The 72,089-nt window shown below is 38.7% G+C and overlaps 1 protein-coding gene across 3 annotated transcripts; it reads right to left on the bottom strand.

The window, feature by feature from the left end:
* Window positions 1–23,934: 23,934 nt before the first annotated feature.
* PPM1A (protein phosphatase, Mg2+/Mn2+ dependent 1A) lies at window positions 23,935–70,505 on the bottom strand. Of its 3 annotated transcripts, none has more exons than XM_065941308.1 (6): window positions 70,141–70,505; window positions 40,090–40,943; window positions 37,784–37,901; window positions 33,512–33,620; window positions 32,061–32,118; window positions 23,935–30,835 (listed from the first exon to the last, which is right to left on the bottom strand). In XM_065941308.1, exons 2-6 carry the CDS (start codon window positions 40,921–40,923, stop codon window positions 30,806–30,808), a joined length of 1,149 nt encoding a protein of 382 aa, XP_065797380.1. In that variant the 5' UTR covers window positions 40,924–40,943; window positions 70,141–70,505; the 3' UTR covers window positions 23,935–30,805. The 3 variants fall into 3 exon arrangements, with proteins under 3 accessions (XP_065797380.1, XP_065797382.1, XP_065797381.1); XM_065941310.1 differs by lacking the exon at window positions 70,141–70,505 and adding an exon at window positions 47,947–48,053; XM_065941309.1 differs by lacking the exon at window positions 70,141–70,505 and adding an exon at window positions 44,162–44,310.
* Window positions 70,506–72,089: the final 1,584 nt, after the last annotated feature.

Genomic DNA, 72,089 nt, shown 5'->3' with positions numbered 1-72,089 from the left:
ATCAGTGTTGACCCTAGAGGTTTAGTCATGGAAAGGGATGTGCATTTACGGAATGTGCCTGACAATGTGTGAGATGTATTTTACAAAATACCCTTTTTCACTAGTCCTCACAATCACAATTAAGAACTGCTAGTCCATTTTGTAACATAGCTGAGAACTATTATGATTTTAACTATTTTCTAATCTTGTATCCATATCTTTTCTCTCACCACTCATATATCCATGGGAACTTTCTAAATACCCTCCCCTGGGTGGGAGCAATATCCTAGAAGAACGAACGAAATCCTTGATATTTGAGTTCAAAGATAATTTTTTGTTTTTAATCTATTGTAGATTTATCTGACTTTCAAATGTAAGAGCCAAGTACTTGAATAGTGTTTCATGTTTCAATTCTAAAAGCTTGATTCTCAATACTAAAGGCCAAAGACAAGCGGACCTAGAGTCTAGACTTTATTCTATTAACTTTGGCTCAGCAAGTTACAGCCTGTAGGGGTGAAGCTTTTGTAAATAAAGTTTTATTGGAACCCAGTCACTCCCATTTGTTGCTGTATTATCTGTAGTTACTTTTGCACTAGAGCAGCAGAGGTGAATGGTTGCAACAGAGACTGTATGGACTGCTAAGCCTAAAATATTTACTATCTGACTCTTATCTCACATACCCTGCTCACCTGATTGACCTTCCCTCTTTTTTTTTTTTTTTTGAAGTAATTTTTAATATTTATTTATGGCTGCTCTGGGTCTTCATTGCCTTACGGAGGCTTTCTCTACCTGTGGCAAGTGGGGGCTACTCTTCCTTGTGCAGCACAGTTAGTTGTGTTTCATGGGCTCTAGAGCGTGGACTCAACAGTTGTTGCACATGGACTTAGTTGCTCCTCGGCATGTGAAATCTTCCTGGACCAAGGATCGAACCCGTGTCCCCTGCTCTAGCAGGTGGATGCCCATCTACTGTGCCCCCAGGGAAGTCCCTGGCCTTCCCTTTTAAGTATAGAGTTTAATCAGTAATTGCCTGTGTGTTTGCCCTCTTCCCAGCTACTGATTGTTCTAATCCTCAGACCAGAAATGTTCTAACATGCTAGGCTATCAAAGGCAAACATTTGCCCTAGGAAGGATAGTTATTGCAGGTTGCAGTGGGGAACATGTTCCTCTGCTGGTTTCCCTGGAAACTGATGAGACAACCTGATATGAATTCCCATATAAATGGTAACCTCCTTCTCTACTACCCTCTCCTCCCTGGGATGCCACGTCCTGCCTGCTGTTTGCCATATTCGGTCGGTGTCATTCCAGGACTCTGGTTCAGACTTGTAAGAGTCCCTGTTCAATAAACCATTGATGTCTCTGTTGTTGTCTCCAGGCACTTTCTTCACTCTCTTGGCTGGGCGATTACAAGGCTTACAGATCTGCAGGGCATGGCCCAACACTGCTGTAATGGAAATATTCTATATCTGCACTGTTCAGCGTGGTTTCTTCTCACCACATGCTCTTAAACTACAGCCATGCAACTGAAGAACTGAACCTCTAATTTTATTTCACCTTTATTCAAGTTGTAATTTAAATAGCAACCATACAGCTCTAAGATTAAATTATTTCCAGGTATCAAAAGTACTCAGTTCAGTTCCATTGCTAAGTCATGTCTGACTCTTTCCAACCCCATGGACTGCAGCACGCCAGGCTTCCCTGTCCTTCACTACCTCCCGGAGCTTACCCAAATTCATGTCCATCAAGTCGGTGATGCCATCAAACTATCTCATCCTCTGTTGTCCCCTTTTCCTCCTGCCTTCAATCTTTCCCAACATCAGGGTCTTTTCCAATGAGTCAGTTCTTTGCATCATGTGGCCAAAGTATTGGAGTTTCAGCTTCAGTGTCAGCCCTTCCAATGAATACTCAGGACTGATTTCCTTTAGGATGGACTGGTTGGATCTCCTTGCAGTCCAGGGGACTCTCAAGAGTCTTCTCAACACTACAGTTCAAAAGCATCAATTCTTCGGGGCTCAGCTTTCCTTATAGTCCAACTCTCACATCCATACCTGACTACTAGAAAAACCATAGCTATGACTTGGTTGGTTGGTTTAGTAGCTAAGTCGTGTCCAACACTTGTGGACCCCATGGATTGTAGCCTGCCAGTCTTCTCTGTCCTTGGGATTCTCCCAGCAAGAATACTAGAGTGGGTTGCCACTTCCTCCTCCAGGGGATCTTCCCAACCCAGGAATCAAACCTGGGTCTCCTGCATTGTAGGCAGATTCTTTACTAACTGAACTTTGACTAGATGGACCTTTGTTGGCAAAGTAATGTCTCTGCTTTTTAATGTGCTTTCTAGGTTGGTCATAACTTTTCTTCTAAGGAGCAAGTGTCTTTTAATTCCATGGCTGCAGTCACCATCTGCAATGATTTTGGAGCCCCCCAAAATAAAGTCTGTCACTGTTTCCATTGTTTCCCCACCTATTTGCCATGAAGTAATGGGACTAGATGCCATGATCTTAGTTTTCTGAATGTTGAGCTTTAAGCCAACTTTTTCACTTTCCTCTTTCACTTTCATCAAAAGGCTCTTGGCTCTTTTGTTCTTCTTCACTTTCTGCCATAAGGGTTGTGTCATTTGCATATCTGAGGTTTTTGATATCCCAGCAATCTTGATTCCAGCTTGTGCTTCATCTAGTCCAGCATTTTACATGATGTACTCTGCCTAGAAGTTCAATAAGCAGGGTGAGAGTATACAGTCTTGATATACTCTTTTCCCAGTTTTCAGCCACTCCGTTTGTTCCATGTCCGGTTCTAACTGTTGCTTCTTGTCCTGCAAACAGGTTTCTCAGACAGGTAGGTGGTCTGGTATTACCATCTCTTTCACAATTTTCCACAGTTTATTGTGATCCAGACAGTCAAAGGCTTTGGTATGGTCAATAAAGCAGAAGTAGATGTTTTTCTGGAACTCTCTTGCTTTTCCTATGATCCAACGGATGCTGGCAATTTGATCTCTGGTTCCTCTGCCTTTCCTAAATCCAGCTTGAACATCTGGAAGTTCACAGTTCATGTACTGTTGAAGTCTTGCTTGGAGAATTTTGAGCATTACTTTGCTAGCGTGTGAGATGAGAGCAATTGCATGATAGTTTGAACATTCTTTGGCATTGCCTTTCTTTGGGATTGAAATGAAGACTGACCTTTTCCAGTCCTGTGGTCACTGGTGAGTTTTCCAAATTTTCTGGCTTATTGAATGCAACACTTTCACAGCATCATCTTTCAGGATTTGAAATAGCTTAACTGGAATTCCATCATCTTCACTAGTTTTGTTCATAGTACTGCTTCCTAAAGCCCACTTGAGTTTGCATTCCAGGATGTCTGGCTCTAGGTGAGTGATCACAATACCATCGTGGTTATCTGAGTCATGAAGATCTCTTTTGTATAGTTCTTCTGTGTATTCTTGTCATCCCTTCTTAATATCTTCTGCTTCTGTTATGTCCATACCATTTCTGTCCTTTATTGTGCCCAATTTTGCATGAAATGTTCCCTTGGTATCTTGAGTTTTCTTGAGGAGATCTCTAGTCTTTCCCATTCTATTGTTTTCCTCTATTTCTTGGCATTGATCACTGAGGAAGGCTTTCTTATCTCTCCTTGCTATTCTTTGGAACTCTGCATTCAGATGAGTATATCTCTCCTTTTCTCCTTTGCCTTTAGCTTCTCTTCTTTTTTCAGCCATTTGTAAGTATATTTGTAAGCTATTTGTAAGTGGTATTAGTACAGTATCAAATGTACTAATACCACTTTAAACTTGAAAATAATAACTGAGGAAGCCCAGTTTAGGGGTCATGGACATGGTGACCTCTGTTTTTTAGTCCCTTCCATCTTATCTCTGGAGTAAATTCCTGGAGTGTTCCTGGCAGATTCTCCCACCTAATACAGATCAGAGAACCCAAATGAAGAAGCAGAACACAGATTGTTTGACATGAGGATGCCCCAAGAGCTTTTATTTTGATCCTTACAGGCCATCTGGTGCTAATGTGGGAAGATGGACAAAGATCTGAGATGAGGAAAAACACAGATCATAAAAGAAACCCAAAGTAAGGAGAGCAGGGCTGGGGCAGGCGGTGATGTAACCTCCCCAGCTGCCCGGCTTCCCACTCCCCAGCACTCACAGACACGTCCTGGGCAGCCTCCCACACCCAGCTTACTTGCCTGCCCTCATCTCTCGGTCCTCCCTGTAATTACTGACACCAGGTGCACGGCTTCCACTCATCTCCTGTGACTTCATTATTCACGGACCTGTGAGGGGTTATTTGCCAACCTCCGTGGAAGCTTCTTTTTAAAAGCAGGATATGCTGGGTGTAATGTTACATCACTAGGAATCCTTAGACAATACAAAAGGAAATGGAATTTACCCAGGGAACAAAGGAGTCTACAGCTCACTTTTCTTTAGCCCTAGAAAACCCTGTGGGATTGGCTGTGGGGCTTTGGGGTACAAAGCTATGCCCTGAACAGGGAAGTGTCTTGTTGCAGGAGAAGTTTCTGGGGTCAGAAGCTCCAAGTGGGGGATTTGCTCTGGTGCCAAACTGAGATTAAGGCAAGGAAAGAAAAGGTTGTGGTCCGAGCACTCAGCAGATTGCCCGTGTGGACCACAGAGTAGTTAGGAACCTGGATTTGTAGGCAGACTTTCTGGGTTCATTCCCTGGCTCAACGAGTTAGTAAGCGCAGGTCAGGCTCCCTCTCAGTAGGACGATTACTGCGCCTATAGTTCCATAGTGTTAGCCGCTCAGTCACGTCCGACTCTTTGAGACCCCATGGACTGCAGCCCACCAGACTCCTCTGTCCATGGACTTCTCCAGGCAAGAATACTGGAGTGGGTTACTATGCTTTTCTCCAGGGGATCTTCCCAACCCAGGGATCGAACCCGGGTCTCCTGCATTGTAGGCGGTTTCTTTACCATCTGAGCCACTAGGGAAGTCTATGTGATGGTATTATTTTGAGGATTGAAGTGAGATGCTGCACGGGAGGTCCTCAGGGTAAGTCCTGGCTCAGAGCAGGCACACAGTGTTGATCGAGAGGTGGTGCTGTGCTGATGGGCTCTGCCTGGCCCTGCGTGAAGTGGTTGTGGGAGAGAGTAGCTGTGTTCTTTGGGGAATAGCCTTCTAAACCTCTCACATTCCTTCTTGAAGAGGGAATGTTGCATCTGAAGCTGCTTTTATGCATCTCTTGCTTCTAGGGGCCCCCATACGAGTCTCTTTGCTTAGGAAGGTGGGCTAACAATGACTACTCCCTCCTTCTAGGCCTTCATATGTCACAGGGCTGGGATGATGATGTACAAACCCCAGGGCCCCTGGCAGGGTGTCTGGTCTTTTCTAGACGAGTGCATTTTCTAAGGAGCCCATTCTGGAGGATTCAACAATCTGATTTTATTCATTTTTTGAAGTATAATTGATTTACAATATCAGTTTCAGGTGTACAACACAATGATTCAGTATTTTTACAGCTTTTACTCAATTAAAAGTTATTACAAGATAATGGTTCTAATTCTCTGTGCTAGACAATATGTCCTGTTGCTTCTCCTCTTCATACATGGCAGTTTGGATCTTTTACTCCCGGGCCCCTAGTTTGCCGTTCCCCTTTCCCTCTCCACTTTTGTCATCACGAGTTTGTTTTCTGGGTCTGTGGATCTTCACAATCCTATTTAAGAAGTCAGGTTCCCCTTGCACCCATCCCCACCTGCCCCTCTGTGGCCTACGTTACCTCTGAGGAGTTTGTAGGAATACTGGTTTCCTAGCCATGTTCCTATCTCTGAGAGAGACGTAGGAAGGCTTTAGCCGGTCAAGGACTAGGGAGTGAAGTGGGGGTGGTGGTGCGGATCTCTAGGAAGGAGAGGACGTGAGGAAGCATCAGACACCTGCCCTCAGATGAAAAGCGCAATGATGAACCACAACCCATCTTCCCTAACTAGCCCGTGAGAATTCACCTAAGCCCCTGGCAACAGATGAAGACACCACGTACCCTCCACACTTAAAAAATAACAATCATGGTTTACACATTAGAAATTAGACCAGACTTAGTCATACAGGCACAACTCGTTCACAGCCCTTGAAAAGCATCCCGGCCGGAGGGACAGTCATGTGGACAGCCCCTGCCTTTCCCCTCGCTCTCGGTTCCACCCCAGCGAGACCATGGTGATGGCTTTTGTGCTCCCAAAGGCTGAGAGCCTGCCAGAATGTATCTCAAAAGCGATTTTTCCAAAAGTCAAGCTTAGGTGGTAATCTTGAGTTTTTGTGGTAAAAAGATGACTTGGCCAATTTGACTAAAGACCCAAATAGACTTTATGTGACATAAACTAATCCTTGCTATTCAACCTGACTCACCCTGACCTGGGAAGCATACGTCTGAGGCCGAGGCCTCACCCTGCCTGCCGTGTGGTAGGTGTGAGCACCCACATAAGCCTTCCTCTGGCCACAGGGACCACGAGGCTGGCTGCCAGGGCTGGGGGCACCCAGGGAAACAGCCACGTGCTGTTCAGGAGGATCCTCCAGCTAACCACTGCGGCTTATGGCTTTGGAGAAGTTGAAGGTGTCACAGAGAACACAGCAGGAGAAGTTCATCTGAATCCACGCATTCCAGGACAGACATTGGGGCTGCGCCCATGAAGGGGTGGTGTCAGGCTGACCTGCTGACAAGCCAGGGAGGGTGAGGGGATTGGAAAGCTGAGAGGAGCCAATGCTTCCCCAAGTCCCAGTGAGACTCCGACTAGCCCAGTCACAGCACCCACCTGGGCCCAGGGCAGCCCGCAGGGAAGGGTTAGCAGCTGTTTGAACACAGTGGCCGTCCCTGCGGGCGCTGCCCCTGCGGGCGCTGCCCCTGCCCTGCTCGCTGCCATTTGCTAAAGCAGCTGCATGTGCACAGACTGGCTATGCCCGCTCCCCAGCCTTCTGGTCCAGCAAAAGTGGGAGGCTCCGGTATAGAGCTTTGTCTGCTGCTTCCATAGTAATAGCTATCACTTACTGAGCTCATTAGGGAGGAGGCCCTGAGTTAAGCAGTTGATCTGCATCCTTTACTGAGGGCAGAACCAACACTCACCATCAGAGGGGACTCTTCACACCCCTCCTCTTCATAACCGTGTGAGGCATGAATTATTCTTGTTGTTCTTCAGTCCGATTCTTTGCAACCCCATGAACTGCAGCATGCCAGGCTTCCCTGTCCATCACCAACTCCCAGAGTTTACCCAAACTCATGTTCATTGAGTCAGTGATGCCATCCAACCATCTCATCCTGTCTTCCCCTTCTCCTCCTGCCTTCAGTCTTTCCCAGCATCAGGGTCTTTTCTAATGAGTCAGCTCTTCGCATCAGGTGGCCAAAGTATTGGAGCTTTAGTTTCAGCAGTAGTCCTTCCAATGAATATTTAGGGATGAGTCTTACTCATGAATGTCAGGAAGCAAGTTTTTTCTACACCTTTGTCTCCTACACAGATTTGCTCAAGGGCTTGCTGATGCTGTGGAAAATGTTAAGTAAAACTCTCCACTAATGCGCAGGCTGTGATCTGAGTCCCTGCTACTCTTGAAGATGACCTTGACTCACCCACGTGACCTTGCCACCCTAGGTCAGAGGTTGGCACCTGAATCTAAGGCAGCTATCCTGCAGCCCAATAAAACTCTTGAAAATGGATGTTGTCTGGCCAGCCAATCAGAGTTTCTCTCTTTGGATTACTGGTCTGTGGAAGGAGTTCATCATTTGGTAGCAGCAAGTAGAATCACCAGTGTGGTAGGGCCTTGAAAGCAAAAAGCAAGAGCTGCCCGTGAGCAAGAAACTAGAGTTCTTCTCTCCTTGCATGATGTCACCCTCAGGCTTTGTCTACCTAAAATTACGTGCTACATATAGGAACATGTTTACTCTTCTGTGACCATCATCCAAATGTATAAATACTCTTAGAGTTTTGGAACACAAACTAAAGTGAAAACCAGCTGAACAGATAGCCTCTTAGCTGAGTCCATTGTTTTGAAATTTGAGACAAAACCAAACGCTTCACTGCCTGCACCTTCCAGTCTCCCTTCCCTTCCTTAACCAGTTCCATGGCCTCATATCGCTGACTGGAATGGGACCTCTGACCACACAGGGCGCTATTCCTCAACCATAGGCACCGCTGTGCTCTCCAGAGGGACTGTGGGTCAAGAAATCAAGCTCTTTGGCTAAGTTGTGACTGGCCAGGGAGGGGCATTCCCAGGTTGCAGCAGGTCCAGCGTGGGGTCTACTGTCTCCCTCTCATGCCACACAGTGATGCCTTCTAATATATAAATGTGCTTTGTTGCTTCCTAGGTATTTAATTTTTTTCCAAATATGCAACTTCTCTTGTGAAAACACCAAAATCACAACTAACTGGTGAACAACCATTGACAACAAACAAACAAAAACCACAGAATCTACCAAAAAAGATACTCTACATGCAAATACAAAGATGAGGCCACAATGGGATGCTAGGAGGAGCACTTTTTTGATATAACCAAATCCCATACCCACCAGGTGGGTGACCCACAAACCAGAAAATAATTATATTACAGGAATTTTCTCACAGGAGTGAGAGTTCTGAGCTGCACACCAGGCTCCCCAGCCTGGGGATCTGGTATTTGAGAGAAGGAGCCCCAAGAGCATTTGGGTTTCAAAACTGGCAGAGTTTGAGTGCAGGAGCTCCCCAGGACTGAGGGAAACAGAGACTCCACTCTTGGAGGGTGCACAAGGTTTCATGTTCACTGGGACCCAGGGCAAAGCACTGACTTCATAGGAGACTGGGCCAGATCTACCTGTGCGTCTTCAAGGGTCTCCTAGGGAGGTGGGGGTCAACTGTGGTTCACAGAAGGGGCAAGGACACTGGTGCCAGAGGCCCCAAGGAATGCTCACCAGCATGAACTCTCCCAGAGGTCACCTTTTTGGCATGAGACTTGGCGCCACCCAACAGCCTGCCCATTTATGATAAAAACTCTCCCCAAAGTGGGCATAGAGAGAACCTACTTCACCATAATAAAGGCCATGTATGACAAACCCATGCGCTTCCCCAGTGGCTCAATGGTAAAGAATCTGCCTGCCAAGCAGGAGACTATCCCTGGGTCGGGAAGATTCCCTGGAGGAGGGCATGGCAACCGACTGCAGTATTCTTGTCTAGAGAATACCATGGACAGAGGAGCCTGGCAAAATATAGTCTGTAGGGTAACAAAGAGTTGGACATGACTGAAGCAACTTAGCACGCGTGCATGACAAACTCACAACTAGCATCATACTCAGTGGTGAAAAGTTGAAAGCATTTCCTTTGAGATCAAGAACAAGACAAGGGTGTACATTCTCACCACTTTTATTCAGCATGGTTTTGGAAGTCCAAATCCATGGGGTATGTGGCCATTATTATGTTGGGTTAGGTTCCCTCTGTGTCCACTTTCTGGAGAGTCTTGTTTTTTTTTAATCATAAATGGATGTTGAATTTTGTAAAAAGTTTTTTAAGCACCTATTGAAATGATCTGAAGAAAGGAATGGCTCCCCACTCCAGTATTCTACCTGGAAAATCCCATGGACAGAGGAGCCTGGTGGGCTACAGTCCGTGGGGTCACACAGAGTTGGACATGACTGAGCGACTAACGTATATATATTGAAATGATCATGGGTTTTATTCAATTTGTTAATGTGGTGTATCTCATTTTGTAGATATTGAAAAATTCTTGCATCCCACTGGAATAAATCCCACTTGAACATGATGTGTGATCCCTTTAATGTATTGGTATTGTTAGGTTTGGTTTGTTAATATTCTGTTGAGGACTTTTGCCTGTATATTCATCAAAGATATTGACCTATGATTATCTTGTTTTTTTTTTTTTTTTATAATATCTTCATCTGGTATTGCTATCAGGGTGATAGTAGCCTCATGGAGTAGATTTGGGAGTGTTCCCTTCTCTTCAATTTTTTTGTAAATATTTTGAGAAGGATAGATATAAGTTCTTCTTGGTAGAATTCCTAGTAAATTTGTTAGGTTCTGAACTTTTTGGAGAAAATTTTGGAGGAAATTTTTTAAAATTAATTTTCACTGGGGTCCAGTTGATTTACAATGTGGTATCAGTTTCAAGTGTACAGCAAAGTGAATCAGTTATGCGTAAACATATATCACTCTTTTTAAGATTCTATTCCCCTGCAGGTCATGACAAAGTATTGAACAGAGTTCCCTGTGCTATACTCTTGGTTTTTTTTATCTATTTTATTTGGTAGTATGTATTTAGTAGTAGTACTATTTGGTAGTACGTATATATCAGTGCGAATCTCCCAATTTATCCCTCCTTCCCCTCCCTGCCAATCTCCCTCTTGGTAACCGTAAGTGTTTTCTACATCTGTGACACTATTTCTGTTTGGAAAAAGGTTCATTTATACCATTTTTGGGTTTTGGGTTTTATTTGTTCATATTTTTGTAATTTTAGGTAGTAGATTGGGTTGTTTGAGATTTTACTTGTTTCTTGAGAAAGGCCTGTACTGCTGTGAACTTCCCTTTTAGAACTGCTTTTGCTTCATCCCATAGATTTTGTAAGGTCATGTTTTCATTTGTCATGTGTCTCAAGGTATTTTTTATTTCTTTGATTTCATTGTTGACTTTTGTTTTTTTTAATAGCACTTGCCAAGTGACTCCCAACTCTCAGTGGGTTATGACAGCAAAGGTTTATTTTTCATTTGCATTATGTGTCAATTATGGATCAGTAGTTTCAGCTCTACTCATGTCCTCTTCACTCTGGGACCAAGGATGATGGTATAGGCCAGTGTATGGGGCAGTGCCAAGCTCATGACAGAGGGAAAAGGGCAGAACTACATGACAAAAGCTTCTTCATGGAAATCTCTTAAGCTCACATGCAACTGGTGAAAGAAAACCATGTAGCCAGCCTAATGGGATGGGAGTGTATAATCTTCCCAATGGAGGGTCCCACGTGAAGTACCCTTTAGAGAGAGCCATAGAGTATTTTGAACAAAATACAATAGTGGGAACGATTCAGACAGACCATTAAGAGGAAATAGTGTTGTTGATACAACAAATAGTAGTATGTACATGTCTAAAGGTTTCAGATAATTTAATCATATTCCTATCTCAAAAACAACAGAATGATCTATTCATTTCCAAGGCAAACCATTCAATATCACAGTAATCCAACTGTATGCCCCAACCAGTAACGCTGAAGAAGCTGAACAGTTCTATGAAGACCTACAAGACCTTCTAGAACTAACACCCCAAAAGATGTCCTTTTCATTATAGGGGACTGGAAGGCAAAAGTAGGAAGTCAAGAGATAACTGGAGTAAAGACAAATCTGGCCTTGGCGTTCAAAATGAAGCAGGGCAAATGGTAACAGAGTTTTGCCAAGAGAACACACTGGTCATAACAAACACCCTCTTCCAACAACACAAGAGAAGACTCTACACATGGACATCACCAGATGGTCAATACTGAAATCAGATTGATTATAATCTTTGCAGCCAAAGATGGAGAAGTTCTATATAGTCAGCAAACGGCTTAAAGCTCAACATTCAGAAAACTAAGGTCATGGCATCTGGTCCCATCATTTCCTGGCAAATAGATGGGGAAACAGTGGAAACAGTGGCTGACTTTCTTTTTCTGGGCTCCAAAATCACTGCAGATGGTGATTGCAGCCATGAAATTAAAAGACGCTTACTCCTTGGAAGAAAAGCTATGACCAACCTAGACAGCATATTAAAAAGCAGAGACATTACTTTGTCAACAAAGGTCCATCTAGTCAAGGCTATGGTTTATCCAGTGGTCATTTATGGATGTGAGAGTTGGACTATAAAGAAAGCTGAGCGCCAAAGAATTGATGCTTTTGAACTGTGGTGTTGGAGAAGACTCAAGAGTCCCTTGGGCTGCAAGGAGATCCAATCAGTCCATCCTAAACAAAATTAGTCCTGAATATCCATTGGAGGACTGACACTGAAGCTGAAATTCCAATGCTTTGGCCACCTGATGCGAAGAACAGACTCATTGGAAAAGATCCTGATGCTGGGAAAGAGTGAAGGCGGGAGAACGGGACGACAGAGGATGAGATGCTTGGATGGTATCACTGATGTGATGGACATAAGTTTGAGCAAGCTCCAGGAGTTGGTGATGGACAGGGAAGCCTGGCATGATGCAGTCCATGGGATCGTAAAGAGTCGGACATGACTGAGCAACCAAACTGAACTGACCCCTATTTGCCCACAGAGACTATTTGTTTGTTAAATTCACCCTTTAATATGTAAGTTACTGAATACCAAAATGGGACTGTGACAGGACTAAACAGCAGACATCACAGATGTCTGGCTTTGGAACAGTGACAACACTTTCTGTTGTCTTCCTTTGAGGAGGGGTAGTGCACGTTTGGATTTCACAGGTGGTGCTAGTGGTAAAGAATCCACCTACCAAAAGGAGATTCAAGAGACTTGGGTTCAATCCCTGGGTCAGGAATATCCCCTGGAGAAGAAAATGGCAACCCACTCCAATATTCTTGCCTGGAAAATTCCATGGACAGAAGAGCCTGGCAGGCTGTAGTCCATGGGGTTGCAAAGAGTCAGACACAGTTGCGGACACACACACACCATGCAGGTTTGATAATAATATTATGTGAGGCAGGAGCATTTTGGGGAGTATATGAATGAAAAGCACATGGATATAGATACTGCAAAACCAGCAAGATTATTTAGGGCAGACAGTTGTCATAAATTGTTGCCCAGCATTCATTGCTTCTTCCTAACTGCATTTTCCTTTGAGAAATCTCTTTTACAGCATTATGTATCATTTTAATATATCACTAAATTTTGGTGTCTGACCCATATGAAGCTCTAAGGCTAGATCCTTCCTCTAATTACCTTGGTTCCTACTCATTTCCAAGTCTGGTTTTCTAGCCTTCTATAAGTCTGTGAACTTCTAATGGCCTGTCTATAGCTTTCACTTTTTTGCTTAAGTTATCTCGAGTCAGCTGCTTAGAAAGGAAGAACCCTAAGAAATTAATCAATTGTGTGATAAGCACTGTGCTGGGTTTTTTTGGATACACTGTCTCAGTAATTCTTGCAGCCATCCACCAGACTTATAGGGAAAACGTGGTCACAGGAACTGCAGAACTGGGACTTCCCTGGGGGTGCAATGGATAGGAATCTGCAAGAAGGAACCATGGGTTTGATCTCTGGTCCAGGAAGATTCCACATGCCATGGAGCAACTAAGCCCATGTGACACAAATACTGAGTCCTTGCTCTAGAGCCCATGAGCCACAGATGCTGAAGTCATGTGCCTAATGTCTGTGCTCTGCAACGAGAAGCCACCGCAATGAGAAACCCGCCTACTGCAACCAAGAGTAAACCCCACTCACCACAACTAGAGAAAGTCCGAGCAGCAACAAAAATGCAGCACAGCCAAAAAGGAAATAAGTAAATAAATTAAAAAAAATTTGTAGAACCCATTTGTCTTGGTTAATGGAAAATTTTAAATGGGGAGTGTAAATGGCGTTATTAATATAGGAATCAGGGTTGATCTTCACCAGCCAGGTAATAGGAGGGAGAAGAAACAGTCTGCAAGTTTTCTGTGCCCATTGTCAGGTGAGGCAGGAAGAGAAAAGGAACACTCAGTCTATCATTGTAAATAAAATTGGTAATCTTGTCAACAAATGGTACTGGGAAAACTATATCCATATGCAAAATAAAGAAGTCACATCCTTACCTATACCATATATAAAAATTAACTCCGAAAAATGGAGCAGAGACCTAAATTTAAAAACTATATAACTGTTAGAATAAAATATAGGTGAAAGTCTTCATGACCTTGAATTAGGCAGTGATCTCTTAGGTATTGCACCAAAAGCAGTTATCTTTGGTGTAATCTTAGACATTACACCAGGTCCTTCCCTTGTAGCTCAGACAGTGAAGAATCTGCCTGCAATATGGGAGACCTGGGTTCGACCCCTGGGGTTGGGAAGATCCCCTGGAGAAGATCATGGCAATCCACTCCAGTATTCTTGTCTGGAGAATCCCCACGGACAGAGGAACCTGGTGGGCTACAGTCCATGGGGTCGTAAAGAGTCAGACACGACTGAGCGACTAAGCACACATGTTACACACCAAAAGCACAGGTTATAAAGAAAAAGTGAACTTCACCAAAATTAAAAACTCGTGTGCATGAAAAGACTATCTACAGAGTAAGAGAGCCCACAGCATGGGCGAAATTATTTGTAAATCACCTATCTAATAAATTTTCAAAGTTCATAAAGAAGTACAACTCAACACATCAAAAAATCACAAAACCCAATTAAAATGGGCAAATAACCTAAAAATAAAATTCTCAGAAGAAAACACATAAATAACTTATAAGCAGCATGTGAAAAGATGTTCAATATTTTTAGTCATCAGGGAAATGCAAATCAAAACCTCCATGAGATACCCCTGCACACCCATTAGAATGGCTATTATTCAAAGAAACAGAAAATAGGTGTTGGTGAGGATGTGGAGAAACTGGAACCTTCATGCGTTGCTGGTGGGAATGAAAAACAGTGCAGCCACTGTGGGAAAACAGTCTGATAGTTCCTCAGTAAGCTGAAGAAATAATTACAATAAGATCCAGCAATCCCACTCCTAAATACCCAAAGGAATTGAAAACAGGGACTCAAAGTTGTATGCCCATTCATAGCACTATTCACAAGAACCAGAAGATGGAAAAAACCCAAGTGTTCATCAGTGGATAAACAAATTGTGGTATATACACCACTGGAATAATATTTAACCATAAAATGAAGAAAATTCCTATAAACACTACAATATGGATGAAACTTGAAAACATTACGCCAAGTGAAATAAGCCAGACACAAAAGGACAAATAGTGTATCATTTCACTTACATAAAGTATCTAGAATAGGTGAATTCCTAGAGATAGAAAATAGAACAGAGGTTGCCAAATGCCAAAGGGAGGGGAGAATGGGGAGTTATTGCTTAATGGGTACAGAGTTCCTGTTTGGGATGATGAAAATGCTCTGGAAATAAATAGTGGGGACAGCTAAACAACATTGTGGGTGTACTTCAGTTCAGTTCAGTCGCTCAGTCGTGTCCGACTCTTTGCGACCCCAGGAATCGCAGCACGCCAGGCCTCCCTGTCCATCACCAACTCCTGGAGTTTACTCAAACCCATGTCCATCAAGCCGGTGATGCCGTCCAGCCATCTCATCCTCTGTCATCCCCTTCTCCTTCTGCCCCAATCCCTCCCAGCATCAGGGTCTTTTCCAATGAGTCAACTCTTTGCAAGAGGTGGCCAAAGTGGATGTACTCAATGCTCATGAATATGTTAAATGCTAACTTTTGTTATGTATATTTTACAGTAACAGATTTGTTAAAAGATAATAAAGGTGGTGCAGTCTTCTTTGATAGGTTAATCCAGCTGGTTCATATCAACCAAAGTTTGAAAAAAATACTGGTTTCTTTTCCAGCTTAAAGTTTTTTTTAAAAATAGGTTATTTTAAATCATGGTAGGAGGTAAATCTACTATACTTTAATTAATATTCTTTCACTTATAAATAATTCATATACCTGAGAATTTCTATTTGATTTGTCTTTTCCCTGCACCACAAGAAAATGACTGGAAAGACTCACCAAGTCTGGAGGCTTAGTATAGTCTAACTCAAAACACAGGCTTGCGGCAAACATGAAACACACTCTGGTGGTCCTGGAAACACCTCAGAGAGATGGGCCCCCGTCTCACCTCTGGGTAATGATTCCGCAGATATCTGCTTGTGCCCAGGAACGTGCAGTGGAGACGGCAGATGGTTTCCACGTGCACTGCCTCCCGAGTCACAGGTGTGGACCTCAGCGGAGGGGCTTTTGACAGGAGCGGCTTTAGAGTATTTCAGGGTTTTGTAGGCAGGGGTTCAGTTACTGTTGGGGAATAATTCTCCCCAGCAACACTGGGCAGGACAGCTGAGCAGCAGGAGATGAAGCATCCGGTAAGTGAGCAGAGCCCATGCTGTTAGGTTTTGCTTTTGTTTTTCTTGCTTACTACTTACCTCCAGAGAATTTCTACTAACCAAATCACATTTACTAAGAAGAAAAATATATCACTGTTTACCTTATGTCCGAGCCGCAAATGGTAGAGTAACAACTGCTTTAGAATGGAATCAAGCAGAGCACCGTGGGTGAAGGGACGCTTTCTGAGAGAATAAAGCAGTGTTGACATACAAATGATCACATTCATCGTGAATTGACTTGGGTAATAGCTTTAGAAGCAGCTCAAAAATATGCACATAATTATACACCTTAAGATAGTCACATCAGAGATAAGTTGGTGACACACTGGAGATTGTTTTATAATGTTTTTTAAATTTTGTACGTTGTCCATCTTAAACACTTGGAGAATGATAAGCTATCAGATGGCTGACTGCTTTTGACTGCCCCCACATTCTCAGTGTCAGTGTCACTTTGCTTTGGCTTGGAGGAGGTGGTGGCAAAGGGCGGAGCAGCAGAGCTAGAGCAAACAGGAAACCTCAAACAGCATTTCATGTGGTCCCGCCTCCCTGCGCCGCCAACTCAGAGTGCACGGTTCAAACTAGACCACAGCTCCTGGCTCATGCTGGGCGGGTAGTAGCCCGGCTAGCTAAGGTTGTGAAGAACGCCTTCGACATGAATCCGAAGGGCTGCCAGAGCTACTGCCAAGGCTCTCTGCAGCCCATCTCTATTCCAGAGACTCCAGAATACTCCATCTGGGTGAAAGACATAACAAGATAGATTTTTCTGACTGGACAATCAGCCAAAATTATTTAAAGACTGAGGTTCGGGGCAATACTGCCCTGAGTGGTGTAAGAGAGAAGGACAATTCCATGTGTTACTGAAATGCCACTGAGTAAAGATGATTTGAGATAAACAATGTCGTACTCATAAGATAAATTTCATGGAAGCTCTTTTCAAGAAGCAAAGGACCCAAGAATTTGGCTTTCTTAGAGATCTGTCTTTCTCTAAACCTCTCTTATCTTCCTTTGTCTTCTTTGGTCACCTCCTCCAGTTCAGTTCAGTCGCTCAGTCGTGTCCGACTCTTTGTGACCCCATGAACCGCAGCATGCCAGGCCTCCCTGTCCATCACCAACTCCCGGAGTTCACCCAAACCAATGTCCATTGAGTCGGTGATGCCATCCAGCCATCTCATCCTCTGTCGTCCCCTTCTCCTCCTGTCCTCAATCTTTCCCAGCATCAGGGTCTTTTCTAATGAGTCAATTCTTCACATCAGGTGGCCAAAGTATTGGAGTTTCAGCTTCAACATCAGTCCTTCCAATGGACATCCAGGACTGATCTCCTTTAGGATGGACTGGTTGGATCTCCTTGCAGTCCAAAGGACTCTCAAGAGTCTTCACCAACACCACAGTTCAAAAGCATCAATTCTTTGGCGCTCAGTTTTCTTTATAGTCCAACTCTCACATCCATACATGACTACTGGAAAAAACATAGCTTTGACCAGATGGACCTTTGTTGGCACAGTAGTGTCTCTGCTTTTTAATATGCTACCTAGGTTGGTCATAACTTTCCTTCCAAGGGGTAAGCGTCTTTTAATTTCATGACTGCAATCACCATCTGCAGTGATTTTGGAGCCCAAAAATAAAGTCAGCTAGTGTTTCCACTGTTTCCCCATCTATTTGCCATGAAGTGATAGGACCGGATGCCATGATCTTAGTTTTCTGAATGTTGAGCTTTAAGCAGAGTTTTTCACTCTCCTCTTTCACTTTCAAGAGGCTCTTTAGTTCTTCACTTTCTGCCTTAAGGGTGGTGTCATCTGCATATATGAGGTTATTGATATTTCTCTAAGCAATCTTGATTCCAGCTTGTGCTTCATCCAGCCCAGCATTCCTCATGATGTACTCTGCAGATAAGTTAAACAAGCAGGGTAACAATATACAGCCTTGACATACTCCTTTTCCTGTTTGGAACCAGTCTGTTGTTCCATGTCCAGTTGTAACTGTTGCTTCCTGACTTGCATACAGGTTTCTCAAGATGCGGGTCAGGTAGTCTGGTATTTCCATCTCTTTCAGAATTTTCCGCAGTTTATTGTGATCCATACAGTCAAATGCCTTGACATAGTCATTAATGCAGAAATAGATGTTTTTCTGGAACTCTCTTTATTTTTTTAATGATCCAATGGATGTTGGCAATTTGATCTCTGGTTCCTCTGCCTTTTCTAAATCCAGCTTGAATTTCATGGTTAGTTCATGTACTGTTGAAGCCTTTCTTGGAGAATTTTGAGCATTACTTTGCTAGTGTGTGAGAGAAGTGTAATTGTGTGATAGTTTGAGCATTCTTTGGCATTGCCTTTCTTTGGGATTGGAAAGAAAACTGACTTTTTCCAGTCCTGTGGCCACTGGTGAGTTTTCCAAATTTGCTGGCATATTGAGTGCAGCACTTTCACAGCATCATCTTTTAGGATTTGAAATAGCTCAAGTGGAATTCCTTCACCTCCACTAATTTTGTAGTGATGCTTCCTAAGGCCCACTTGACTTCACATTCCAGGATGTCTGGCTGTTTTGGGCTTCCCTGATAGCTCAGTTGGTAAAGAATTCGTCTGCAATGCAGGAGACCCTGGTTCAATTCCTGGGTTGGGAAGATCCCTAACCCACTCCAGTATTTGGGGGCTTCCTTGTGGCTCACCAGGTGAAGAATGCCTGCAATGTGGGAGATCTGGGTTCGATCCCTGGGTTGGGAAGATCCCCTGGAGAAGGGAAAGGCTGCCCACTCCAGTATTCTGGCCTGGAGAATTCCATGGACTGTATAGCCTACGGGATCACAAAGAGTCAGACCGACTGAGTGACATTCACTTTCACTCTTATCCCCCTTAGGATGCGCATGGAAAGTTCCCACTAAGACCAACATTCTCTCTGACTTCAGCCGCCTTTCCTGACACTTCTTTTCCTTTGCTGTTCCTTTGCCTGGAAGATTCTTCCTACTTAGCTTTGTGTAGAGATCTTGGGCTTCCCAGGTGGCGCTAGTGGTAAAGAACTTGCCAGCCAAAGAAGGAGACTTAAAAGACCTGAGTTCAATCCCTGGGTTGGGAAGATCCCCTGGAGAAGGAAATGGCAGCCCACTCTAATATTCTTGCCTGGAGAATCCTATGGACAGAGGAATCTGGCGGGCTTCAGTCCATGGGATTGCAAAGGGTCAGACCTGACTGAAGTGACTTAGCATGCACAGATATCTAATCTTATCCTTAACATTATGTATTCCAACTTCATCCACAAAGGTGCAATAGCATTGACTCGTAATAATTTTGAACACTTAAAATATTACACTCTGTGCCAATGTGGCCCCAGGCATTCTGCTACCAGTACCCCTCTCAAAGGGCATAGTTCAGAAGAGACCACACCTCCTAGAGTGTATGTAACACCAACCTCATTTTCTGCAGGTGCATACACATGTACAGGCTTATTCATCCATATTATATTGTGCCCCATGTTGGTAAGTAGGGTTGTTCATAATATTCTGGTTCGGTCCTTTTAGGTCCCCTTGAAGTTAGATGTGACTCATTTTAGTCAATGAAACAAACCACGTAGAGGGAACAGGTAAAAAAACCAAGTAAGACCCTAGGGTTTGGATGAGACAGGCATGATTTAGAGCAGCCAGGAGACCAGTATGGAAGTAGAGGGAGGGAGAGGTGTGTGAGAAGTCACAGGGACCAGGTTATTTAGGGGGCTTTGTAGGGAGATCATGTAAAGCCTTTGATTCTTACTGAGTGAAATGGGAGCCACTGACTGGGGATGGGGGAAGTGGGGGTGGGGTGGTGGTGGATAATTTTAAGTGTGAACCTGTCAACCTAACCCGCGCTGCTGAAGGATTTTTTTAAGCTTCCCAAGTAATTCTATCTTGCTGGCAGATTGCGATCCACTGCTTCAGAAAGGCCACGAACAGATAATACTGTAGAAGGGAAACCTGCAATCCTTATCATAAACCTCATTTTGACTGCTTTCCCAATGGAACCTACAAGTGACAGTTAACACCTGAAGTTGGTTCATTCCCTTCTCCTAATACAGGGTCTTTGGAGGGACTTAATGGAGAGCAAAAAGAGACTTGACTAATTCATCAACTGTAATGCATTATTGACTACTATAAAACAGATTTATATTTTCTTAACTTAGATACTTTTTTACTTTGAAACAACCTCTTCTTGTTGCCTTTAGTATCTATCTCCTTTTCTGCCCCTCCTGCACATTCCCTTCCTCCTCCCATGTCAAAAAGAAAAATGCCAACTCCATTAAATGACTGCAAGTTAATGTTTAAGAAAAATCAGATTCTAAGATTAAAAATTATATTTCTTTTTACATGAAGTATTCCAATTTTTATACCTGAATGATTTCTGAACAAAAGTGTTAACTTTCAGGCCAAGAAACTAAAGTGTCAAGACAATTCCAACAGATTTAGAGCACCAAATATGTGATCCTCAAAAACTGCTACTTTATTCTTATCTCCAATTATGGAGACTTGCCCTCTAGAAAGTTTCCTTGGAGCTCTGACCCTCCCGAGATGAAGCATTTATTGACACTGTGGTCCTGTCAGATGTCAAATCCATCTGATGGTGAAGCAGGCAAACCTCTCTGAAGGTCAGGTTCAACCAGTAACAGTACTGATGGGGACTGTGCAGTGGACCTTGAACCAGGATATTTATACATGCATATATAACACATTTATAATCTCACTATCATTAAATAGTCCAGTCTGTATGTTTTAAAAATCAGAGCACATGATAAACCTTTATGATATCCAAGAATACAGAATTCAAAGCTTTCAGATATTTCTAAAAAATATTTACAGAAGTCCTAAAGTAGAATGCATGCTAGGAACTTAGGATATTTAAGACAAAACCAAAGGGAAAACACAAGGCAATCATTCTGGTTTCAGACAGAAAAGGAAATATTGCGGAAGGACATCAAGCAAGCTTCCTTTCTGTGACCTAGGCACAGAAACAGTTTCATTACCCTTAAAAAGACCTCTTTCCATTAAGGATCATTGCTGCAGAGTTTGGCAAAATACATAAAAAAAAAAGGCAGACAGTTATAAAAACTGAATGTCCATTAGGGGAACTTTTATTTGTCTAATGCAAAGTTTAAAAAATTACTTCCCATGTGCTTCTACTTCAATCACTAGAAAATTTTAAGTTTTTGTTAGGAATGTTCTGGAGAATTTTAGTCTTAAAAAACCATACAGTTTTGTTAGTAGGCAGTTAAAAGACCAATGGCTAAAATAATTGAGAATAACTCTGCTCTCATAATGAAAGGAAAAGTGAAAAGTATTAAATGCTCAGTCGTATCCGACTCTCTGCGACCCCATAGATTGTAGCCCACCAGGCTGCTCTGTCCATGGAATTCTCCAGGCAAGAATACTGGAGTGGGTAGCCATTCCCTTCTCCTGGGGAATCTTCCCAACCCAGAGATCAAACCAAGGTCTTCTGCCTTGCAGATGCTTTACACTTTGAGCCACCAAGGAAGACAATGACATAGAGGTAAACATTGTTTTCTTCATTAAACAGAACAAACTATACATTCAAAATGTTAACACTGAGAATTTAAAAGACAATCCCAGAATAGTTTCAGGATGCCAATATGAGGAAAATACATAATCCCTTTGACTTAGAACAAAAACTTTTCTAGCAAACCTTTTGATTTCTAAATACTAGGCAATTTTAGCCACTTTTTAACAAAACACAAATAGCAAAATCTAAAAGATCCTTAGGAAGGGCACAGCTTGACTACAATCTAAATCAGAGTCTGATCATCACCTAGAACTAAATTAGAGCCTTCATCCACCTTTAACAAGGACTGAACTTAAAGAGTATGATTCTCAGAAACTTAACTGATTGATTGTATGGATCCAACAGTCAAAGACTGAGTTGGATCCATACATTTCAACAGCCTTAAAAAAATGTTTGAAAGGAACTCTTCACTTATCTCAATTATGTAATATTATTTCCCCACCTTATATTTTATGCTTTATTATAATTCTGCCTCAACATTTAAATTCAATTTTATTCCCTTTCTGGGTCACTGCTGGAATAACATTTCTCATACCAATGTCTATGCAGCAAGTTGGATCTATCCTAGAACAACTATAGGGGCTTTATGAAAAGTTGGAATGACAATAAGTTAGTAATATGAATGTTATCTTAAGAGCTTTCATTTAATTTCAAGGTAGAAATTATAAATTTGGTATTGTCTATATTCAGCAAACTTTGTATTTGCAAATGTTTTCAAAGCTATAGCTTTTCTTTAAAACTTGTCATCCAGTTCTAAGGATCAATTCTAAGGAGACATGATTTAACTGAAATATAAATGAGAAGTGCAGGTGGTCCTTGAACACCACCAGGTTTAATTGCACAGGTCACTTGTAGGCGTATTTTTTTCCACTAAATATGTGCTACAGTACTAACCAATCTGCTTGGTTGAGTCTGCCAACACAGAAATGAGGGTTTGGAAGGCCAACTGTAAGGTTATACTTGGATTTTCAACTGTACAGAGGGTCACAACTACTAAGTGCCACATTGCTCAAGGGTCAACTATACTGACTTGCAATCTGATCATTTAGGAAGTAATTTCAGAAACTATTAAATCCAGCCAAATAAAAATGGCCATTTTGGTAGATAAAAAATTATCAAATATTAGCAATTTCACCAATCAAATGTCTAGAAAAACATTCGTGTAGCTATAAGGAAAGCCATAGAGAAAATGATGTATCTGAAAGACCCAACCTGGTATCCCAACTACAACAAAGAATGATACACATATAGTGTGTTTAGCTAATGCACTATTTAGGTAACAGTAACATGAAACACAATCTTATAAAAAGCTTTGTCAGTACTCTGAATAGCCTTATATTAGGCATGAGAATAAATATGAGTCTCATGTAGACAGTAGGCAGCAGAACACAAATCTTTTACCAGTCTCTGGTTAACTGTTTGGTTTTGAGGCAAGTAAACCAAATTCTACAGAGAAGTTCATCTAAGAATAGACTTTTTAACTAGAATTAAAATTTTTGTGATTTGATGGGAATTCAAGTCTGAGCTATTAAGTGATAACAAAGGAAAAAAAAGGGAGTACCCCAGTATCAATTTCTCAATATGTGACCAATTAAGACAGACCACTGAAATCAACATTTTTTACTAAAAAAACAAAAGACCCCACAAAAACCTAGGTTCACCATTCAAAAGAAAAACTACAAAAAACAAAAACAAAACTACAGAACACACTTTGACAAGTGAACAGATACTAGTTATGCAAAAACCAAATTAATCCTTATTTACTTCAATTTTACTTAGCTATAAGACCTGCTGCCCTTGCTTATGTCTCATTATTGTGTTTTCGTTACAAACTGCAAATGAACAAAATAAGCTCTTGCAGTTAGTTCATAGAACTTGACTTCATCATCAGTTCAATGTACTCTAAAATCCCTCTAATTATGCAAGCTTATAAAATAAGTCACACTTTCAGACATGAATGAATACAGGGCAGAAGTAGTACAACCAATTTTCAGAATGAGCAGAGGAAGTGAGCATCCTAAACACTTAAGTGTCTACTAAGAAGGGCACTACACCAGGGATACTAGCTAGGTGGGGAAGTCCTTTTCCAGGCCACTCCCCATATGCAGTCTCAACTCTTTAAGGGAGTAACATGACAAATGAGATGTTCTTGCCAAGAGGAACAACTTATGGCTTTTTTAAATTTCTGGGATGTTTTCATGAAAATAACCATCAATCCGAACTTACTGGCTTTCAGTCGTCTTCCTAAAATCAGGGAGGGACAATTCTAGTTCAAATCATTAACTATCAGATCTATCTTTTTTTAAGCAAATTAACCAAGTTCAATTGAACAAAAATTTTCTTAAGGTCTCATAATGAATAAATTCAAAATTTCCAGGTTTCTAGGCAAATCAAAAATGCTGCTTGCAGTATCAAACAATCATAGATACACACACATTATGCAATTGCCTGTTTATTTGGTGGCACCAGTTTTGCAAGCTAGAATTATTTCTACTTTCCATTTCATACATCTGTATCCACTCACAAGTTGAATGTGATTTCTTAAATGGACTTGAAAACAAAAAGTACATTCTTAAAAGTTAGAACTGAATTTACATACTTTCTTTGGACCAGGAAATGTACAAAATACAACATATACATTAATGGAATTTCTTTAAGAGTTTGGATCACATAAACTACAAACAGTAGATGAATTACTATGGAGAATTTTGTTATACACTGTGTTTAGGAAATACTTCTGTATTAGTTTTACATGTATGGATTTTGAAAAATATAAAATGCAACATGCTTTTAACATGGTTTCTCCACTCATAACATTTATACAAATTAACTGAAATAATTTCAAGAGTGAAACCAACCAGTATTCGGGCATATTACTATAAATAAGCTATTTTGCTGCAGGTACGCTGTTGACTTGGGTAAGGGCTAACCAGGTAAGACAACAGTCTCTGTTTCAAAATCCCCACAAATGGGAATTACATATACTATAACCAAACATCCAATTTTGGCAACAAATGCAACAAGCTAATACATTTTTTCATGGTAGTTATGCTTAAAAGAAATCTCGTAATCCTGTACATTGGTGGCTGTATGTACCTATTTTAACATTCTGTATCAGTAAATACCTAATTCCTAAGAATTTGAAGTGAATTAAATACTTAATAAACTCTGACAAAAGGAAGCTTGAAATCTTAAAACCTGAGTGAGATCTGACAGTCAAATGTGCTGCTTGTGAATATACTAAATCTATACTACACAGGTCAGAAATGTTCCATAAACATTTCTGTTTTACCTCTTGTCTGTTGAGATTCAAAAGTGGCAAATTTAGAAATGTTATCCTCGAAAACTAGCCCGGATACTAATCATTCTCATTCCAGCCCTCAAGATACAAATTTTTAAAAGAATATGTTAATACTGATATTAACATAATTAATATCAGTTAATTCTAGCCTAGACCCCTACCTCCTCTACCTTTTAAATATGGAAACTATTCTTTAATATAGCCTCGAATTGCTTTGACATCTTTGATGTATTTCTTATGGGCTCTGAAGAAAAAAGGCTGATGTGCCCTGTAGTATTGTAGTATAGGGTCTCAACCAGGAGCCCAATAACCACTGCAATACTGGAAACTTTGAGGAGTTATTTGCATTCTATGCATTTTCCTAGGTGACAAATTCCTAGGATTATTCAGTCTCAAAGGGCCTGTGACCCTAAAAGGTTTAGAAGCATTGCAACAATTTGTGCCATTCATTACACCTAATTAAAATAGTACTAATTTTGTTCTGCAGCTACCCAATTTCTTACACAAATCTAACTTCAGATAGTACCATACAAATACAAATATTACTAAAAGTTCTTTACTGGATGAGGAGGACTATTTAAAAAAAATTTTTTTTAAAACAATTTTTCTAAACATTCAGTTCAGTGAGAAAGCTATTATAGAACACTGGCTTTTGGAACAATGAACAGAACTGAAAGACACTCTTTTCTCAGTTGTTTCTACGCTGGAGAAGCAGTCATTTTTTTTTTTTTTATCATCTGACTTGCTAGAAAAATCAATCTGCAAAAGAAAAGATTGGTTCTTGCTGGTTTATGTGATGCAACAGTTCTTGTTAATATACAGCTATGTCCAAGGAAGACTTTTCTATGGCTTTTTAAATAATTAAGAGTAACCTTCCTCTGTCCTCCTCACTGGCATCTTCCCACTCCTTTTTCCACATTTTCCTGTTTTCAGTCCAGGTTTACACAGTTATTAATTGGCTTGGTGAGGTAATGCACTAAGCTTTCTTGCTCAAGAAAATGGAATTGGCCTGTTTTGGTTTGAAAAAAAAAGCCACCAAGAGGGTAGTAGAGGAAATGAAGCAACATTTCCTCTAGGATAGGGGAGAAAAAAATGTCACTCTGTTGTTGTATCAAGTTAAACAACCCACCCCCCCCTTTATAAAAGTGTAAGCTGTCAGCTACAATTTCAGTTTTAATACAGTGTTTCTAACTGGCATACTCCTACCTGCTGGTAATATAATTAGGAAAATATGAGAGCAGAGGACACTAAATATATAAAACAGGGAAAAGGGAAAGAATCTATGTCAAAAGGAACAGAAGTGGAGCCAAATGCCTTTGATTATCTCTGTGTAGCATTCTATTGGTAATAACACGTAACTGAGACTTATATTCTGACCCATTGAAAAAATACAGTATTATACTAATAATATTTAGAAAATGTATTCTTAAATCTTTCAAGCATATTCTGAAGTATTGTATATAAAAATTAAATACAACTCTAAACTCATACCACATTATAGAAAGAAGTAAAATTAAGCTGCTTAAATTTTAAACTATAGTCTTTCTAATGCCTAAAAGAAAAACTTAATTAGAAGACTAATCGCTTAATTTAAAAATGGTCATCTCACCAGCAGTATTTGAAAGCAAAAGTATATGCAACTCTTGAAAGTTTCCTTTGAAGAAAAATCTCAAATGAGAAACATTTATATATGGAAATATTTACATAGTATTTTCTAATTCCAAATCCTAACATAATACTGTACAAATGGCAATCAAAACATTAAAGGTTTAAACCTCTCATTCAAACTTTATGAATTAGAAGTATACAACACCATGAAATTCAAAATTAAAACCAAAAAACCCTGTAACCAGTTTCATCAGTTCCTTCAGAAACTACAAACAGAATTTCCATATGAATTTGTTCTGTAAAGATGGTCAGTAAAATTATTAAAAAAAATTAAAGCACAGTAATCACTTAGCTAAAATTGGATATTAACATTGGCAGTGTTTTTTCAAGAAAATACAGACTTTTGGTAAAATAAGATTAGATAGATGCGTTTTTACTTTTGACTTTTTAAACTTTTTTGCCTGCACCATGTAGCATGTGGAATCTTAGTTCCCTGACCAGGGATTGAACCCACGCACCCTGCATTGGAAGCCTGGAGTCTTAACTACTGGACCACCAGGGAAGTCCTAGATTTGTTTTCAAATGCCTTAAACTCCTATTCCCAGGGTTGGATACTTCTAAGAAATACATTAACCTTATTTCTATGATTTGCTGCTGTCAGCAGGAAGTCTAAGCCATTCGTGAAAGGCAGTCAAGCACACTGAAGAGACATGAGCCTCATCAATCCAATTTTACTTCTAAGTAAAATTTTCTTCTGAATAAGATTTTTAACTCTGAGAAGAATAAAACAGAAGAGTTTTCAAGTGACTAAGGAACTGCAAATAAGCTCTTTGGGCAGAGACCCACCTTATTCAGGAAAGTATCTGGCAGAGAGCAGGTGGGCAGTAGCTATTTTTTCGATGAGTGATCCAGTTATGATATTAACATACATTAGATTATAAATTCTATTCAAATGTAAACTCCTTGAGAGCAAGGACCTATTCATTTCTTGATAGTTCCAAGGTGCTTACCCTAGAAGAGCATGTTGCAATTAACACTTAATTTTGTAGAAAAAGTGAGTGGATGGTCACTGAAACTACTGCTATAATTCACATTATTTGAATTATATAGTTGATCTGTTCTTTAACCCAAATTTCTTAATTTTATGTAGTAAAAAAAAAATTAAGTGAGCAGTACACTAATTGCACAGAACTCTAAAAACAAATTAATGCATCATAATTAAAAATGAGTTTGAAACAGTTCTAAAGCTGAGTAAGAAAAATACCACTTAAGATTTTTAAAATTAATGCCAATATTGAGAACTGCTTCTGTTATCTGTAAAAGTATACTCCCTAACAAAGTGGAAATTAAGAGAGCCTACCTTGCTAAAATATAGCAAGAGATCAGTGAAATTACTAATGTTAGGGCAGCAAGAATCTGCCATACAAAATGAATGTCCTATTAAAAGCAGCCAAGTTAAAACATTTAAATGAAAGTACATTTGAATAGTATGTTATCATCACACAAGGACTTTTTCCCTCCAAAGAAAATATCAAACATATCAAAAACAGAGGCATTGCCCTGAGATGCTAATTAGCACACAAAAGGGGATAGGAGGTCAAAAATTTAAGTGGTACAAAAGTGAAGTGCACAACAGAGGTGCAAAAGTGCCTTTAAAAAGTGTGCTGGTTCCCCACACACCATGAGCCCCAGGAATCAAGAACACACACTCTCTGCTGTTACAATGCATACTTCCTTCCTGTCATTTTATAATGAAAAATTCTATCTAGTATGGCAACATAGACTCACATGGAAAAGATTTAGTCTTCTTAGATAATACTTCATACATTTTTCTCTCACTTCCAGGCCTAATTTCAGTACTAATAATTCTAACAGAGGAATTTTTAACCTCCTCTTTTTAAAAGACTCTCAAAAAGTCACTAAATATGCTACAATGGCTTGAAGTATAGCTTTCCATCACATATTTTAGTTATGATTTAAGATTTTGCATCTCAAAATCCTGTTCAAGTTTTTTAAATTTCCATAACTAAAAACTTGAGTCTACTTAAAAAATTAAGGAATTATAATAGGAATTTAGTTTTCAGTACTTGTAATCTATACTAGAAGCACTGGTGTTCATTAAATGTACATTAGGATGCTTACAAAGTTGTAACTTAAAACATTATCATACTTTGTACCTTACCACAGATTTAGACATTAAGCATTTACGTGTAAGTAAAGTACAGAATTGGTTCTGTAATTTCAACTGTTACGGATTTCTAAATATAAATAATACTTGTTTTTCTTCATGCTGGCTTAAGACATAAATTAAATACAATTAAGTTACATTTAATCACCTCACAAATAAGAAGGATAATGAAAAGATTTTGCTGGTATGTAACTACTTAAGTCTGAGACATTTCACATTATTGTTTCCAACACTTCTCTAAACTTACATTAGTTTTAAGGTTATATATACAAATATGTATATTTCCAAGTTAGAAAAAAAAACAAATATAACAAAAATTATACTACTTTTTATATACATTTGATTTTATATTCGGTGTTGTACTTAAATCTTACATTTTAAGAGGTTTGTAGTGGGAATCTGGGAAAGATTGAGGGCAGGAGGAGAAGAGGATGGCAGAGGATGAGATGGTTGGATGGCATCACCAACTCAATGGACATGGGTTTGGGTAGACTCCGGCAGTTGGTGATGGATAGGGAGGCCTGGCATACTGCGGTTCATGGGGTCGCAAAGAGTCGGACATGACTGAGCGACTGAACTGAACTGAGTGGGGAGTCTGCTTACTGAATGATTAAATTAAATGGTGAGTAAATACAACATCCAACCCAAAGAGACAAAAATACAGAAGGGCACAGCAGCAGTCTTTTCAATGTGACAGATTTTAAAAGTTACTTTCACATGCTTAATCAGAGAAATTTAAACCTAAATTAGGTTATTTTTATATCTACAACTCTTTAAGCTGTTGGAACTTATTTTTAAAGACCAACTGCTAAATATTACCAACATGCTGTATTTCAAATCACTAAATACATCATAACTACCTGGATTCTAAAGACATGGGCCACTTAAAGTCACAGGCGCGCGCGCGCGCGCACACACACACACGCACATGCGCGCGCGCGCACACACACACACACACACACACACACACACGCACACACACACACACGCACACACACACACACACACACGCGCACATGCCCCCACCACTGTTAGATTGTCAAGCTTTGACAATTATTTTAATTATACAGTAGGCAAATTCAAGCTGATACACATCTTAATGAAAAAATAAGTAGCCAGAAAGAAACCCACTTAAAAATAGATCAAGGAACAACATAGACTTAAATCTTTTATAGTCTTTCTAATAGAAGGGAACCAGTTCCATCTATGCCTTGAGTAACAGTATTTTCCAATTAACAGACTAACATCTTTCTCCATGAGAAACTTCTCATTTACAATGGTACGGTGTTTTAAAATAAGGGTGGAGTAAAGGAGGAATTACACATACATGATTAAATTTCTTGTTTGTTAAGTCAAGCTTTATTGATAAAATGGAATTCAGAATATCTTACTAGGAACAGCAGCAGGCCCAGCCAATCATGATAGCAAAAACGTGGCAGTCTCCTACCATTTGTAGGAAGCTGCTGCTTATCAATTAGTAATCAAATCTACGGACTTGTAAAAGAGGTGCAAACAATCAAGGCATTTTAGCCCCAAGACTGATATTCTTATGAATATATTCTATCACCTGCAATACTCATGGCAACAAGGAAAGAACCTAAAAGACAGTTAAATGAAGGGACCAACTTTATCAACAATTCCAATCCCACTGCCAAGAACATTAAAATAGTTTTCAATTAACTCCCTGGATATTCAGTTTTGTAATAATATTTTGGAATAATTCTCCATAATCAGGTGCACATGTGAGTGTCTAGCTGACACGGCTGCTGCTCTTCCTGTCCCAACCCCAAGTCCAAACACAACATGATCTGAAAGGGTTATATATCTGTTGCATCACACAATAAGCCAAATACTTCTTGTAACTTCGATAGTGATTTAAAGCAGTTCATAATTAAATATGAGCATTTTTTTACAAGGACAATTATACTTTACAAAAAACAAAATCATACAACAAAAATTGCTGGAGTCTGATTTACAACATATGAATTACGGTTTGAAATCACGTTTACATGAGTCTCAAATTTACAACAACAACAAAAAATCAGTTCTGGGCTAGCTGTTGTACTGCTGAAGTTCTCTGGTGTAATCACTCTCACCCGTGTCATATATGCCCTTCTTAAAAGTTGAGGATGGATGTTTAAAAGGTTCAGTGAAGTTGAGCTGTACTCTCCTTTGGAGGTGAAGGTAAATCCATGACTAGGTGAGCAGTTTTACCACATGTCATCAGTTGATGTAGAGTCCTTTATAGAAGGAAACAAAGCAAATCAATGAACTAAATTAAAACTTAAAGATGCATTATTTTCTGGGTAATGCAGAAAGATAAGGTTTTGTAAGGTTGATCTTTAGGATATAAATGTTTTCTATAGCATATATGTACATGAGTTTATGAAATATCAATATATAACCTGTTCCAAGAATTGTTACAAGGCAAAAGAGTCGGACACAACTTAAGAGACTAAACAATAAGAACCCTTCAGTTTGGTTTTGGAGTAAAACATTTAATAAAAGATTTTACAATGAGGCTGACCAAATGTATTTCTAAACCAATAAATTACCAGAAAGAATTGTATTTTTCTCTTCAATAAACCCAATTTATTTTTAGAATATTATCTTTATAAATTTTTATTGCATAAAAACCTCAAGTAACAAGAGATTTGAGGATGCTCCATAATGCAGTGTATGAAATATTTCAGAGCTAGGCCAAAATGATTTTAAGTTACCAGTTTTTTGTAATCACAACAGTACAATCAAACTGTGATAGAAAACTTAATTGAAGAATGTTGCTGTTGTTCGGTTGCTCAGTCGTGTCTGCCTCTTTTGCAACCCCATGGACTACACAGCCCATCAGGCTCCTCTGTCCATGGGATTTCCCAGGCAAGAATGCTGGAGTGCGTTGCCATTTCCTCCTCCAATAGATCTTCCCAACCCAGGGATCAAACCTGCATCTCCTGCATTGGCAGGCGGATTCTTTACTGCTGAACTACCAGGGAAGCCCTAATTGGAGAATACGGGCATTCTAAACATCTTTATATAAACAGAATTCTCTACTTTAGTATTTAAATGAAATGTGTAGCATTCCTGGCAAAGAATGGCTATTAATGGAGATGGGCATTCTGAGGTTCTGTTGCAGCTGCTTACAAAACTCAGAATTAATTCAAGAATCTGAGCAGAGGTACTCCCAACTTCAAAAAAATATTTAGTGGGAAAAAATTTCTGAAGTTGACTGCCTGAAGAGGCTTAAAAAAATAATTAAAAGGGACTTCCTCCTGTTTGAGTTAAATGGCCACTCACCATGATTAATGTCCTCAAGCACTAGAACTGTGATGCAGGCAGAATTCAGAGCAATCAATCAGGGGTGTGTGTAAGAGAATGGGTGCAATAAACAGTTCTGCAAAAACAGGTAGGAAGGATATGCATTTAGAGTGGAAGGGAAGGGAAAGCAGAAGGAGCTAAAATGTTACTTACGGTGTCATCATTTTTGTACGGATTCAGTCTATTGTAAACGGCTTCAATTACATTCCGCCTAAATTTAGGGAAAAAAAAAAAGTTAATTCTTCAGAGCACGAGACTTCTTAATAACTCATAGCCAGGTGTTCATTATAATGTCAAGGATAATCATTCACAAATTATTTTACTTCTACTTCTTACTGTCAATAACTGAGCCTTATCTTAAGATATTTGGGCCCCACTGTTAAAGTACAGGTGAATTTATTCTAAAATGTACCATTCTACTAGTACAATTAATAGAAGAAAAAAGTCATGGTTGGAAAAAAAAAATCAATCTATATGGTCTATGTCTATTTGAACTGGCATTTAGTTTTTATAAGTCAAAAATAATGATACATTTCTTAAGAAATAATATTAATATATTCTGGTTAAGAGTTGAATGTTTTGAAGTAGATATAACTTCAACATCTGTTATGATAAAATAATTTAGATATTTTACATATAGGTTTCTGCTTTTCATAATGTCCCCTTAAAAAAACTCTATTAAAACTGAAATGTCAAATATGATATTTCCCTGGCAAGTCTAGTAATTACTTTTTGAATAATATTTTATTAAAAATAAGAATCAGTAGTGGTACTTCTGAGTTATAGCCTCCCTACTTACAAAACTGACTTGAAGCAATTTTATATTCAATCATTTCACAGACTATCATATCGGAAGAAACAATTTCCAAGATATAAATGCTTCAAACAGGAAGTTTTGAACAATTACATGAAATTTTTAAAAAATGGCTACACTAACAGAACAAGTAGAGAAATAAGGAAATTTGTCAATATATCTTTGTAGATCAATTACATGAATATCTGAGGTAAAAATGTCTTAAGCCTTGAATTGTAAAACTGCATAGTCTCCACTGCAGTTTACAAAGATCTAAGGTTAATATGTAACACAGATTAAGTCTAGTTCTATGAACTAAAGTGCAAAGAGAAAAAAACAAGAAATGCATCTACCTATCTTCCTTCACACCAAAACCCAAGCAACCAGCATCGACAACCAAAAACATGGGGAAAATCAGAGATACAGAGGAGGAGGAAGAGACAGATGCTCATCCATGGGGTATTCAGTTATCCAGGGATTAACAAAATCAAATTATAGTAGAAATAATACTGACACCTGGAATTTTATAGTACTATGTAACTGAGTTTAAAATTTTCTTTTACTGTATTATCTCATTTACACTATATGAGATAATCAGTGTAATCCAAGCCTCCACTGAAGACAGCCTTCAGTAGAATTAGTTACAATGATATTCTGATACCTGTATATCATTAACACTGAAAAACAATGAACCACAAGTTAAACATTCTGAAGTCAATTTAGAAATTATGTAAACACACGTCTGACCTATGGACACCAAACATTTTCATGTACTGAGACAAATGCTAAGAGTGTTCAAAATGTAACTTACTTGCTCGCCAGGTCACCCCCTGGTGGGAGGCTGGGTATGTTCTCACTCGCTAATGTGCGCATCACATGGACTAAGTCAGGGACGCCTTCCCCCTGCTTCTTTATGATTTCTGGGAATCAGAAGTACTTTTTTTGTAAGTGTTATTCAAATTTAATAATAATAATAAAAAAATGAAACAAAGATAACTTAGGTTTTTAAAGACAGCATATGTATCTGAGATTTTCTAAACTAGTACAAGGGAAAAAAATCAAATTGAACTTTGAAAATTGATGACAAAAGGATGTACAAAATGATACAAGAGATACAATACTTTCCAGATTAACTTCAAAGATCAAATATAAACAAGATAAAAATATGAAAAAATTTCATATTAAAATCAATATATTACATAATCAGGGATACGTGTGTACAAATGAGGATATTCCTCTCAAGATGCCAGCTAGTTACTTCTGAGGGGATTAACTCCTCTAATTAGATTGGAAGCAAGTTTCCTGAATTTTGCCCTGAAAATACAATACACATTAAAAAAAAAATAAACAATTTCAAGATCTTAAAAAAGAAAAAAGAAACCCTTTAAGTATGTGGGATTTACTGATGATATACTAACACAAATCACATTTACATGTTTATATTTACAAAATGATACTTAAGTAGCATAGGCAGAATAGGTCATACACTTGAACCCCACTTGCTGCTTAACTTCTGTCTAAAGTATCTTTAAGCAATAAACAGATATATACCATTTCCTGTTGATTATCTGAACAAGGCCTACAGAATGGAAAAAAGTCTAAATTACTGTTTTTTTAAAAAGAAAAAATTTGATAAACCATACAACTGTATTTAAAATTGTTAATTTTCAAACTTTGTTATTAAATGGGAGAGTGATATGATCTACAGTATTGCCATGCAGATGCATATTGTCATTCATACCACAGAATACCAACCCATTATGCACAGACAACTTAAAGAGTGCTCAAATTATTCACTTTAAGTCCAAGAAGTCTTTACCTGGAGTTTTAGCATATTTATTCTAAACATAAGATCATGCCAAGAGTATTTGTGGTTATATGTTCAATTTTTTGTTTTCAATTATTTACACTAAGAAATTTTCTTTGTCATCACTGGATATCATTCTAGTTCTCAATCTGTAAATACCGTTGAAAATAACAATGCATGTAAAGATTTTTCATCCTTCAATCAAGTTTCAAAATATTAATTCATCATTAAAGGCACATATTAAAAGACAGACACTGCTACCCATACTTCTTTAAATGGCTCAAATTGTCCTTTTTAGGATTAAGGCCAAATTTTACCATCTTTTTTTTTAAACCAGTCTTAAATCTGAACAAAAAGCAAGCATCTCAGATTTGGTTTGCCAAGTTCCTTTATTGTATAATCTTTAACATCTAGTATATTTATTCTACATGATTCTAATGCTGGAAATTTGCTGTACAAAAATAAAGGAATTTGATGTTTACCTAAACTGCACAATTTCACAATCTAAAGTTGTAATACACTTAACATACAGTCTCTGCTAAGCCAGTACAATTATTGGACAGATAACTAGATACAATATAAATGAACACTGATGATAAATTCAACTGATGGTTTCAGGTCTAAAAACATTACCTCGAATCATCTATATTAGATGTATTATATACCTCTTTTGTTAAAATATAAAAATTAGGATATTTTAATTGTGAAGAAAATTACAGGAAGACAAATTCTTTAAAAAAATAAGACTTTAAAAACAGTCATATCTCCTATTCCACATGGGACCATACATTTAAACTATCTGAGCATTTAACACTACACTAGCCTTGCTTCTTTCTGCTTTAAAAAAACAAAGAAAAAGAAATTTTAAGAAATATTCCTTTAACTGCTCTTGGACTATTCATTTCAATTAGAATTGTAAAAAGACTGAATGCTTTTATTAAAGAATATATGTGTATAGAAGATCTACGTTTCACATGCTCATATATGCTGCTCCTCCCCACTTCCCTCTGCCAAGTCTGAGAAATTCTATCAGTTATCTCCAAATTAGCAACTTTAAAGTTTGTGCAGTCAGTAGCAAATAAAAATATAAAAACAACACAGGTATCCTCTTAAATTGGCTTAGAAGGACCACAGCCTTAAGTGGTATAGTTTAAATTATGAGTTCCATCTTTTCACAACCCTAGAGAGTCAAGTATTTCGTAGATCATAGGAGGAGAGCCAAAAGCCTTTATCCTTTTCTGTGGTGTGGACAGAGAAGTCACAAGTATTCAATGCAAATAAAATGAGGTTTAGTAGGTCACACCAATTTAGCGAAGGCATGTATTTAAAGAAAGAAAAAAAGAAAAAGGTATTCAGTGCCTGTTTTAAAAGTCGACTGCAGTATTTATCACTTTTTAAGACACATAACAATTTTTACAATGCAAATAGCTACATTTTTTTCTGTTTTTAAATATAGTAGTGATTTTAATTAATGTAATATTTAGATGCAGTCTCATCAAATCTACCTTGGTAAAGGATATTGTATTTCTGACATAATAATCTCCAATTGAACAATACAAGTATAACAAAACTTCAACATACCCAAAATATTGAGTATTAATGTAAAGTTTGTTCAGATGGCAATTCCTGCTTGATAATAGGCAACATAAAACTTAATATTATAACATAAAATTACCTATCTAAAGCAATTATTTATAACTGCATCAAAAACTTAAAAGAGTGCACACTAAAGAGAAAAAGCAGCAATTTATTTCTAAAATTTGACTCCATTTCTTAGTAAATAAAACTAAAGTAGGTATTTCTTTAAATCAATAAGAAAACATGTACACTCAAGTGAAAATGCCAATAAATTAAATATCAACATATCCCAGTAAATATTCTTCTTCAGGTTTTCTATTTTTCCAAGAACAAGCAGTGTGAACCAATGTGCTATAACTTGGTAGCATTCTAAATATTTTCTTACTGTATTATGTATTAATAACTCATATTGAAATGAATTATTTAAAACAAAGAATTTCCAAGACCCTTGGTAATAGTGAGGAAACAAACTCACTGAATAGTATGCTTAGTAAGTGAAATACTAAATACTACATATATACCAGTAATAGATATATCACTATCAAGAAGGGGAGAGAAGTGAAAAACAAAATAGCAACTCTAAGACAGTACTGAAAATCAAAACCAATCACCATTCTAACACCAGACTAATTATAACTGGTATCAAACAGTAAAAGGAGAGAAAACAAAATTAAAGTGCATATTAATTTTAATAATGCAGGCACAACAGGATTTAAGTATATAGTATATCAATGTTTACATGGTATTAAAGGTCTTTAATAGTGTATCAATGTTTACATGCTATTAAAGGTCTTTAACGTGCAAAGTAATAACATTAGGAGCCAAAAAAAATGCATTTTAACACTATCATAGGCATGTCAAGTTTTTCCTGCTTAAAGAAACTGCATAATCTACAAGCTTATTGCATAATGCAATAAACTGTAATTCTCTGGGGATACTTAATATTTATACCAAATAGCAGCTGCATCAATAATTATTTTAACATTTTTCAAATATTTAAAGGCATCACACCTGAGAGTTACAAATGCCTTTCTAATTGTCTCAAAGTAATCTGCAGAATTATGATAAATACACTTCCGTAATTTCCAACTTAATTTCTTGATTTTATTCAGCATTTACATTTCTGCCAGGTAGAGACCTAGTATGTCTTCTATTCAGGTTTATGTTGTCTAGGTGAGGCAGTTTATGGCTTAGGCAAGAAGCTCTGAAATAGTTTAAACTAAATTTTTAAAAGCTGTGGCACATGAAAGGTATTAATAACCAGGCTATGATCTTCAAGTTCTTATTTTAAAAGTCCCAAAGATGTTAAATTCATAAACACAGCTTTACACAAAAGATGGCATTCAAATTATCACCATCATAAATAATCTATTTATAATAAACCATAAATCAGACTTTCCTGGCATAAAATTATTCACGCCAGTGAATTAATCAAGAATTTGAAAGCATACAAACATTTTACCAAGTATCCTGAACAGAATGTACTGGGCCATACTTGTTATTTCTAATATAACTCTAAAAGGACAGTAACAAATACCTCAACAGCTACTACAGAAATGCTCTTTCCCACTTCTGTACACTAAACACCAAATGTCGAAGCCATGTATGTAAAGATCTAAAAGTTAACATGTTATAAAAGTTTGATTATGCTGAGGTTTTTCTTTAATAGAGCTACTTATTTTTTGTTAAATGATCCACCTTCTACTCTGCTTTCCAGGTATTTGTCCAACTCTTCCTCCTTCTTCACTGCTTCTGGCGATACTTTGGGTGCATTTGGAAAACAGATCAATATCACACTCATGTTGTCTCGACTTCCCTGGGAAGAAAAAAGTTTGAGAAAACATTTTGTTTCCTTTTTGTAAACGTTTCCTTGAGAACGTTTACAGCCATGTCAATTATATTTGTTCTAGTGAGAATATATATTGTTTATAAAGAGAGAAAAATATATATGCACATGTGGAAGGGCATCCCCCAAATACATATATAGTACCTATGGTATATAGAATAACCAATACTCCAAAAGACAGGAAAGAAACACTACAGGTTAAATTCTACTGCAACAACAATTTTTTAAAGTTCTCTAAAATAAATATTTCTGAACATTTACTGGTGGCCTACTTAACATGAAGTGATACCTAACACAAACACACATACACACATACATTGAATTCAACAAGGTAGAAAATTCTAGTGGTATTCTTTACAACATGATTTCATCTGTAGTTACACATATACCTGACAAATTTACATTTAAAATAAATTGTGGGACTAATTGATTTGCTTCATAATAAGTAGAAATATGGAATTAGAAATAAAACTACATATATAAAGTTAATAAACCAACTTTTAACTTTCATAATTTTTAAAAAAAGGCTTAACTTTTAGGAAGTACATTCATTTAAAGACAACTACATATTCAAAATACTATAATTACAATACTTGAATCAATTTTGGCCTCCCCACAAATCACTTCCTTTTCCTATTATTAAATAACTGGGAGTTACCTTTTATAGAGCATAATGCAGAATAAAGTGCAATCTGAGTCATAATTTACTAATATCTGAATCTGATAAGTCTCTTAAGAAAACAGCTTTTAATTTAGTTAACAAAGTATTTAATTCTCAAGTGCTAAAGGATAAGCCTAACAAATGAATGCCACTTTGTCCCTTTTTTATACTAAAAGGGACAAAGAACATAAGCATCATTGTTTTGTTCCTCCTAAATTCAAAAATTAATAGTGTGCACTATCAAGTTGTTGTTCTATTGATTTTTAACATATTTGTTAGATGTTACATAAACTTGATTTGTGTTGGATGTTACATAAACCTGATTTTTAATTAAGACTTTAAGTATAGCTGGCAGTTGTGCATATAAAACTACAAACAGTATTCTATTGACTTACTATTTCTGAGTTTTAAAAGAAAATCAAACATATAGCCTCTGAAGTTTTATAAAATCAGAATTTTTTAAACAAACAAAAGAAAACCCACAAAGAATTAGTAAGCAATTTGTATTGACAAAATACAACAGTGTGGTAGAAAGAACACTGCACCCAAGTCAAGGGCTCGGCTTCTAGTGTTAGTGCTGCAACTAAAGAAGTAAATTGTGTAACATTTTAAACTTCTCTTAAAAAGGGACCACCATGTATCAACTACACAGTTTGCTAAACTAGGTACTTTATATGTATACATTAGCTCATTAATTTCATTCCCCAGTCTTATGAGCTCGATATTATTTTCTCCATTCAAATAGCTGAGAGAGGTTGAACAATTTGTTCAAGACTGTACAGTACAAAAGTAACAGAGGTAAGATTTGATTCCACCTCTGACTCTTAAGTCCGCAGAACATTCTGTTGCTCATCTACACAATCCCATTTGATTATCCAGACAACCCCATAAGACAGGGTAATAATATCTCTCTCTTGAACAATTAAAGAAACTGATTTTCCAGATAGTTTAAAGAGCTTACCTGAAGTCATCCACAGTCTCATACCAAGTGCTTCTGACTCCATGTCCAAGGCTATTTCTATTATGTAACACCAAATCATCACTAAATCCTCTTTTGGTGCTACAGATTCATTAGACCAGTCTCAAAGTATTTCCATAAATATACTGAGATATCACACGGTAAAATAAAATATTAAAATTCTAAAATGCCTTTCATTTATAGACAATGAGGCTTAACTCCCTCCATTCCCCTTTTGAAAACATTCACTTTGATACAGTCTTTTCACCTTTGATAATACTGCATAATATCAAAAAACTCAAGTAATTATGGTTACTAGAAAAGACTAAACATCCAGATTATAACTCTTGCATTTATGGTAACTGCACAATTTATTTCTAAGAAGTACTCCTATATTATTTTCATAATTGATGAAAAGTATTCAGCAACTGTACCAAAAACTTATTTCCAAACTATAGGCTCTAAGATGATTTTATACTAGAGGAGTAATTAAGATGACATAAAATCATTTCATCTTAAAAAAAAAAAAGTCTAGCTACCTTATACAAACAGGTGTCGACTACTTCATTGCAAACTTTCTCAAGGTCATCAGTGACTTCAAGTCTGGATCTTACAAAATCACAGAGCTCTTCATTTCCCATGACATCCCAAATACCATCACATGCAAGAATAATGAATTGATCATCTTCTTCAGATCTTTCAATATCATGGACTTCAGGCTCTGGTGAAACAAGCTGCTCTGTAGGGCCTTTTCCATGGACACATTTGTAATCAAAGTCCCCAAGGGCCCTCGACACAGCCAGAGAGCCATTCACACGCTGAATCATTACAGAACCACCTGCATTCTGAATTCGTTCTTTTTCCAGCGGATTACTTGGTTTGTGATCTTGTGTGAAGAAGTAAACTTTCCTGTTCCTACAAAGTAAACCTCTTGAGTCTCCACAGTTAATGAAGTAAGTATGTTGAGGAGAAATTAAGACACCCACAGCTGTTGACCCACTTCTGTCAGCACCATGTTTCTTCTCTGCAATAGCCCTCATATGTTCATCAATCTCCAGGAAACCTGTTCTGATTCCATTCTTTACATTTTCCACAGAAGGTGCTCCTGCAGACCCTTTAAAATCCTGGTTATTGGTGATGTGATCTAACAAATGCTCACAGCAGTATTTGGCAACCTGAGAACCAGCATGCCCATCATACACAGCAAAGAATGACCATGTTTCAAGTCCACTTGGCAAACCGATCACAGCAGTGTGTGCATCCTCCATTTCAACTCGCCAGCCTTGCATGCTGCTTAGCCCATACCGCAACCCGTTACCCTGCCCCTGGGCATTATGTTTTTCCATCTTTGGTTTGTCTAAAAATGCTCCCATTATGTCTTGATTCTCTAGGTCTGCAAAGGAAGAGAAACAAAAGAGTTAACAACTATCTTATAAACAAACTATCAATACATATCCAACAACCTTTCTTTAAGAGAGAAGGAAATACAAAGAAAGCTTAAATATCTTAGTTGAGTATTCAGGATTTTCCGAAGTTTGGTTTCAAATATCTAGTTTTATTCCTACTACACGAACCCTCTGAAAAAGTTTAAAAAAAAATTCTACTTACAATGATCCAAATTTGCATGCTCCTTCTCTTAAGCCTTTCCTCATGTCAGTACCCTTAACTGGGATTTCCTGCCTTTCCTCCTTCCTTATATAAGTAAGTATACCCATCCTTTAAATTCTAGCTCAAATTCTATGTTTTCCATAGGTTTTTCAGTCTTTGATAAGCCAATAAGTTAGTTATTAAATTACTCTAAGTGGTTCAGCCTCAATTTTCAAGCTGCAAAGCAATTATACACACATATAACAAAATTTACCTACTGTAACCTAACCTAGTGGTAATAACACATATCATTATGATAGCACTTTATAATCACTCGGTATAAACAGTAAAGGAGATCAAAAGGTCTAGGACAGTGTTGTGGACAAGTGTGAAAGTTTGGCTAACCTTTCCCAATAATCAAAAGCTAAAACCCCTGGCTTGGAATGGGCTTAAAAGGCAGGAAGACAGTGTTCAAGATTCAGGTTGGCCTTTACTTGAATAATAGTCTAGGAATGTAGAGACTTGTGGTCCAAGTCATCAAATGAGTCAACAACTGAATACAATCTGAAAGGAGGACAGAATGAGATTTAATGAAGGTGAAGAGAGATGGGTGGAGTGGGGAAAGTACCTAGGTAAATTAGGATGAACTTAGGAAATTGGATATTTGTGATGCTATGATGCTAAGCTCTGAAAAGAAGCTGGGAAGAGAAAGAGGAAGAAGAAAAACAACTCGGGAGAATTTCCCGGCAACCTCTCCCTCCTTCTTTATCCTACTAAGGCCAAACTAATACACAGCAGAGAAGTCTGGCTGATTGGTATGATAAAATGATCTCCTGCCTACTTGTCCACTTCCATTACAGTTCCACTAATGGAAGTTAAATAACGAAAACTAGTCTTTATTCCTTTCTTAAGGTGGTATTCATCAAATTGATACACAATATGGCAAGGGTGTTTTAATGGGACAAAAGATACAATAGTAATGACATCTTAATAGCAGACAATGTGTAAGATGAACTCTAAATCATTCTAAGTTTTGCAAGCATTACTTCAATTTATTCTCAAAAAAACTCTGAGGCAGGTTATAATATTATGTTCAATTTATATTAAGTTGATGAAAAAGTAACTGTGATTTCGAACTTTGAATTTTAAATCATTGTAATCAGGCTCAAACACATCTTTATTAACCAAAATAGGAACCATTACAATCAACATTTTTGCCAACAAGAAATAAGTTTGTTTAATCCTGCAGTGCAAAAATCCATGCTTGGGGGCTTCCGTGGTGGCTCAGTGGTAAAGAATCTGCCTGCCAATGTAGGAGACATGAGTTCAATCCCTGATCCAGTAAGATCCCACATGCCTCAGAGCAACTAAGCCCATGCACCACAACTACTGAGCTTGGGTTTGAGCCCAGAAACTGCAACTACTGAGCCCACGTGACCCAACTACTGAAGCCTGTGCATCCCAGAGCCTGTGCTCCACAACAAGACAAACCACCACAGTGAGAAGACCCCGCTCTAGGCAACTAGAGAAAAGCCCACACATCCATGAAGACCCAAGACAGTCAAAAATAAATAAATAATAAGAAAAATCCATGCTTGGGGATTCAATCAACTCTAGGAAAGCATTTTCTGCCTCCTGCTGATTGTGGAAGCTATTTTCCCTGCAAAGAGTTGTCAAGATGCTTGAAGAAGTGGTGGTTGGTGAGCCGTCAACTGAATGTGGCGGATGAGGCCCAACTTTATTCAACTTCTGAAGTATTGGTTCTGCGATGTACAGTCAGGCATTGTGGAGAAGATTGGGCCCTTTCTGTTGACCAGTGCCAGCCAGCTGCAGGCACTGCAGTTTTTGGTGCATCTCATAGATCTGCTGAGTATACTTCTCAGATGTACTGATTTTACCAGGATTCAGAAAGCTGCAGTGGATCAGATGGGCAGCAGACCACCAAACAGTGACCATGACCTTTTTTTGGTGCAAGTTTGGCTTTGGGAAGTGCTTTGGAGCATCTTCTTGGTCCAACCACTGAGTTGGTCGTCGCTGGTTGTCATATAAAATCCACTTTTCATTGTATGTCACAATCCAGTGGAGAAATGGTTCATTGTTGTTGCACAGAATAAGAGAGGAGAACACTTCAAAATGATTTGGTTTTCAGTCAGCTTGTAAGGTACCCACTTACTGAGCTTTTTTACTGTTCCAATTTGCTTCAAATGCTGAATGACTACAGAATGGTCAAAGGTGGGTTCTTGAGCAACTTCTCATGTGTTTTAAGAGGATCAGCTTTGACAATGGCTCTCAACTGGTCACTGTCACTGTCAACTTCCAGTGGCTGGCCACTACCATCCTCATCTTTAAGGTTCTCATCTCCTTAGCAAAACTTCTTGAACCACCACTGTACGTTTTGTCAGCAGCTCCTGAACCAAATGAGTTGTTGTGAGCTGTCTCCACTGGTTTATGACCCATTTGAACTCAAATTAAAAAATTGCTTGAATTTGTTTTTTGTCTAACATCATTTCTATAGTCCAAAATAAACAGCAAGTAGTAAGTCATTAGCAAAAAAACAAAGTGAGAAATGTGCATTAAAACAATGTGTAACATAACTACATTTATTTAAAAATGTATTTCAATATACAATGGCAAAGTTCAACAAAGCAAAATTGCAGTTACTTTTGCACCAACCTAATAGATGAACTATATTGAGACTAAAAAACTTGGCCAATGTCACTCATCAGAAAAATTTAGGGGAATTAGGACTCAAATTCAAGTCTGCCTCACTCTAAAGCACCATTTACTACTAAGGCAATGGTCTCAGTCATAGCTGTACAAAAGAACTTATCTGTGGACTTTTTGAAAAAATCAAAATTTAAAAAAAAATTAGAATTTCCACAGTAGGATTGCAACCTAGGCATCTGTGTACCACTGGTAAAGATTAGAGATGGAAAGCCTAGATAGGAAGATAGAAGATGATAGAGCTGTAATGAGGTTAACTCATCTGCTGAAGGTCAACAGCAAGTTGCCTCATCTCTGTACCTCAATTCCTTTTGCGAGGCTAAAGGGGAGGTAGGAAGGGTTACAGCCAGCCCTCCATATCTTCGGGTTTCACATCCATGAATATGAAGGGCTCACCATATTCACTGTACTACACTTATAGAAGGGACCTGAGCATCCACACATTTGGTATCCACGGGGGCTCCTGGAATCACTCCCTGCAAATAATGTTGGACAACTGTATTCTTAAGACTCTTGATATCACTAATCTAGCATTCTTTTTTCATCTGTACAGTGGGCATATGAACACTTACCTCTTAACGCTGCTGCAAAAGTTTAAATGAGGTAATGGCTGCAAAGTAGTTACATTGAGTATAGCAAAAATGAGGAATTCTGCAAATGGAAACTATTTAATTATTACTACATTCTTACATACACAGCCAATCTAGATTCTGTTATTACCTAATAGGGACTTTACACTTTTATAGAAAATTCCAGTAGTTAATTTTCTAAATATACACATGAAACTACCAAATAATTCTTTGAAACTTTTGAAAAAATATATATTAGGAATATAAAAATGTAACAAACCAAGTCAATCATATGACAAAATTTTAGGTCCAGCTCTACTGCAAATGCAAAAATACAGTCAAAATAATAATAAGTATTAACCAATTAATAATTTTGTCTGGAGTTTCACATACTTAAAAATAGCCATTTAGAAATCTTACCTCCTTGAATTCTGAATAATTTGCAGAAGCCTGGTGAAGCAGTTTTATAAAAATAATGCTTATCAGAAATTATATATAAGTAAGTAACTTCATAACTGTCATAGGACTTTGTATCGAAATGTTCACATCGGCTAATAACTCTAGTGTTGTGATGCAACCTAGCATGTGCTCAGAGTTGACTAAATAAAATTAGTAGGCAAAAATGTTGGCTTTAAAAAGACAACATAAAAGGCAGATAGGCATGGAAGATAGTCACCAAAGAAAGCAGAAACTTCTTTTAGTGTCATTTTTTCCTGTGTCTACTCTATATAATTTGTTTTCTAAATTTCTAAACTACCAAGGGTAAATGACCAAAAAAAGAGGAGAGAAGAGGTAAAGAAGAAGAGAAAATAAAAGAAGAAAAGCAAGAAATTTCAACTTTTATTTTCGGGACTAACAGCAAATAATAGTGCACTAATCGCAGTTTCTGGCAATGCCAATCTCAAATACTCAAACTAAACAAAATATATTAATAAGCAAAGAACAATAAGAAGACATATTTTTCAAGATTCAGAAGTTAAAGGTGGGAATGGGCAGAAGGGGAGGATGGTGAACTCAGTACCCATTAGCTCCAAACTAGAAAACACCCATCCATTTATGAGATGACACTGCATGAGGAAAACAACTGCAGGCTGTCAACCAAAGCAAAGAGAGACAAACCACTCTGAAAGCAGGTTCATGGGAATGGACAATTACTGAATTAGGAGTTTCAACAGAGACAATGAACAGCTAGACACCACCGTTAAAACAATAAACAGAAAACCAATAAATGAGATCACTTCAAGAAATTCCTTTAGAACTCAGAAGTTCTTTCCTCATCTTGATTCCAAACATACAAACCCACCCACGTATGTACCCATTCTACCCTCAGACCTTTCTCTTATATTAGAGTACTCCATCTTCTCACTTGAGTTAAATCCTTCTATTATAGTTTTGGAGACGAGGCTTCAAAGGAATCTCACATGACTTACATGTCTTCCCAGGAACCCAACACTGTTACTCTCTTTGACCCCTTTTTTTCCTCTATATTCAACCTCTCCCTTTCTACTGCAGTACAACTTCTAAAGACACTCAAATGTTATCCATTAAAAGTAAGTATTTAGGTGACTCACTCCTTTTAGCTACCTCCTGCTTCTTTCTCTACAGTTGAAACTCTTTTTAAAAAGTGTTGACAGTCCAAACTGTTGTCTGGCCATTCCATCAAAACAAGTTTCTTCAAACTTAATCCAATGGACATCTGGCTGGCTGCTTACAGCAGCAATCAACACAACAGTCCCTCTTCAAACACTGTTCCCACTGGCTTTTCAAGATGCTACACACTCCGAGCTTTCCTCCTACTCCTAGCTTTTCCATCCATGTCTCCTTTGCAAGCCCATGTTCATCTCTCACGCCATTAAATATAAGCATTCAAGGCTTAGATCTGGGTTCTCTCCTCACTCTATGCTGGCTCCCGAGGTACCTTTATGCATCTTTTTTTCTTTCACAGCTTTTGCCAGTGAATGTCACCATCATTCATCAAAATGAATAGAAACCAAGGATATACCTTTGACATCTCTTTCTACTTCATCTCCCATCAGTTCATCATCAAGTCCCATGGATTGTACTACTTATATTATTTTAAATATATTTTAGATCTATTATTTACATATATTTTCAAATCTGCCCAGTTTTTCCTCTAACACTGGAATCTTCAAGCTATCATTATCTCTCAATGCATTTTTCTTCAAGGTAGTGTGTGCTCAGTTGTGTCTGACTCTTTGTGACCCCATGGACTGTAGCCTGCCAGGCTCCACTGTCCATGGAATTTTCCAGGCAAGAATACTGGAGTGGGTTGCCATTTCCTCCTCCAAGGGATCTTCCCAATCCAGGGATTGAACCTGGGTCTCCTGCACTGCAGGCAGATTCTTTACCATCTGAGCCACCACAAAAGTCCAACATATTGTTATAGGTCAATTGTATTTTAAACAAAACAACACAAAATAAAATAAGACAAAATACCCCAAAACCAAAAAACAAGCTCATAAAAAAAGATATTTGTGGTTAGTAGGAGTGGTAAGAAAGGGAACTGGATGAAGGCAGTCAAACGATACAATCTTAACAGTTACAAGATTAAAAAAACAAAACAAAACAAGATAAATAAGTACTAGGGATGTAAGGTACAACATGATTAATATAATGAATGTTGCTGTGTTTGATGCATGTGTGTGTGTGTGGGGGGGGGGGGTTAAGATAGTAAATCCTAAAAGTTCTTATCACAAAAATTTTTTTTTTCTTTTTTGAATCCAGCAAGGAGATCCAACCAGTCCATCCTAAAGGAAATCAGTCCTGAATATTCACTGGAAGGACTGATACTGAAGCTGAAACTCCAATACTTTGGCCACCTGATGCGAAGAAGTGACTCACTGGAAAAGACCGTGATGCTGGGAAAGATTGAAGGTGGGAGGAGAAGGGGATGGCAGAGGGTGAGATGGCTGGATGGCATCACCAACTCAATGGACATGAGTATGAGTAAACTCAGGAGTTGGTGATGGACAGGGAGGCCTGGCGTGCTGCAGTTCATGGGGTCGCAAAGAGTCCGCTACGGCTGAGCGACTGAACTGAACTGAGATGACAGATGTTCGGCTAAACATGATCACTGTGGTAATCATTTCATGATGTATGTAGGTCAAATCATTATGTTGTACACCTTAAACTTACATGGTACTGTATGTCAATCATGTATGAATAAGAGTGGAAGAAAAAGATAGTACAAGTTTCACCATATCATTCTGTATTAAAAGTTATTCAATGACTATCCTCTCTTTAGGGGGGATAATGAACTGCTTATTATGGCTCACATGAAATCTCTGAGTGGTCAGGAGCTCATCAACCTTTTCCAGACTTACCTTGCTTCATAATACTCCCCACTCCTTAACCACTCCACTGCAACAACATTCTCTACTACAACCATATGGCTTTCTTAAAGTACCTGGCACTTTTCACTGTTCCTTCCTCCAAAATAGCATAAACAAATGTCACTCTCTCTACTTAAAAAGCCAATCCTTCCCTCCTACTCACTTTTATATCTTAACTCAAGTATTAGGTCTTCGGAAGAGACTCCTTCAAATACCCTGGATCAGCTCCTTCAGCATGGAGCACACAGCAGACCTTCAATAAACACAAGAAAATAACTCCAAAGAAAAAAGCAGATGCAAATAATAAGTTTGCAAGTAGAAAGAGTACACCCAAGGAATAAATATAAACATAAAAAGTAAGACTTTCTGATGGAAAAATAGGCTACCTACTGTTTTGTTGTATTAAAGTCAAGTAATATGGTATCATTTGTTCCTTTTTCTTTTTGGTCCCCAGGGTGAGGTGTGTAGGAGGGTGTTAGGAAAGCAGTAGAGCCTTTGTTTTTCAATATATAATCCAATAAATGCTTGAGTTTTAATGTTTCAAGTGTGGCTGAATATAATACATAGTTTTGGTTTAAGCATATAGTATTTCTGATAAGTTTTCTGTCATTATCTGGCATAAAAATATTTATAGCACATAAATATGTGTAAATTATCATTTTAAACACCACCTTCACAAATTAAAAAAAGATGCTCATCCTCTTGTTTTATTCCTTATGCTTGCCTTTGTCTGATATTAAGATCTCAACCTTGACTTCTTTTTTATTTGTTCAGTATATTTTGCCTGCCACAAAGCTCTGTGTACTGGGGCATCTCCAGTGAGTTTCTTGCTTTGGTTAACCTCCTGATAGCATTAACTTGTCTTTAAACAGATATTATAGGAATGGTACATGTATAATCCCCCTTTTTAGTACTAGTATATTTGGTAATATCTTTCAATTATCTTCATAATAAATGCCAACTTTGCAGGATCTAGATTTCTTTATCCTCAGCATTTACAGGTATTACTTCATTATTGCCTATCATCTGACATTGCAAAGAAGTTTGAGGCCAGCTGCATTTATTTTTGGCATGTTTTGTCTAAATTTTCATTTTCTTTTTTAAAAAATATTTTAACTTCATTGGAGGATAGTTCATTTACAGCTTCCCTGGAGGCTCAAACAGTAAAGAATTCACCTGCAATGTGAAAGGCCTGGATTTGATCCTGGGTCAGGAAGATCACTGAGAAGGGAATGGCCGCCCACTCCAATATTCTTGCCTGGAGAATCCCACGGACAGACTAGCCTGGTGGGCTACAGTCCACGGGGTCACCAAGAGGCAGACAGGACTGAGTGACTGAGACACACACGGCTGATTGACAATGTTGTGTCAGCTTCAGGTGTACAGCCAAGAGATTCAGTTAGACATAATACATGTATATTCACTCTTTTTGAGATTCTTTTCTCATACAGGTTATCACAGAATATTGAGGAGAGTTCCCTATGCCATACAATAGGTCCTTGTTGGTTATCCATCTCACATATAGCAGTGTGTGTACACTGAAACTACTGAAGCGCCTAGAGCCGACGCGCTGCAACGAAAAGTCAGCGCAATGAGAAGTCCATGCACTGCAAGCAGAGAGTAGCTTCTGCTCTCTGCAACCAGAGAAAAGGCTGCATGCTGCAACAAACCAAATATAAGTAAATAAAAATAGATAAAAATTTTTTAAAAAGGAAAAGAAACAACATGGACAATGAAATTCATGAAATAATGTTAAGTGGCCAATAAATATATGGAGCAATGATAACTCTTAACTAGCCATTAAAAATAAATTTGCTTTTCACACATTACTTTAATAAAGATCAAAAATTCATAACTATTGGCAAAGGAGTAAAAATACATACTTCTCATAGGTAGGAGAGCAAACTGGTACTTTTTTGAAAGATATGCATTATATACATTAATTTTAAATGATGACTTCCATTAAGATCATTTTGTATATTCACCCTTTGAAGTGTTCCTCTGTTCCAGTTGTGTTTTTAAATACATTGTTATAAAACAGAAAAGACACCAAGCCACCTGCTAAAGATAAACTCTTGCAATACAAAGCACCTGGTGAAGCTGAAACTGTGAGTCTCCCAGGCTCAAGTAACAGATACACAGAAGGCTACATCCCATTAGGACAGTAATGGAAAACTACAAATGCCCCGTGCAAGGCTGGGGCAGAAACCTGGCTCACTGAAACAAATGCCTGCAGTGCAGGGGCTCCTTGCCCATAAAAGGAGCAGGGAAAAGCTACTTACTAACCATTGGTGGGAAATTTAGTCTAATGTAGTTACCTGTTCCTCCAACAGAAATACAGACCTTCTTTTGGTTTGTGTTTCTTGGAGAGATAAGCCTGATCCTTGATGTTATCAAGAATCAGGGGAACCAACCCTCTAATATAAGACATGGTTTCAGACTGGAACATGCAAAACACACTAGAGAAGGGTGAAAAGAAAGAAAACAAACAAAAAATTCCACTTAATATGAAACCGAAACACACCAGAACAACTGAACTAAGATGGACAGCAGACACACACCAACAATTGCAGGAATTCAACCCAGAAGAAAAAGTAGCAATCAGAAAATAACTTAAAATGTGCATGTTTTGTATCCTTCCAAAGCTAAAAAACAACAGACATGAAGGGGGGGAAAGGATAAAAAACAGCCAGGAACCAAACCAGAATAGGTGGCAGTGAGTGAGAGCAAGCGAGAACCTGAACATGAGAAAGCATTCACTGAGAAGTAAAAACAACCAAGGTCACATAAATTAGCTGAGCAACGTCAAAGCGTAATTAGAAAATTGGAAAATGTACCTAGGAATTGCCTAGAACATAACACAGAAATTAAGGAGAATTAGGAAAAAGCAGTATGTAAAGATATAAAGGCTAAGAAGTTTTCTAGAACTGAAGAAAGATGAGTCTTCAGATCAACAATTTATTTAAAAGAATGCCTACAGATAACACAACATACACACACCTAGGCATATCATGGGAATGTGTTCAGAACATCAAGTGTGGTAAAACAAACAATACTAACATCTACATCATACTTGAAACACGCAGGGCTCTAACTGCTTTCTATTAACATAATCATCATGACAGTCCCTATGATATATACTACTTCATTACTTCTGTTGAGAACTTGCCCAAGGTCACCAAGTAAATAGCAGTGACAGGATATGGAAAAGGAATATTTTTTAAAAATACCAGAGGAAAAAATAACATACAAAGGCATAACAATTAGGTAGAGACCGGACTTTCAGACTTCCAAGTTTGCCAAGTTTCATAATACAATGAAATAATATCTTGAGGGTGCTGATATGAGGGGGAAAAAACTATTAATCACGAATTTTTATTCGGGGAAAAAAAAACTGTGTAAAATATACTTTCAGACAAAAACTAAGGACATTTATAAGCCATACTCTGTTGCTAAAAAAATTACTAAAGGATACACTTCAGCAAGAAGAAAGGTAAATCTTTTAAATACAAGGAACAGTAAGTACAAAATCTGGTAAAATACACCCTTATAGACTGTAGCCTGCCAGGCTTCTCTGTCCCTGGAATTCTCCAGGCCAGAATTCTGGAGTGGGTAGCCATCCCCTTCTCCAGGGGATCGTCCCAACTCAGGGATCGAACCCAGGTCTCTCGCACTGGAGGCAAATTCTTTACAGTCCGAGGCACCAAGGAAGCCCTATAAATAAGGAAATGAAATTTATGCTACAAAAGGGGAAATAAAATTGTAGGCAATTATACACATGATGGAGTGAATGTTTGGTGTTTAACCAAATATAAGCTCATAAAAAAGTCAAACATATAAAGAAACAAGTTGTCATGAGTAGGAATTAACGTAACATATATAACTCCCTTAATGCTGTAGGAAAAATGGGGTGTGAGAGGATGGTCATATTCCAGGTCTTGAGTGAGTCCATGGGACAGGCCGCCCAGTGAAGGGTTTCTTGGCTTCTCACTGTAAAGAATTCAAGAATGAGCCGGAAGTTAGGTTTCTTTAGAAAGATACACACTCCACTCACCGAGTACAAGCAGTCCCTGAGGGTGAGAGAGGCAGCCCCAAGGCATGGGGCCCTCTAGGAAAGTGAGAGCGGCTCTGCGGAGACACACATTCCACAGACAGCACGTGGTCAGTCTGAAAAGGTGAGAACCGCCTGCCTCGAGGTGTGGGGTGGCCAGTTTTTATGGGCTGGATAATTTCATAGGCTAAGAAGTGGAAGGAATCTTCTATCCATCTCTGAGAAGAGGCAGATATTCCTAGGAACTGGGGTGCCGTCCACTATTTGGCTTTTCAGGTCACCCTCAGAACTGTCGCCGTGCCTGCAGGTGTGCCATTTAGCACATGCTAACGTATTACGATGAGCCTATAACGAGGCCCCAGGTCTCTGGAAGCCGAATCTTCTACCTACCCTCTTGGGCCGACTAGGTTCCAACCAGTGTTTGTGGCATCCTGTTCTTAGTGGTTCTGTCATTCTTTTAATGGTTGTGCCCTGCCCGCTTCCTTCCTGCCTCATAAGGACTTCACATGTAAATAATAGAATTAGTGAATTTAAGATATAAAATAACTATACGTGAAATGTTTAATAAGATTTTTTAAAAAACAGAAAATGAAAAATAAGAAATTAAAAAATTACCAAACAAATTGGTAAAGAATTCAATGTCACTTTTAGAAGTTTTAAAGATTGCTTTTTAATCGGTTGGGTATGTAAATTTGGTGCAGCCACTATGGAAAACAGTATGGAGGTTCCTCAAAAAACTAAAAATAAAGAGTTGCCATATGATCCAGCAATCTCAGTCTTGGGCATATACTCAGACAAAACTATAATCTGAAAAGATACATGCACCCTTATGTTCATGAAAGTTAAGTGTTACTCACTGTCGTGTCCAACTCTTTGCAACCCCACGGACTACAGCCTGCCAGGCTCCTCTGTCCATGGAACTCTCCAGGCAAGAATACTGGAATGGGTTGCCATTTCCACCTCCAGGGGGGTCTTCCCGATCCAGGCCACAAACCTGGGTCTCCTGCACTGCAGGCAGACTGCCATCTGAGCCTCCAGGGAGCACTATTTACAACAGCAAAGTCAAGGAAACACACCAAGGTCCATACAGAAGGTGTGGGACACATACATGAACATACGAAATGGAGTATCACTCAGCCATTAAAAAGAACGAAACAATGCCATTTGCAGCAACATGGATTGACCCAGAGATTATCATACTAAGTGAAATAACTCAGAGAGACAAATACCATATGATATCACTGATACATGGAATCTAAACTATGACACAAACGTATCTACAAAACAGAAGCTGACTCACAGACACAGAGAACAGATTGTGGTTGCCAAGGGGGAGAGGAGGTGGGAGAGGGCAGGATTGGGAGATTATAAATCAACTATTCTTCAATGAAATTAAAAAAAGAAATCAAAGTGAAAAATTATTGATATTAAAAACAAAGGATGATTTAAAAAACAGATTATAAAGAAATGCAGTAAATTAGCTCATTGAGTTGAAGAAATGAGAAAAATTACATTCACTTCAAAAAACCTACAACCAATGGATGAGAGAAAAGAGGAAGGTGAAAAAGAAAACTAAATTCTCCAACAATAATTAGTATAAATATAAATAGTCCTCTAAGAAGTTTAAGACCTGGACATTGCAGTGCTCCTGGAAACTCAGCAACTATTAACTAATCTCTCTGTTCATGTCAACTACCTGTAACATAGGAGTTGTAGAGTTCCCTAGACCCTATTATATTACCAACCTTTATTCCACTGAAAGGATCAGAAGACATCAGCAAAATAATGGTACCTTATACTATACATTAAGGCTTAATCTCATTCAACAAATGCTCTTCTGGTATCCCAAATTTTTTAAATATACTTAAATCATAGCAATCTAAATTTTCACATCTTTCTTTAAAGACAGAAGTTTTGTACATGGTACATCAGTTTGCAGTTCACAGGTCAAGGTCTTTAGAATATTACTCCAATCTTGCTCAAGACTAAAAATATTTTCACAGGTTTCTCTGGTTAAATATTTTTGTAATAAAGCTCAATTTATAGACTAGTAGCTAAATCAACAAGTACTCTTTAAGTTTCTCCTTCTATAGTATAATCTACAAAAGTCATATATTACATATACAGTAATTCTTTGTAAATAAAAGAATACTTGCTATTAAAGCAAATTATACACATAGTCATTTTGTAAACTTGGTTTCCAAAATTAAAATCATTCACATAAATCACATAACACACTTTATCTGTTAAATGATAAATCTCAACTGTTATAAAGAAAACGTAACCTATCTTCATCAGCTATTTCTTTAAAAATGTATATATAAAACATTATAAGCATATTTCTGATAAGGATTTATATGCTTTATTATAAGCATGTTTCTGATATATCAGCCAAGTGGTCAAATACAGGTACTAACAGTTCCTATTAGTTTGTGCTCCCTTCCCCCCAAAATTTCCTGCTTTGTTACAGGATTTTACTGACTTTAAAGCTATATGGGGGGAGTCCAGATCTTTGGGGGAGACTCAGTACCCCTAACTCAGACTGAGTACCCCTAACTGGTTCCAAATAGGAAAAGGAGTACGTCAAGGCTGTATGTTGTCACCCTGCTTATTTAACTTATTTGCAGAGTACATCATGAGAAATGCTGGGCTAGAAGAAGCACAAGCTGGAATCAAGATTGCTGGGAGAAATATCAATAACCTCAGATATGCAGATGACACCACCCATTATGGCAGAGAGTGAAGAGGAACTAAAAAGCCTCTTGATGAAAGTGAAAGAGGAGAGTGAAAAAGTTGACTTAAAGCTTAACATTCAGAAAACTAAGATCATGGCATCTAGTCCCATCACCTCATGGGAAATAGATGGGGAGACAGTGGAAACAGTGTCAGACTTTATTTTGGGGGGCTCCAAAATCACTGCAGATCGTGACTGCAGCCATGAAATTAAAAGACGCTTACTCCTGGGAAAGAAAATTATGACCAACCTAGATAGCATATTAGAAAGCAGAGACATTACTTTGCCAACAAAGGTTCATCTGGTCAAGGCTATGGTTTTTCCAGTGGTCATGTATGGATGTGAGAGTTGGACTGTGAAGAAAGCTGAGCGCCGAAGAATTGATGCTTTTGAACTGTGGTGTTGGAGAAGACTCTTGAGAGTCCCTTGGACTGCAAGGAGATCCAACCAGTCCACCCTAAAGGAGATCAGCACTGGGTGTTCACTGGAAGAACTGACGCTGAAGCTGAAACTCCAATATTTTGGTCACCTCATGTGACGAGTTGACTCATTGGAAAAGACTCTGATGCTGAGAGGGACTGAGGGCAGGAGAAGGGGACAACAGAGGATGAGATGGCTGGATGGCATCACGGACTCGATGGGCATGAGTTTGAGTAAATTCCGGGAGTTGGTGATGGACAGGGAGGCCTGGCGAGCTGCGATTCATGGGGTCGCAAAGAGTCGGACACGACTGAGCAACTGAACTGAACTGAGTACCCCTAAAATCTCATTAACAATTCTAATTCAACCAGAAGTTCTGCTCTATCAAATCAAGTAAGATTTTCTTTGGGAGCAGCAATTTCTCAATTAGTGCTATTCTCTGGCTAATTCTAGAACTCTGAAGCAGTCCAATAGCGGAGCACTCACAATAGGATTCTGCTCCTTCAATCCAGAAAGCCCAGGGGCACAGTGAAAGTTTTATTCTCTGTGGGATTTCTCTAAAAAATAATTCCAAGGTGATAGGAATTTCCCAGTCTGCACAGGTTCAAACTTGAGGATCTTCTAACAGCCCAAAAGAAACCTATGACTATGGTTCAACTTCAAAATTTCTACAAAGTTGTGGAAAGGAAATAAGGGCATTATACGTCCTCAAAAAATGGATTCATCATTTGTGCTTCAGAGACATATGACTAAAATTCAAAATTTAGAACTGAAAATTTCCTATACTTTTCACTTTTCTTATCTTTTAATATAACATTTTTGACTTCTGTTTCTTCCCTCCAGGTCTTACTCTTTTCTAAGCAACCTCAAATTTTTTTATTCTTCTGCCCACAAATTCAATCTCCTTGAAAATTTTATACCATTTCTATTCTTGCTCTTTGTCCCTCCCAAGCCTGAGCATCTAACTGTTTTCCCTTTCTCGCTTTTAATTCCTCCTCATCCTTGTGTTTACGACAGAGTAAGAAGGCAGGGTACAGGCAAGCCAGCTGCAAAGGAAAATATTTCAATGAATTCACGCAAGTCTGAGTTCATGAAGTAAGAGAGAAATAGCAATTAAATCAACATATTAGGGAAGCTAAGGGGCTACTGAGCAACCCACAGTGAAAAGTACTACTGGAGGTGAGGACTACATATTCCCTGAAGTTACTAGTGAAGAGCCTGATTTTTGGGTTAAATTTGGATAGTGTTTACAATTACTGAATAACTCTTCCTGGTCATAGAAGGAGGAAACAGTCATTATTTAAGCTATAAAAAGAGGTTAAATTATTTCTAGCTGGTTATCTCATGAGATACACAAGATGTTTATCAAAGCTAGCAATCACTGATCAAAAAGTTATCTGGATTCCATTTATATGAAATATCCAAACCTACAGAGACAGAAAGGAGATGAGTGGTTGATAAGGGCTGGGGGAGAAGAGAATGGGGAGTGACTCTTAATGAAAACCAATGTTTCTTTTGGGTGTGATGCAAATGTTCTAAAAATAAACTGTGGTAATGGCTGCACAATTCTGTCAATACACTGAAAACTACAGAGTGGTTAACTTCATACAGGTGAATCTTATGTTATTTTAGTTACATCTTAATAAAGCCATTTAAAAAGATTACTATGATTTTTTACCATATGATCATCAAGAGATGCAGAAAAAACTTTTGACAAAATTCAACACCCATTTATGATAAACACTCTCCAGAAAGTAAGCATAGAGAAGACATACCTCAACATAATAAAGGTCATATATGACAAACCCACAATAGACAACATTCTCAATTGTGAAAAACTGAAAGCATTTCCTCTAAGATCAGGAACAAGACAAGGATGTCCACTCTCACCGTTATTATTCAACATAGTTTTGGAAGTCCTAGCCATGGCAATCAGAGAAAAGAAATGAAAAGAATCCAAATCGGAAAAGTAGTAGTAAAACTGTCACTGTTTGCACACGACATGATACTATACAAAGAAAATCCTAAAGATGCCACCAGAAAACTACTAGAGCTCATTAATGAATTTGGTAAAGTTGCAGCATACAAAATTAACCCACAGAAATCTTTTGCATTCCTATATACACTAACAGTGAAAGATTAGGAAGAGAAATCTCATGACTTCCCTGGTGGTATACTGGATAAGAATCTGCCTGCCAAAGCAGGATATGGGTTCGACCCTGGTCCAGGAAGATTCCACATGATGCGGATCAACTAAGCCTGTGTGCCACAAGTACTGAGCTTGCACTCTAGTACCCTTGAGTTGCCACTACTGAAGCGCGAACCAAGCTACTGAGCCTGTGTGCCGCAACTACTGAAGGCCGTGTGCCTAGAGCCCATGTGCCACAACAAGAGAAGCCTTCACAATGAGAAACCCGCACACTGCAACTAGAGAAAGCCTGTGAGCAGCAACAAAGACCCAGCTCAACCAATAGAACAAATAATTTTTTAAAAGGAAGATTTTAAAAAAGAAAAATTAAGGGAACAATCCCACTTATCACTTAACAAAAAATAAAATATCAAGGAATAAACCTACATAAGGAGGCAAAAGTCCTAGAAAACTATAAGATACTGATGAATGAAATAAAAAACACAAACAGATGAAGAAATATACCATGTTCTTGGACTAAATGACTCAATACTGTGAAAATGACTATACTACCCAAAGCAATCTACAAAATTCAGTGCAACCTCTATCAAATCATTGACGGCATTTCCCACAGAATTAGAACAAAAAAATTTACAGTTTATGTGGAAACACAAAAGCTTCAGTCAAAGTAATCCTGAGAAAGAAAAACGGACATGGAGAAATCAGGTTCCCTGACTTCAGACTACACTACAAAGCTGCAGGAATCAAGACAGTGTGGTATTGGCAGAAAAACAGAAATATAGATCAATGGAACAGGGTAGAAGGCCCAGAGATAAACCCAGATGCCTATGGTCACCCAATCTATGCAAAGCAGGCAAGAATATACATTGAAGAAAAGACAGTTTCTTCAATAAATGAAGCAACTGACAAAAGACTAATCCCCCAAACATAAACAGCTCATGCAGCTCAATTAAAAAGAAAAAACTGAAAAAAAAAAAATAGGTGGGAAATCTAAATAGGTATTTCTCCAAAGAAGACATTCAGATGGCCAGCATCACTAAGTACTGTTGTTGTTCCATCACCCAGGAAAACTGGAGAGTTACATATAAAGGATGAAATTAGAATACTCCTTATCACCATACACAAAAATAAACTCAAAATGAATCAAAGACCAAATGTAAGGCTATAAACTATAAAACTCTTAGAGGAAAACATAGAACACTCTGACATAAATCACAGCAAGATCTTTTTTGACTCACGTCCTAGAGTAATGAAAATACAAAAATAAACAAATGGGACTTAATTAAACAAATGCTTTTGCACAGCAAAAAGGATCATAAACAAGATGAAAAGACAACCCTCAGAATGGGAGAAAATATTTGCAAATGAAGCAATTGACAAAAGATTAATCTCCAAAATATACAAATAGCTCATGTAGCTCAATATCAAAAAAACAAACTCAGTCAAAAAAATTTGGTGGAAGATCTAAATAGACATTTCTCCAAAGATGACATACAGATGGCCAACAAACATGAAAAGATGCTCAACGTCACTAACTATTGTTGTTGTTCAGTTGCCCAGTCATGTCCAACTCTGTGACCCCAAGGACTGCAGCACATCAGGCCTCCCTGTCCCTCACCATCTCCTGAAATTTGCCCAAGTTCATGTCCATTTTCATCAGTGATGCCATCCAGTCATCTCATCCTCTGATGCCCCCTTTTCCTTCTCCTCTGCACTAAGTATTACAGCAATACAAATCAAAACAACAAATGAGGTACCACTTAACACTGGTCAGAATGGTCATCATTAAAAAGTCTACAAACAATAAACACTGGAGAGGGTGTGGAGAGAAGGGAAACTCCTACACAGTTGGTAGGAATGTAAATTGGTACAACCACTATGGAGAACAGTATGGAGGTTTCTCTAAAAACTAAAAATAGAACTACCATATGACCTCACAATCCCACTCCTGGCATATACCTAAAGAAAACCATAATTCAGAAAATTACATCCACATCAATGTTCACTGCAGCACTATTTACAATAGCCAGGACATAGAAACAACCTAAAAATCTCTCAACAGAGGAATGGATAAAGACCTACGAGGGTGGGAGGGTGGGCCTGACATGCATACACTCTAGGTATAAGACAGATAACGAATGAGAACCTACTGCATAGCACAGTGCTCCGTGGTGACCTACATGGGAAGGAAATCCAAGAAACAGGGGATATACGTTCACATATAGCTGATTCATTTCACTGTACAGCAGAAACCAAACAAAACATTGTAAGGCAACTACGCTCCATAAAGTTACAAAGAGTTACTATGATTTTATATGGCTTCCTGTGTATTTTATTTTGCATAAAAAGGTTTTAAAAAATGACCATACATTATTTGTAGTAACATGAAAGAGACTATATTAAAATTTTTTCAGATGAAAAAAGTTATCTGAAAGTTTCTCAGCTGCTCAGTATCTGTTCACCTTACAGCTTCAATATTTACTTCACTCTTTCAACTAAGTAATTACTTAACCTCTGTCAACAAACCAAATTTCACCCAAATGAATTCTAATACAAAATATTGTTAATTGGGTTAAATATACCCTAATTTACAAGTCCAAATTAAAATCTTAAAAATTAAATTTCAAAAAGCAAATCAAAGTTGACTAATCAAACCAAAGAAAATAAGTCAGATAAAGCTCTTATGCTAAATAGTATTTCCATAAACCTCATGACACAAGTCATTTAGTACCCAAACTACAGTCAGTTTACACAGATTATCAGCAGCAGTTTCAATTTCACAAAGTATGAGACACAGCTTGCCACTTTTGATGTATGCTTCATGATTTTTTAATGTATCACCATCTTCTAGATATGCTATGATCTGAATCACACTCTCCATAAGGTACTCTTCTTAAACTTCTATAAAGCTATGTAGAAATTACTATACAATTTTTTAAAGTATAACTTTAGAAGTACACAATTGCCTGAAGAATACCTATGTTTAATTTAATTAGAGGATTTAGTGACTATAAAATTAGATACTGAGCTATTTCTACTAAACATTATAGTATAAGCAAAATATTAAAGGATTTAGATGGCATAGAGCTATTTAGTTTTTAAACTTTCCTAAGACTGTTCTGGTATTCACAATCTCAATTTGCCTCATCTGTTAACTATTTCAAATTTCTCAGTTTTGGATAACGTGTCTATATATTCAGAAGTGGATTCAATTCCCAGTGTGCTGTTTTTCAATCCTTGCATATTTGAAGATTCACACACTGGCCCAGAAAACAACAGCTAACTTCCTCAGGCAGTTGATTACTTTTTGGAAGGAATCATGTCTCTTTCATTCATAGGTATCAATATTTAGCATTACATAGTGACATCTGATTAGTATATGACATCATCATCATGACTTCTCCCTTGTCAACAGCACTAGGAACTGTTTTCTACCAAGGAAAAGGTATTCTCATAGAAGCTGACCTGCAAACAAATTGTATCCTACCATTTCCGTTGTTATTCTATAGAATACATAGTTCTAATTTACCAGTCAAAAACTTGATTTTCAGATTACTGTTCACTAATGACTTTTAAAAGTTTCTCAACATCATAAGATACACATTCATTACTGAAAAATGCCACATGAGATATGCTGAAGGAGATAAGAGAAAAGACGTAGCTTTGATTAGAAGCTACAGCCTATACATTCTCTTTCCCTGGGTTATTATTCATTTGCTCATTCAACATTCATGAATGGGTACATTTTTAAAAAAGACTTTTCTATGTGAGAAGCAAAGTATAAGGAAACTTAAACTCAAAGGATTAATTTCTGGGACCCAAGTGTGATTTCAGACAAAAATATCTTGAATTTAGTCTGGGAGTTTTACAGTATAAAATGAACAATCCCATTTGCATTTAAAGAGATCCTTTAAATACACCAGTACAAGATCACTCTATATGGCTGACTGGCTGTTAAAGTACTTGCTAACAGTATCAGGAAGTATTTATATAGACAGAGAAAATGAAGATGACAGATATGGAGTAACAATTAAATTATGGGTTGACCACAAAACAAAAGCTGCCACTTCTAAGATCTGCCCCTTGATGTCCAAAACAGCCTTCAAGACTCTTGGCAAAGACTCTACTGCTCTAAGAAAAGTGAAAATTCTGTTTACTATCTATTTATATTCTGAAGCATGATGGAATACTGCAAAAACGTTTTCCAACAGTCTGGTTAAGTTTTGCAATTCTGTTTGTAAAACAAAACACACAAAAACATATATACATCGCCACTCCATGCTTAGCCTCAATGTTAATATTTTCATTACTAAATTTTGTTAACAAAATAAGCAAGCTGCATCTCAAATAGCTGTTGCTGTTGTTGAGTCGCTAAGTCATGTCTGACTCTTTTGTGACTCCATGGACTGTAGCCTGCCAGGTTCCTCTGTCCATGCAACTTCCCTGGCAAGAATACTGGAGTGGGTTACCATTTCCTTCTCTAGGGGATCTTCCTGACCCAGGGATTGAACCCACACCTCCTGCTTGGCAGGCAGATTCTTCACTACTGACCTACCTGGGAAACCTGCATCTCAAATAGACATAATGCCAAATAGGACACAATTTTCTACCACTCTTAATTAAAGACAAAGAGCAATGCTAAGAAGCCAAGACATTCAAAGTTGTTAATGAACTATGGTCTTATTCTCTGAGGCAGTACAACAGTTCCTGAATAGCATATATTACAATAAAATAATTAAGCCACATACAGCATGACTCAAAACAAAACAAACAAAAAATCTATTTATCTACATCCCTGCCTGACAGAGTATTATCACAGAGGAACACAAAGCACCAGCCTAAATTTAAACTGGATTATCTGTGACCTATACTGTCTCATAGTCTGCTATATTTCTGGCTCATATTCAATTTTCTTTGTCCTGTGGGTAGGCATGGCAACCCACTCCAGTATTCTTGCCTGGAGAATCCCATGGACAGAGGAGCCTGGCGGGCTACAGTTCACAGGGTCGCAAAGACACAACTGAGCACACACGCACATGTTCATCAGAAAACGAGCAGGGAGACTACAAAGACTAAATAACCATATATCGAGCACATACTTAAAACAAATGAAACCTGGTCCCTGTTTTCAAGGAATTTACCTTTAATAAATCTTATTATGAAATGTTCTATTTATAGTATAATCTCTATTATGAGACCTTGTGTTTAAGACTATCTTCTTAAACTAAGAATTTAATTTGAATAAAGGGCTGATGAAATCATTTATGTCAGTAGGTGTCACAGAAGTGAACATGAATTAAGTAAGCCATAAGACAAAATTTTGTATGACTTGTAGTACTAGTTGAATTATAGCTTTAACTTATAAGTGCTTTTTATATAAAAAATTTAATGGTTGTTTTTGATGAAAAGTTCTAAAGGGAGTTGACATGACATGTGATCCTGTAGTTTTCAACTCTAGTTTATACTTACACCTCAGTCACAAGATTGACTCTCTAGGTACAATGGAACTGTAGTCACACCCTTCATATTCAAAGATTTCTAACCCATCACAATTGCCTAAAGTTATTTTCACCAGTAGCAATGAAACTGCAGTGACACACATATATAATTACTTTGAAAAGTCCAAGGACATGTATTTGGCTTCTGTTATTAGCTGTGAAAATTAGCCTCTATCTTAACTTCCTCATCTGTTGATACAAGTAGTAATAGTACAATATCTACCTCATATAGACAGTTATAAAAGATTTAATGAGCTATACTTCAAAATGTCTATAATAATAACTTGCATATAAGTGGTCAGTAACATTAGCTCTCATTGTTACAAGCTAATGTCAAGGCTAGAAAAAGATAAGAGGCACACAAAGAATCAAATTTGTGATTCTGGTCTCATTAGTATCATGCTCCAATAAATAGATCTAAGCAATCACAGACTCCTTATATAAAATTATCCACTCAAAAAATTCAATAAAGAAAATTTTACTATTTTCTAAATTCTAGAAACAGTTAACAACTTGATAAAGCTTAAGTTTAACTTAGAGATCTATATGAACACAGACTATTCATATATTAGCCATTTGTTTAAAAGTCAAATTAAAAGTCGATAGTTATTTCAATTTTTACTTATTTAAAAAATATTTAATTAAAAAAAATTTTTGCTGCACTCGGTCTCGGTTGCTGCCCATGGGCTTTTTCTAGTTACCTTTTGCATTGTGCGGGCTTCGTTCACTGCAGTGGCTTCTCTTGTCACAAAGCACGAGCTCTAGGCATGCCAGCTCAGTAGCTGCAGCATGTGAATTCAGTAGTTGCAGCCCATAGGCGCAACAGCTTGGGCTCAGTAACCGTAGCACATGGCCTTCGTTGCCCAGCAGCATGTGGGATCTTCCTGAACCCATGTCTCCTGCATTGGTAAGCAGATTCTTAACTACTGGACCACCAGGGAAATTTCTATCTCCCTTTTTAAACTGGTAACATTGTCTAGTTACTGTGATTCCACAATTCCTTTCTGTTTAAAAGAATGCCTGGTTATAATAATTGCACATATAACTCTGGAAAGGGATGGATGGGATGGCTATGAGTCCTATTTAAACCTCAAAGCCAAAACACAAGAAGGCAAGATGAAATCCTTAGATCCAGAATCAACATAATTTTCTATACCAACATAACAACTCTGACACCGTTCAGATTTGCATAATCTTCACGCACTTAAAAATGTAGGTTTCGGGGAGTTCCCTGGTGGTCCTGTGGTTACGACTCATCGTTTTCACTGCCAGGGCCCAGGTTTAATCCCTGGATGGGGAACTAAGATCCTGCAAGCCAAGTAGTGTGGCAGAAAAAAGAAAAAAAAAAAAAAAAAGAATACAGGTTCAACCAAAATAATATTTAAAAAGAGTGAGAAGAGAGTCAGAAATATCTGCCACCAGAAAGTCTTTAACTTCTTCTACAGCAATCACACCTACTTCCAGGTAGATTTTGCCTAATAAAAAATATCTGAATGTCCAATATCCACAGGCCCTGTGCCAGGTTTTGAATATAGTAAAGATATTGTATTTTCCCCTTCTGAATTTTATAATTAAATTGAACACACAATTATAATTAAAACACAAATACTTCACATAAGTATATGCTTAAAGCTGTACAAATAATAGATGATACTATGGAAGTACAAAGAGAGGAGAAATGAAACATTCTGGGGATCAGGAAAGGTTTTGTGGGGGAGAAAATGCTAGAAATGAGCTTTGATAAAGACGAAAACAAAAGCTGGTGAAGGAGGGATAAGAATTCTGAACTATCAATTAGCATGAGCAAAGATCCACTGAGAGGGAGAAAGTACAGGGTGTGGTCCAGAGATGGCAAGGGTACCAGTTTAGCTGAAATAGATCAGTCCTGAGGTCCAACTATGGAAAGTGTCAAAGCCAAACTAAGAATTCTAAACTTAATTCTAGAGGCAAAAGGAAGTTACTAAACACATTGAGCAGAGAAATGTGATGAAAATAGTATTTCAGGAAGAATTTTGTGATGCTTTAATGAATGGAGGAGAGAGATGCAGTACAAGATGCTAATAGGAAAGGCAAGTTTTGGAGTATTAAACATGGTTTGGGTATGAATTAATAAGACCTGAACTGTTCCAATATAATTTTTCAATCTTAAATAACCCAGGACCCACACACAAAGCCTAAATGCCTTTTATGAAGACTATTTTTTTTTATTTCATAAGAAGAACTGAGTTAATTAGAATAATTTATGTCTCTTACTCTTTCACATCTTTTCTGTCTACAGTAATAACCCTCTTGCCCATTTCTAATCATGAACTGTCTCCTCTTTAAAACTCCAACCTATGTCCTTCATTTACTGATCATTCTTGTCCAAACATTCACCTTTGCTTTATTACTTACTCTTTATTCTCTATTTAACCATCAACTCCCACCTAATCATTAACCTAATTTCTCTCCAGCTTCATATAGTCAAATAAATCTACTCATACTCAACCTTCTTTTCCATTACCTCTTAATTTTTAGTGTACTCATATACAAGGTCTACATGCCCACAACCTTTACAACCTCTTCTAAAGCCTCCACTCAGTCCCTAGTTTGTCTTTCAGGCTCACTGCTAAAGTTTTGCTCCAAGCCTCTCATACTCACTTAGTTTCTATTCCCCTAAGAATCTCTAGATTTCATATACTCAATAATAGCAGCGACCATTTATTTCTTCACAGTAGAAAACATGTCATGTGCTTTACATGGTCATCTCATTTCATCTTTGAGACTACCTAAGACAGGGCTTCCTTGGTAGTCCAGTGGTTAAGAATCTTCCTGACAATACAGGCGACACGGATTCACTTCCTGGTCTGGGAAGATCACACGTGCTGCATACACACTACTAAGTCATGCGCCACAACTACTGAGTCCCCCGGTGCTGCAATTACTGAAGCCCATGTGCCTAAAGCCCATGTTCAGCAACACAGAAGCCGCCACAAAGAGAAGCTGGCGCAGAAAAGAGGGCAGCCCCTGCTCACCACAACTACAGAACGCCGGAGAACAACGAAGACTCAGCGCAGGGCAAGAAAGATTACCTAATGAGAAAGGTTTTTCCATTTGATTTTGACAGATAAAGAAAACTAAGGCTTAGAAAAATCAAGTAGCTTACCAAAAGATCACCCCATTAGTAAGTTTCACCATGTTCCCTGGAGCCTTCAACATAGCTTCACTGACGGTATGCGCTCAGAAACATTTCCCAAAGTCTTTCATTACAGGTATCAACTACTCGACAATTAATATTGATTCCCTTTCTAAGTCTGAACAATGAGAGTTGAACACATAAAACTGTTTATCTCTGTGGACTTTTGAAACTTTAGGAATGAGAAAATGATCTTAACTTCTTAAATCTCTATGGAATGTTTTAAAAGGGACTTTTGCACTGGAAGACTTATACACTACATAAATTTGTAAGGTCCCTTTTAATTCTAGGAATCTGTATCAGAAGCATAACATTCAGCTTTTCAAATTTTGATTCCTAGGAACAACAAGGCCAATCTAACTGGGAAAAGTCTGCTCAGGAGTTCTGTATTTACAGGTCTGATTCTGGCACATTACTTACATTCTCTAATCCTACATTTCTTCATCTCCAACACAGAGATAACATCATATATGTTAGAGGGTTGTGGTGAAAATTAAAGCCTCATGCAAATAAGTGGTCAATAAATTACAGCTTTTATTATTCACTTTCTTATGTATCTAGAAGTAATTTGGTTTCATAGGATCTTAATTCAAATCATATCAGCCATGAAAAAAGTCTAGTGACTTTCAATCCATACCTAAATATGAATATTTCATAAACTAAGAAAAAGGAGTCCAGATAAACATATTAAGAAATATAAAAACTGAAACTCCCTTCTTTATCACATTAACTCAATGAATGTTTAAAACATCTCTTAATTTATATTATAAACACAGTATCAACAATCCATGAACACACATTAACATTCATTATCTTTCCCTCAGTTTTCTACAAAAATTCTAAAAACTCTTATCACATTTTAGATAAAGGTATACAGAAGCTCACCTCTCTTAATTACTTTCTCTAGTTCCTTCTACTACCTCAGCAAAAGAAAAGCTAGGTAAAGATACACAGCTAGGAAATCCAAAAGTCAAAATCATCAAGAAATATATTCTAGAGATTCATAATATAAAATTATTACTTGTGCATAAGAGCACATTAGGCATTGCAAAGAACAAAAGAAAGAATATAGGTAATCAAACTTTTGGTTTTGATATTCAGTTCAGTTCAGTTGCTAAGTCATGTCCAACTGTTTGCAACCCTATGGCCTGCAGCACACCAGGCTTCCTTGTCTGTCACCAACTCCTGGAGCTTGCTCAAACTCATGTCCATTGAGTCAGTGATGCCATCCAACCATCTCATCCTCTGTCATCCCCTTCTCCTTCTGATACAGTTTAACCCAAATTACTTTCATATAACAGTAGTTAATAATCCCAAGTCAGAAAATTTCCTGGCTAACAGTGAAACAGAAAATGAAGCAACTCAATCTTTAAAAGTTTGTTACCAACATATGAGATGGAAGACAGAACATATTCTGGAATACAGTTACTAACCAAGGTACAGAAAGGCAAAAACTTTTACCTAGTTGCTTCACAACACCTTTTCCTTCCCCTAAGGTCCATATATTTCACAGGGCCACACCTTGTTTTACCTTCTATTTGACTCTTACAGGACTCCATTTGCACAGATATTCTTAATGCGATGCCTCCGTCCTCTGATTGGGTAAGGATGGAAAGTAGTCAAGAGTACCACTCAGAGAAAGGTGCCCAAGCAAGTGTCCTTCAGGGATTCACCAAAATATCACCTTACAATTAGTTATTTAATAGTAACTACATGATCACCAACTCACATCTTAAGAAATTAACCCAGCACTCAGGCATGAGCATTTCAGGGATAACAAGATCCCTATGGACATATGTCAGTCTTTAGCTTTAAATTTTTAAACAAATAAGCATTTGCAGTTAAACCAGAATCAGCTACCCATGCTATTAGCCATTTTAATAAAGTCTAAGTGCTATGTGAACAAAGTCAAAGACTGTAGGTTTTTTACTAACTGCTTAGCAATATTTACCATGTGACAATACACTGTTCTTTAAATTTCTTTGAAAAAAACTGCATATCAGAGAACAAATTTTCAAATGAAGGTTTATTAACAAGTCAAGATAAGCAAGACCCAGCTTGAACTGACAGGAAAACCTGCACATGTGCTCTTAAAATGCCCTTCACATCAAATTACCAAGGGTCCTGTGCTTGTTCAAACCTGTAGGCTCAACCACCCTTTGTCTCTTGTGGAATCTCCATCTGCCTTCCTCCCAAGAGCTTTGCTAGACTTCTCATTCCCAACAGAAATATCGGTAAAGGCTACCCACAGGAATATCTTTCCTAAATAACAATCACTGACTTAAAATTCTTTCAAGTAAGACACAACCCTGAAAGAAAATCAGCGCCAGAATGCTGAAACATCTAAGTGCCTGGCACATAACAGGCACTGAGTCAAAGTCTATTAAATACACAATGTTGAGAATAAGAAACATTTGATAATCTACCCCTTTGGCTTTGCTGATGTTTGGAACACAACCATGACCAAACAAATCTTGTCTCCTAGTGCAGTGTTTCTTTCAACAGTTTATACTGTACTTATAGGCATCAATTTTTGTTCTTCAAACAAAAATATAAACCACCTTTATATGTTAACACACACACATCACATAAAAAGAAATTCTGATGACCTAAGCATTCAACCATCTTATTTTTCAAATATATACTGAGGTACCTAGCCAAAGTTTACCAGTCTTAATATATCTCTCCCATAAAATAATTACTTCACTGAAAGTAATTACTGAAAAATATCTAGTGATATCTAATCAAAAATGTCTTAACTTCTATGTGCAGTTCACCATAGTTTCCAAAATGTGGTATAGCTGTACCTTGCAGGTTAAAAGTAATCATCACTTTATGATTGAATGTTTAAACAGATACTCGTGAGTTGCACATAAGAATAGACCTAAAACATCAAACAAGAAATGTTAGTGCTTCAAATTATTTGTCAAAAGAAACAAAATCAATCAATAAAATCAAAAGAAACAAAATACACTGACAAAACAGGGAGTGGGGTGGGTCACTATGGCCCTAGTCAGTTTCTTAATCTCTAAAGAGTTACAGAACCACAGACTTTGGAAAAGGCCCAATGTGTAAAAAGATAAAAACACTAAAGTGAAATTGTTCGAGTTAAAGAGCAGGTGGGGAGCAATCCTTGCTGAACTCCTGGGAGTTCTGGAACTCCTAAGGCTCAGAAGAGCACTGTTAAAAATCTGACTCTGTTCAGAGTTCTTTACACCTAAAAAGTGGTTGTGTTTAAAACGCGAACGTGTAAGTTTGAAAAGATTAAACCTTTTCCTCGGAACAACTTTTTAAAATTTCTAATTTCCTTTAGTAATGTCAAAATCATCTACTCCGGGAAAACAAAAACCACCTCCCATAGGTTTTTACATCTCCCATACTCTTCCAGTCACTTCTTAAGATGCATTCGGCTTATTACTGCAATCAGAAGAAAATTTAGAGTTGGGAGTGGGGGCGGCGAATAGACTTCTTGGCTTGCACAACTGAAGTATGACCTTTGTGGATTTTTAAGCACCGCGGTACTTGAAAAAAAAAAAAAAAAACCCAGGTGATGAGATTTTCAAAACATATCTAAAACTGCGGTTGACAGAGGCTCTCCACAGCCAGCTGTCCTTCAAGAAAATACTTAACATGTACAAACAGAGCAGAACCACACCTCAACTAAACTCTAGCATCAAGAACTTTTATACAGTTAAAAAGAGAAATCAGTTTGATTTACTTCAATGGATTTGTTCGATGCCTAAATAATGAATGAACTGGAGGCATTACTGACTTGAGTTCTGAAGGAACCTCACTCTCAGCACGGTTTCCATAAAAACCTAAAGCAAATTTCCCCAAATTTAGTGTTTCGAGGCCAAGTTCGGTCCGAAGGAAGCCTCCCCCCGCTTCTAACTCTCGGCCTCGCTCCAAGGGTTGGAGCCCAGGGTGGCCAGGCGAGTGGGGGCGCCGGACGCCCCCTTCCCGCTCGGTTAAAGTTCCGCCGGCTGCTCTCGGGGCAGGCCGGGCCGCGGGCCTCGTCCGCGTCGCCTCCACTAACATCGAACCCGGCCCGGGCGGCCGGAGGGTCGCGACCCCTCCCCCGGCCGCCGCCACAAACACCCCGCCCCCGCCTCCCCGCCCCCGCCCTCGCGGAGCGTTAACCCCTCGCCGCCTGCCGCCGGGCTCCGGGGAGGAGGCCGGGCCAGGGGGTGGAGTTGTCGCGTCTCCTCCCGGGAGCGCCCGGGCAGACGCCCGGCTTGTTTACAGGCCCCAGGCCCCAGGCCTGGCCGCCGCCGCGCAGGCCCACGCCGCCCGCCCTCCCGCCCGCTGTCGGCCCGAGCGTCGCGCTTACCCGGAGCAGCCGCGGACGAGCAAGTCCCTGGTCCGCCGAGGCGGCGGCGGCGGCGGCGGCCGGGGAGGGGGCGGGAGGGGGGTCACCGCGGCGGCGGCCGGCCAGGTCAGGCCGGGGAGGGGGCGGAGGAGGGGAGGAGCCGGGCTGCGTCCGGGCCCCCGGCTCTCGGCGCCCTCGCGGCTCAGATCATCCGGGCGTTGGAGCGGGAGGCGGAGAGCGGGTCCGGGAGGAGGAAGAGCCGAAGAGTCATAGCTTTCGCGCCCCACCTGCCTGGCGCCCCCCACCCCCCCTCCCCAATCACCGGTTCCCGAGCTGCAGCCTCCGGAGCACCCGAAGCTGCAAGCCAGGCGGGCGCCGAGACCACAGCTCCCTCCCTCCCGCGCGCGCTCCCGCCCCTAGCGCCGCCGCCGCCGCCGCCTCGAGCGCGTCCCCGCGCAGGCGCGCTCACGACGGCGCCGTGCTGCCCCTCCCCCACGCCTCGGACTGCCCCGCCCCGCCCCACCCCTCCCAGTCGGCTCAGCCCTCGCTGCAGCTGAGGCGCGGTGGAGCAGCTGGAGAGACCCGGATGTCGTGGGGCAGGAACCGCAGCGCCGGCAGGCTAGCGGGGGAGGGGGGGCGGGGATGGGTGCAGATGACGTCACTGCCCTACCCGGCATCTTTCGCCGCAGTCGGCTTGCTACCCCGGCCTCAGACCGAGGCTTAAGGGAGCATCACGAATCCCGGATTGGAACCGGGACCGGGGCCTTCATCCTCCGGCGCTGGGTTGGACTGAGTGTGCGATTGTTAGGAGCACCAGGAATCAAGATGCTCACCAAGGCTGGCAGTCGGCCGACGGGAACTCGGACGCTCCCCCGGGGCATCCGGGCCTCCTGGCGCGGCGCTACCCTCTGTCTGCAAATACACAAGTCGCTCCCTGCGAAGGCACAGTCCACAGAGGCCGGAGGACAACCCCGTGCTTTCGACTTCTCTCGGGCACGGTCGCGGCCTGGTCCAGGCCTGGCTGCTGCGGCTCAAAAGTTAACTCGGTGTCAGGCCGCCGCCAGACCCCCTCCTCCAAGGCTCCACGCCTCCAGAGCCACCCTACCCCCAGGACCCTTGGAGACCCACGCAGGTACTCCAGCCACACAACTCGCATCTCGAAGGGCAACTACCCGCACACCGTACTGCCACCACCCACGTGCGAGTGCAGCTGCTACGCGCACGCGGCACACGCTCTGAGTTTCTGGCCGGTTTCCAGTCTGTAGCTCGTGAGGTTCCACGTTGCATTTATTTGCACTTGTTAAGACAGTCACGTGATTCTGTCACTGAGGACTTCCGACGACCTCCAGTGAGGTTAAAGAAACGAAAGATTTTTCAAATTCCGGAAGACAATAAAAACGTAAGAGCTGCTTATATTAAGAGTTGGAGATCTGCTAAACCTCGTTGAAACTGAACGTGCAGGTGACCAAAATCCAGCTTAGCTAGCTAGACCACGGAAAACCGGACCCACGCTGTTTGCAGACGCGGGGGATAGAATGACAAACCCTGGGCGGCCAATGAATCAGAACTGAGGAGCGGTACATCACCAGCAGGGTCTCCTATTGGCTGGGGTGTCCTTCCTTTCTCTTGTCCGAGACTTAACCTGTTCAGAGGTTGAACCTATACCACATTTGCAGGAACAATGTAAAGATCTGAGATTTAAAATTTTTTAAAGATTTGAGATTTTAAAAAGATAGATTTTTGAGATCTGATATTTAAAAAGATGCTCTGGTAAATACAAAGAAAAACCAAACACTTCATTATTAGAGGCAAGTACTTTAAAAAGAACAACTGAAAATATTATCCAAATCGTGTTCTGGCAGATAAAAAGGTAAATTTGTGATGGGGCCTCTCTATTTTATCCTAGGAGCTTGTACCCTACTTTGTATCTCCTAAAATACAAATGCTTAGTTTGTGTCTCCTAAAAACAC

Source organism: Muntiacus reevesi, chromosome 7, assembly GCF_963930625.1.
Source record: "Muntiacus reevesi chromosome 7, mMunRee1.1, whole genome shotgun sequence".
Taxonomy (NCBI): domain Eukaryota; kingdom Metazoa; phylum Chordata; class Mammalia; order Artiodactyla; family Cervidae; genus Muntiacus; species Muntiacus reevesi.
The sequence above is the reverse complement of the archived record's forward strand: the minus strand, read 5'-3'. Positions and strand labels throughout refer to the sequence as shown.

Bases quoted from the DNA above. Each gene is read 5' to 3' on its own strand.
- PPM1A (XM_065941308.1), bottom strand. From the start codon at position 40,923: ATGGGAGCATTTTTAGACAAACCAAAGATGGAAAAACATAATGCCCAG. The intron at 37,902-40,089 runs GTAGCTAGACTT...TTTTCTTCCCAG, and splicing joins TCGACACCTGTTTGTATAAG to GGAAGTCGAGACAACATGAG. The intron at 33,621-37,783 runs GTGGATCATTTA...TCTGATTCCCAG, and splicing joins CCTGGAAAGCAGAGTAGAAG to AAATCATAAAGAAGCAGGGG.